The sequence below is a fragment of the Coregonus clupeaformis genome, unplaced genomic scaffold, assembly GCF_020615455.1.
Source record: "Coregonus clupeaformis isolate EN_2021a unplaced genomic scaffold, ASM2061545v1 scaf0523, whole genome shotgun sequence".
Taxonomy (NCBI): domain Eukaryota; kingdom Metazoa; phylum Chordata; class Actinopteri; order Salmoniformes; family Salmonidae; genus Coregonus; species Coregonus clupeaformis.
In genome coordinates this window covers 101,043-173,131 of record NW_025533978.1, presented here as the reverse complement: position 1 = coordinate 173,131, position 72,089 = coordinate 101,043, and the positions used below count along the sequence as shown (strand labels likewise).

Genomic DNA, 72,089 nt, shown 5'->3' with positions numbered 1-72,089 from the left:
TGACCTTTGGGTGGGGGACCATTCTTGATACACACAGGGGAAACTGTTGAGCGTGAAAAACCCAGCAGCGTTGCTGTTCTTGACACAAACCGGTGCACCTGGCACCTACTACCATACCCCTCTCTGAAGCACTTACATTCTGTGTCTTGTCCAGTCACCTCAAGAACACTAAGGTAACCTGCCTAAATGACTACAGACCCGTAGCACTCACGTCTGTAGCCATGAAGTGCTTTGAAAGGCTGGTCATGGCTCACATCAACACCATTATCCCAGAAACCCTAGACCCGCTCCAATTTGCATACCGCCCCAACAGGACCGAGCACGCCCCCATTCTCATCGACGGGGCTGTGGTGGAGCAGGTTGAGAGCTGCAAGTTCCTTGATGTCCACATCACCAACAAACTTATCCTTGTCCAAACACACCAAATACAGTCATAAAGAGGGCACGACAAAGCCTATTCCCCCTCAGGAGACTGAAAAGATTTGGCATTGGTCCTCAGATCCTCAAAAAGTTATACAGCTGCACCATCGAGAGCATCCTGACTGGTTGCATCACTGCCTGGTATGTTAACTGCTCGACCTCCGACCGCAAGGCACTACAGAGGGTAGTGCGTACGGCCCAGTACATCACTGTGGCCAAGCTTCCTGCCATCCAGGACCTCTATACCAGGCAGTGTCAGAGGAAGGCCCTAAAAATTGTCAAAGACTCCAGCCACCCTAGTCATAGACTGTTCTCTCTGCTACCGCACAGCAAGCGGTACCGGAGCGCCAAGTCTAGGTCCAAAAGGCTTCTTAACAGCTTCTACCCCCAAGCCATAAGACTCCTGAACAGCTAATCAAATGGCTACACAGACTATTTGCATTGTCCCTCCCCCCCACCCACCCCCTCTTTTACGATTATCTATGCATAGTCACTTTAACTCTACTTACATGTACATATTACCTCAATTACCTAGACTAACCTGTGCCCCTGCACATTGACTCTGTACCGGTACCCCCTGTATATAGCCTCGCTACTGTTATTTTACTGCTGCTCTTCATTTTTTATTTTTTGTTATCTATTTTTTACTTAACACTTATTTTTCTTAAAACTGCATTGTTGGTTAAGGGTTTGTAAGTAAGCATTTCACTGTAAGGTCTAAACCTGTTGTATTCGGCGCATGTGACAAATACATTTTGATTTGATTTGATTTGAAATGGCACACATGCACAATCCATGTCTCAATTGTTTGAAGGATTAAACATCCTTCTTTAACCTGTCTCCTCCCCTTCATCTACACTGATTGAAGTGGATTTACCAAGTGACATTAATAAGGGATCATAGCTTTCACCTGGATTCACCTGTTCATTCTATGTCATGGAAAGAGTGTTTTGTGTACTCAGTGTATATTACCATTAGTATATTACCATAAGTATTTATATATGTTGAAATTCAACAGAATAGTAAGGTGGCCAATGGCTGGGGGCCGTATGCCGATAATACCGCTTATCAAAAAGCAGATAATAGTAGTATTTCCGCTGAAATGTCAAACTTGCTAATTGCTACCCCGTTAGCTAACATTTTGACACCACCTAACATTGATGGCTTGATCACAAGATAACACTGTTGAAGGTAATGAATTTTTTTTACGCTGTTGAATATGCCGAGAATATGGGGTTCCGCGCTACGTTTCCTCAACCTCTTTTTTTGGGTCATACTACCTTTAGCTAGTAAGTAGCTAGCTAACATAAGAGCGCTTGTGCTAGCTAGGTTACTTTCTAAGCTAAGCTAACGTTAGCTAATTTAGGTTTTGTCTGCCCATGTGTATTATCGCGAGCTAGCTAGTAGCGTATCAATCGTGTGTCAGCCCTTGATTGCTAACATACGTTAGCTAAAAGCTAGCTGCTGTAATGGCTATGGAAATAATCCATTTTGTCACACTTCGTAGCTACTTGTGGTAGTTGCAGGGTCTTGATAAAATGGGTTAATGGTTCTGGTTAGTCGTCTAGATTCTTCTTTTAACAGATGTGGCCGCTCAGAGAATAGAATTAGTAACATGCAAAGATTCCAGGAAATATGACCAAGACATTTGCACGCCAAAAGACAGGAAGTCATCAACCAGTGTCCCAGTGTTGAAGACATGAAAGACGGATAGGCTGCTCTGTTTGGAAGCCTCTCAGGTGAGTCAGCAGGCCAAAAAAGAAAATGCCAAATGATATGTCTTTACTATGACAAACCTCTTTGTTATGAGCCTTGCTTGATGATATTTCAGTATTTGTCTTTCAGATCAATGAACAATTCCACAGGCTCACCGCAAAGCATCTTGAGGCAAGGTTTATGCAGGACACCCCTAAGCTGCTGTCCTTATTCCATTCCAAGGGAGGAGTACTTTCAGACCGATTGCAGGTCATGCTGGATGGTAAAGTATCCTCAGGAAAAATGCACTGTTTTGTATTTAGCTGCCTGATGTTCGGTGCTGCAATTTAAGCCACAGGCCCCGCTGTGCTACCCAAGCATTGTACACCTTTTGCTAATATAGGATACTTGGATCGGTGATTTCATAGATTTCACATGCACAGATTGAATCCTATGAGATCGGTGATTTTATTCTATATCAGGGTCATGATGTGAGTTCAGTGAGGAATTATTGTTCAGCTTTACTGGAGGTGGCCTCATTAAAGACTACCATGTGGGGCCAATAAAGCATTTTCAGCCATGAATATTCCATCACGTGTGTGTGTGTGTGTGAGAGGGAGAGAATGTTCACTGCAATCTGATAACGAATAAGGGCATGTCGTAATCCAGGTGGAATAAAATGTGTCCCCCACATTGACAGAATGTCTGTATTTGTGTGTTATTTATTTTACAGGAAGCTGAGGGGGGTCATTTCCTGCGAGACCTTGCGCAACATGTAAAGGAAATCTATGCGATCAACGAGGAGGGTGCCGTGGCGAGTGATGGTCCAGAGGAGGTAGGCGTCATCCGTAAGTGATCACCGGTCTGAGTTTTGCAAAGGCTTCTGCAATTCTTCTTGGCGTGACATATGCTCTGAATCTCAGCCACCCCTAAAAGCCGGAGTACACGTTCAAGACATTCCAGAAAGTGTTTGTGGAGCTGGACTGCTCAAAGCTCACAGTCAAGATGACAGGCCTCAAGAACAAATGACTGTCTTAAGCAAAATGCCAGGCCAGAGGACAATTGTCATAGACTGAATGTCAGGGTTAGTTTGTAACACCTTCGTAGTTAAACGCTGAGGTGCCTTTTGGAACTCTTCTCTCCCTTCATTTTTTCTGGTAGCAGGTCAGGAACGGTGTCCTCTACCACAGGCCCGCTTGTTGTTGGTGAAGCCGCCTGGGGCACAGAATCTGTGCTGGGACCAACCTCTGCCTACCGGGGGATGGTCACCGAGAGGCGGGACTCGAGCACATTGCGGTCTGGGACCCAGTCCCCGATGGGCCTGTGGCGGTCATCTACGCGAAAGAAGTTAGAGGGTAAGGAAGACACGTTTATTCTGCAAGGTGTGTTTTAAAGGGTCACTGCCACTCTATTTGCCATTGTGTTTTTGTATACGAAAGATACAAAAGAGGTGTTTTTAATGAAGGATGTCATTGTGAAATGTAATGTCCATTTTGTTCCCGTACAGTTGTGGTTTGAAATTTCCTTTTTGGAATCCGTTGTACCATTTTGAGGTTTCATCAAGGTCACACACCTTTTACCACTGGTATTTTGACAATTCTACCATCAATCAATTAAGTGGATCTATAAAGCCCTTTTTACATCAACAGATGTCACAAAGTGCTATACAGAAACCCGGCCTAAAACCCCAAACGGCAAGCGATGCAGATGTAGAAACGCGGTGGCTAGGAAAAACTCCTTAGAAAGGCACAAACCTAGAGAACAACCAGGCTCTGAGGGGTGGCCGGTGCCCTTCTGCCTGTGCCGGGTGGAGATTATAACAGTATACGTGGCCATTAAGGGCACATTTTTCTCCAAGATGTTCAAACGTTCATAGATGACCAGCAGGGTCAAATAATAAGCACAGTGGTTGTAGAGGTTGCAACAGGTCAGTCAGTACATCAGGAGTAAATGTCACTTGGCTTTCCATTTAGAGGTTGAAATACCAGGGTCTGTCTGCACAGTATGGTTGTTATGACATCACAATACTACCTGCGTCACTGATGGTATTCTTGGGAACTGTTGAAAAAAGGCGCAGCTACAACATTAATGGGGTGAAGGGGAAATGACCAAAGTAATATAGGTGGCATCCATCAGCAGTGCTCGTGAACAGAGAAATGTTATAGGGACAAACGAGTAAAAGTGTTTAGATTATTGGGGTTGGTCGCGTCTTTCGTTGGTGTGGCCTTGTAGGCAACATTGTAGTTTGGAAAATATCCCACAGTGCAAACACGAGCTATTTGAGCCTCCATTTCAGTAGTTATCCATGGTTACTATGAGAATATTTTGTTCCCCGTGACGTCTATGGGGTTGAAGCTCCATTGTATCTCTCGTAAGTGATGGTTCTGGCCACAGAGATCCTATACTAGTTAGTGTTGTAGTTCCTATTTCTACGGTTTTGCCTACCTGCAGCAATCAGGATTTACCTGCAGTGTTGATTGCAATTCCGTAATTTGTCAACTCATAATAACAGATGTTTTGCAAACCGTTGATGTTTAAATAAATGGATTCCCGGTGTCCGGATACCTTTTCTCTTAAGGGATGTGATTGAGTGAATCCAAAGTAAGTTGGTCTAAATACATAATAGGATGAATCATTCAGGTAAAATAACACAATGTCTATTTGAGTTGAATCAACGTAATATAATCCTTTTTACGTCTCTATCATCTTTACTCAATGTATTGGACCACATCAACTCTACTTACTCAAGCTTATCTACTCATAAAAACAAGCAAAAAGATCTACTCAATAATATGACGTGTGCTTTTGTTGACTGTAATAGCTTGAGTACATTCCACGAAGTCATTTTTTACAGTGTATCTAAAGACACGTTTGTTGTGGTGATGCACTTTTTCTTTGACGTTGAACTTGCATTGAACAGACAAATCCATTTCGTTACAACCCTTTTGTAGTATGACTTAGGAATATTTGTTGATGATCCTAATGTCTATGCTTGAATAGTGATTGGTTGTTGGTGAAATATTGCTGACAACCCATCGTTTCCTGGCCTTTTTTCACTATTGAGCAATTTTGAAACATTTGTTTTGCTATTGGATTCATAATGGTGACCTGGGACAAGTAATTAGTGAAAACCAGAGTTCAGCAGTTGCCATTAAAGCGATCGAACCAAGTCATCCTAATAGGCTAGTATAAGCCTAAAGCAGGGTTTCCCAAACTCGGGGCACGTTTTGGGAGTTTTTGCCCTAGCACTACACAGCTGATTCAAATAATAAACTCATCATCATCAAGCTGGAGTATTAGAATCAGCTGTGGAGTGCTAGGGCAAAACGCAAAACGCGCACCCCTTGGGGACCCCAGGACCGCGTTTGGGAAACGCTGGCCTAAAGAGCAAATACTGAAAGGGAATCACCATGATGTGCAGTACCCAAATTTAACCACAAGATGGCCTCCGTGCTCCACTGTAAAGTTTTGGCCTCTGCATGAGTCTCTCAACAGCACTGCAACATGGGACTTTCAAAGTAAGTTGGCATGCAATGTTTCTTCTGGACTGCATTCAAGACAACTAATGAAACACAACTAATAGTGTCAATTATTCATCTGAACACAATTCGGCCTATATTATCACTCGTTTCTTTTCCCCCTCCTTTGTAAAGCATTTTACTGTGCTACTATAGTCCAAAGGATGTGGATGATGCCAGATGGTTGTATATATACACACAAACATTGAAGCTAGACTTCAGGCAACTAAAAGGTGCAATACGTAGCTTTTAGACGTGTCAGTGAACAACATACATGGTGGGTAATGTAGAGGTGCGTGTATACATGGAACAATTGTGCCTTTTTGATGGAAATATGGAGGTGGCTCTTAAAAGAGCCTTTGGGGGATTTTGGAGTTCAGGTCATCCTCATTTATGCGCGCTCTCCGCGAATACGGCGGGCCAGCTGGATGTCCTTGGGCATGATGGTCACCCGCTTGGCGTGGATGGCGCACAGGTTGGTGTCCTCGAACAGGCCGACCAGGTAAGCCTCGCTAGCCTCCAGCAGGGCCATCACGGCGGAGCTCTGGAAGCGCAGGTCGGTCTTGAAATCCTGGGCGATTTCTCGCACCAGGCGCTGGAAGGGCAGCTTGCGGATGAGCAGCTCAGTGGACTTCTGGTAACGACGGATCTCTCTCAGAGCCACGGTGCCGGGCCTGTAACGGTGAGGCTTCTTCACACCGCCGGTGGCCGGGGCACTCTTGCGAGCAGCCTTAGTGGCGAGCTGCTTCCTGGGGGCTTTGCCACCGGTGGATTTGCGAGCGGTTTGCTTGGTTCTGATTTAAGGGTTTTTATTAAAAACGTACAAAAACCATACATCATAAATCATTTCATTTCAATACAATACAATATTTGCATCACGCCACACCATACTCACACCAGTATCATCTCACCCTCCTCTTTCCACCACCCCATCACTATTAACCAACCAGCAACCCCATCCTAATAAGAAAATAAAAAAATACACTATGCCATTTAGCAGACGCTGTACTTACCGTCATGCTTGCATACATTTTACATATGGGCAGCTTCAGGTTCCGAACCCACTAGCATGGCACTACAAACGCCATGCTCTACCCCACTGAGCCACCTAGGACTACGAGAAACCAAACAAAACATCACATCATATATACCGGCTAAGCCACATAGGACTATGAGAAACCAAACAAAAATCAAACTATAACACTAGATACACTTCAGGGGAGCACCTTCCCTCCCCTTTTTACCCAGCCACAAAAACACACCCTCCTCCCTACCCCTCTACACTAATCCTAAACCCCCCTTCCACCTCTCCCGAGCAGCATGCTGCCCCCACTTCTTCTCCTCTCCCTTCATCCTCCCCCTCAAATTTCTCTCCACCCTCCTCACTATCCCCTCCACACCCCCTTCTCCCCCTGTCCTTTCCAATTTCTGCCTAGCCTCCCACAAACCCTGTTTAAAGAGGCTTATGAGAAGCCAGAGCAGAAACCTGTCCCTAACCGTCCCCCTCGCTCTCCCTACCCCTCTCTCTACCCTAGCCCATGTAACCACAAAATCCCCTCTCACCCTGCCTATCAGACCCTGTGCCCTAGCCCACACTACCCCGGCGAAAGCACAGTCCCAAAAAACATGGCGCACCGTCTCCTCCCCGCCACAAGTTGGCCTTGGGCAGGTGGGGGATCGAGTCAAGCCACGCCCGTATTATCCAGACCTCGCACCTGCACTCCTTCCCAAACCACAGCCGGGATACCCAATACCGGCCCGGGACACCCTCCCCGTCTCACCTCCTCATACAGGTGCCTGTGATCTAAACCTACTCGGGCTACTTCAACCTCGGGGTGACCACGCAGCCACTTGGCCGCATAGCCAAAGTGCCACGGCAGCTGTTCCGCCCGAGGACCCGTGTTAGTCCACACCATTACGCTTCTCGCCTGGTAAGAGAAGAACACCCGCAGGAGGTAACCAGACGGGTGTATTACCGGATGAGCCAGCTCAGTCAACAAATATGAAACAAAAATTGAATCCAGCTTGAGGGGGGAAATGTGGTACCCCCTACCTCCCTCCCCGATGGGACAGAGCATGCGTACCCTCGCGACATACTCTTGCCTGCCACCCCACATGAACTGGAACACCAGCCTCACTAGAGGCACTCTCAGACTCTCTGGCAATGGGTAGACGTATGCCATATACAATAGTGATGGCAACACATCCACCTTGAGGACCAGGACCTTGCCTATAAAAGACAATGACCTAGCTCTCCACATCCCCACCTTCCTCTGCACCACTGCGATGCATCTGTTCCAGTTCAGCGTCACTGAGCCAGAGGTCTCAAAAAGGACCCCGAGAATCTTCAGGGCCCCACTACAGAGAGATAACCCCCCAGGCACATCCGTCCTCCCACGCCATCTTCCGAAATACTTAACAGATGACTTAGCGTGATTGAGGACCGCTCCCGACGCTCGGGTGAATTCCCCTATGATGGCAAGGGACCTAGTCAGGCACGAGTCCTTGCATAGCAACAAGGAAGTGTCATCTGCGTACTGGGTCATCTTAACATGCAGCACACCGCTTCCAGGGATAAGCATGCCCTCCACCCCTGTGTCTGCCCTAATGGCAGCCCCCAGAGGCTCCATGTACAGAACGAAGAGGAGTGCTGAGAGCGGGCACCCCTGCCTGACCCCAGACTCAAGGTCAAAAACGTCACCCATGTGACCGTTTACGTTCACCCGGCACCCTGCTCCGACATATAAAGCACGGATCCACCCTATATACTTCTCCCCAAAACCTAATCTGCCTAACACCCTGAAACGAAAAGATCTATTCACTCGATCAAAGGCTTTAGCCTGGTCGAGTGCTGCTACCATTAGCGGCAGCCCTCTATCCTCTGCCCAAGCAATGGAGTCCCTGATCAAACTCAGGTTCCACCTAATAGAGCGTCCCTCTATCCCACACGTCTGATCCTCATGGACGACGTAGGGAAGGGCTGTGCGCAACCGGTCCGCTAGAACCTTCGCAAGTAGCTTGTAGTCTACGCACAGCATGGTCAACGGCCGCCAGTTGCCGAGATCTGTGGCGTCCCCCTTCTTGTACAGAAGTGACAGCACACCTACGGCCATCGATCCCCCCGGGACCCCTGTCTCGAGGATGGCCTTCAAGACATTGAGGACTACTGGCCCAAGTATACCCCAAAACTTGAGGTAAAACTCTGCCGGCAGCCCATCCATCCCGGGCACCTTCCCTTTTCCCATCCTCCTGAGGGCGCTCTCAACCTCTTCTAGGGAGATCTCAGCCTCCATTGCTTTTCTAATGTCCTCCGGCACTTGCCGGGACAGGTGTTCTAAAAACACATTGCCCTGCTCTACATCTACTGCCCTCTCTTGAAAGAAACCTCGGAAATGCTCCGTGGTCACCTTGACCATTTCCTCCGTCTCTCTCACTACTCTACCGCTTTCTTCCCTAACCCCATACATTACCTTCCTACTCTGCCTTTCCCTTACTGATTTAAAGAACACGGCCGAACATGTTTCGTCGTGTTCTATAAACCCACTACGCGCCCGCATCAAGAAAGCGCGAGCCTTCCGCTCATGCACCTCCCTTAGCTGCGCCTTTAGGGCAGCGGATCTCTCCCAGTCTGCCGACCCGCCGAGGTTGCCTGCCTCAAGCTCGAGTTCTAGCAGCCTCTGGATATGATCCACCTCCCTCCTTTCCTCCCTCTTTTCCCTCTTCCACTGTCCTATTATAAAAACCCTCATCCTCACCTTCACTATTTCCCACCACTCTAACACCCCCTCACACATGGACCGGAGGCCTTCAAGCCCCCTAAAAAAATCTACAAAAGCATTGACGAAAGCCTGCCCATCCAGCACCTCCCGTTTGGCAGACTGGTGCCCCCACCTGCAGGAGCACCCCGTCGTGGTCCGAAAAGAACACAGGCAACAAGCGCCCAGACAACTGACCCAGAGACCTAGATAGGAAAATATAGTCGAGCCTCCGCTCGACCCCCCTAGAGTTGCGCCATGTTGGCCATGCCATCGCCGGAACAGTGTGCAGGCCCCCATCCACCAGACCATGGCTTGCCATTAGTCCGGCGACGGCTCCTGCACTACTATCCCTCCCCCTCCCTATATCTACATTGAAATCCCCCCTATCACCAAGTGTCTATTTGTAGCACACAGCGGCTCCAGGCAGTCCACCATCTCCCTCCTGCCCGTTGCCAACTGTGGCCCGTACACCACAATAACCCTGTACCTACTCTCCCTTATCGTGACATCCGCTCCCAGTACCCTACCCTGCATACCCACAAAAGTGCCCTCCACCTTCACCTCCCTATTCCCACACAGAATCCCCACCCCTGATGAATGAACCCCCCCTATGCCCCACACCGACTCCCCCTTGTCCCACTCCCTCCTAAACCTTAAAACATCCCCACTATCCCTTAGGTGAACCTCCTGTATAAAACAAACATCAAAACCCACCCCCTCTAAATACCCAAAAACCGCCCTTCTCTCTTAACCCCCCTCCCTTATTCCCCTCACATTTACCGTAACAAAAATAACCCCTGCCATAATACATATTACACATCACGCAATAATATTCCCCAAAACTCAAAAACCAAAACAGGAGGCTCACCTGATGCTCCCCTGCTCCATCTCCTCCAGCGGTGCCTCCGACCCCCCTTCAGGTGTCGTCCCCCCACTCTCCTCCATCTCCCCAGCCCAGGATGCCGGAATGGTGTTCGGCTCCCGGGTTTCCTGATCCCTGGGCTCACCACCATCCTCCTCCATCCCATCAACCCCGAAAATGGTTGGAAATAGCACCGGGGATCCAGCGTCCTCTGCCCCCCCCCTGCCACCCCCCAGTGGGTGTCCCCGGCAGTTGTGCATTGGGAGGGGTCAGCGCCGTGTGAGCTTCTTCCCCCCCTCCCCCCTTCTCTCCCATTACTCGCTTCGCCTCCCCCTCTTCCCCCCCGCCCATCTCCCTCTTCCTATCCCCAGACCTCCCCCTCCTCTTCCCTCTCTTCTTCGTAAGAACCGACAGCGGGGAAACCATAACCCCCCTAACCCCCCTAACCCCCAGCTCCTCCCTCAACTCCCTCAGCTCCTCCTCCCCTTCTCTCGCTCTCTCCCTACTCCCCCCCCTCCGGCATCGCCCCTCTCCCCTTCTCCTCTCCTTCCAGGGCTGTGGCCGGCACCTCACCGACCTCCTCTCGCTGCTCCGTCTCTGGCACCTCCTCTCCCACTCTCCCCTCTGTCTCCGTCGCCGTCGCCGTTCCCGCCTCTCCTTCCTGTCCTTTTCCTGCCGTCCTCTGCCCGTCCTCCTCTCTTCCCGCTGCTTTTCCTGGCACCTCCTCTGTTGCAGCCGGACTTCCCTCTGGCCCTTGGCTCGGGTCTGGAACTCCCTCTCCACTTCCTCCCCCATCCCCCTCTCCTGCACCTGCTCCCCCCCCTGCAGCCGCTGCATACGACTTGTGGCGAGCCGTGCAGTCCCTCCACAGATGTGCTGATGATCCACACCCGTGGCATTTCTTTGGCTCACCACAGTCTTTCGCCTCGTGCGCCCCTGACCCACACACCCTGCACTTCCTCCCTCCACATGAGGCGAAATTATGTCCGTACGTCATGCAGCGTCTGCAGAACGGAGGCTGACGGGCATAAAATAATGTCCCCCTATCAGCCCCCAGGGAAAACATTGCTGGAGGATGAAGGTACCCCCCCAGGCCCCCTGGGTCTTCCTTCAATAAGGCCTGGAAACTCCTCCTCCCGTTCCAGAACCCGAGCGTGTCCTTGATGAGCCTTGTTGAGGAGACATTGTCCATGTACCTCCCCAGAAAGGCCCTCACCTCCTCCTCCTTAACATGCGGGTTGAACATGTTAACAGTCACCACTCTGAAGCCGTTTCTCGCCAGGCTCGCCACTTCATAGTGGCACATGGGTCTAGCCTTCTCCACCACCTTCACCCTTCCCATGACCTCGTCATGCTTCCCCTCCGTGTGGAGCACGACATCATATGCCCCTTCCAGGGGATTCGCCTGGAGGCACAACACGTCCTTTACCTCCAGCTTCAGGACCCCCATAAGTATGGTCCTCCCGAACGTCTCCCTTCCAAAGGGCTCCATCTCCTTTTCCCTCCATGCGAACCTTATCGCGTTGGCAATACCCATCCTGGGAATCGCCCGATAGTTTTTCGACTCCGCCATCTCCGCAAGGAGAATAGCGTTTGCACTTCTGCCCCGACTCTCTTATTTACAACTTGGCAAGTTCCAAAAAAATTTGCTTGGTTCTGGCCCTGTCGCTTCTCTGACAGTCGGGAGTATAGCCTCGAAATGCCTATGTGAAGTTTATAAAGCCGGCAGTGGCGCCTGCTGATTGGACACCATCTCCCCACCACCCCGATTGGCCCGTTGCGGAGGCCTCCTCTGTTGGCCATTGGACGGGAGCCCCAAAATTCAAAGCCCCGGTGCGCGCGCGCGCAATAGTACACTGCCGGCCCTTTACGCGCAATAATAGTCGCCAAAGTCAAGAGTGACATCTTATAGGCACGTTGTAATCTAATGCTAGCCTGCTATGGCAAACGAGGCCTAGTAGGTGTTGTTGTTCATGCAAGGCCTCATGTGGGCACAGAATGTCGAAATAGTTGTGTATACACCCACTCAATGTGTGGCGGTCATAGAAAGGTACTTTGCGCTTTTGAAGAGCTAGGTGGTTGGCTCTTAAAAGAGCCTTTGGGGATTGAGATGGATGTTGGGCAGGTCACCACCCTGAGCGATGGTCACACCGCCAAGCAGTTTGTTCAGCTCCTTGTCGTTACGGACGGCCAGCTACAGGTAACGGGGGATGATACGAGTCTTCTTGTTGTCACGGGCAGCGTTGCCGGCCAACTCCAGGATCTCAGCAGTCAGGTACTCGAAAACGGCGGCCAGGTATACTGGTGCACCAGCGCCCACACGCTCGGCGTAGTTGCCTTTGCCCAGCAGCCTGTGCACACGGCCCACGGGGAACTGGAGCCTGGCACGGGATGAACGGGTCTTTGCCTTCGCCCTGGCCTTGCCTCCGGTTTTGCCTCTTCCGCTCATATTGGTAGCTTGAGAAAGTCACAGAAAGTCTGAATGAGCCGCTCGCCACTTCGAGAGCCGTACTTATACCTCGCCACAAGAGGCAACGATTTGCCTCCGGGCCGGTGTGGCCTTATCCAATTGGAGCGAGGGACAGACAGACGGACAGACAGACAGCCCTAAGCCGGTTCCCACCCACAGGCAGTGAGTGAGAGGCTACTTTATTTCCCTCTGACTTTGTTACTTTGTGTCATTTCGCGTGAGCGCCAAAATGTCCGAAATGAAATCAATCAAATCCTCACATTATTTCTCTCCAAATGGGAAACAAACAGTTGGTGAGGGTGCACTCTTGAGTTTGAATTCGCAGCCACTATAGATAGTATTGTTATTGTTATTACATGGCACTTGTAACACATCACAGCAGCCTGCCTCTGAACGGGAATAGCCCAGTGGCTCATATATAAAAATGGCTGGTGAGGGTGCACTCGTGAGGTCGAATTTCTAAGCCATTTTGGCCCTCTATTATATGCCTCTCCCTTCGCACACACCCAGAGTGGGACAATGTTGTGTGCGTAAAAGTAGCCTAGTGTGCGTAATTTCTTTTTCACGACAGGTACATGGAAATCAATGCGCTTTCTATGGAAAGAGGTGGGTGGCTCTTAAAAGAGCCTTTTGTGGTACAACATGTGTCGAGTAGAACACTGTTTGTAATAGGTTTACTTCTTCTTGGGGGCTGCCTTCTTGGCCTTGGCTGCCTTGGGCTTGGCGGCTTTGGGCTTGGCTGCCTTTGTAGCCTTCTTGGGGCTCTTGACCGCCTTCTTGGCCGCTGCGGCAATCTTCTTCACCTTCTTGGGGCTCTTGGTGGCCTTTTTGGGTGTAGCGGGCTTCTTGGCCTTCTTGGGGGACTTCTTTGCGGCGACGGCCTTCTTGGCTGCTACCTTCTTGGGCTTCTTCGCCGCGGCGGGCTTCTTGGCGGCCACCTTCTTGACTTTGGGGACTGCAGCTTTTTTGGCGGGCTTCTTCGCCTCGACGGCTTTCTTGTTGAGCTTGAAGGAGCCGGATGCACCGGTGCCCTTGGTCTGGACCAGGGTGCCCTTGGTGACGAGGCTCTTGACTGCGATCTTGACGCGACAGCCCCAAAACATCACTGCTCTAGAGGAGATCTGCATGGAGGAATGGGCCAAAATACCAGCAACAGTGTGTGAAAACCTTGTGAAGACTTACAGAAAACGTTTGACCTGTGTCATTGCCAACAAAGGGTATATAACAAAGTATTGAGAAACTTTTGTTATTGACCAAATACTTAATTTCCACCATAATTTGCAAATAAATTCATAAAAAATCCTACAATGTGATTTTCTGGAGAAAAAAAATCTCATTTTTTTTCTCAATTTGTCTGTCATAGTTGACGTGTACTTAAGATGAAAATTACAGGCCTCTCTCATCTATTTAAGTGGGAGAACTTGCACAATTGGTGGCTGACTAAATACTTTTTTTCCCCACTGTAGGCTAGTGCTTTTGCTGTTCATTAGGCCTAGTAATCTTGTTGGCTGACCAAAAGTAAATGTGGACAGTTCTTCAAGTATCTTCAATATGCACCTTGGAATTGGATAAGGACACGCGCAGTTGCATCCTAGATGTGTCTGTCTTTCACTTGTAGCCTGTGAGAAAGACCCGATCACGTGATAGAGCGCGCAGCACTCAGGGAGAAGGGCACAACGGCATGGAATTTTTTGGGGTGCATTACGGCCACACAAAGGTGATGCCGCCGTGAAATTCTAGACATTATCAAGTGCTTGTCAAATTGTGAATGAGTGACTGACGTAGTGTGTACAGCCTGCACAAAAAACAAAGCAGAGCTCATGCCTTTCAAGCGACTTTTTCCAAATCATCATTAGAGTCGCATCATTCAGCCTTACAATGTATTAAAAATCTAAACATATAGCCCAACGTCTGTAGAACAACTAAAGTTACATTAATAACTCTTTGTTAACCGCTCAACACAGAATAGCCGCATGTGCACTCCCTCAAATCATTTGGAGAAAATATTATTTCTATTTTATTCAGCTTTGTTAAATTGTATTCTTCATACTATAAAATAATGCCACGGAATTCTAAGCAAATCTTGTCTGCTAAATGAACTGGTGTAGCCCACAGCCATTTGGCATAGCCAGATCAGGACCTAACATAAGGACAACTCAGAGTATGCTATTCTGTTCTTCTTAAATAGACTACATTTTCTTCATATCATGCTTCTTTAGACCTGTCTAAAATAAATAATGGATTTATTGTGAAGGTGTAGGCTATATTACATGGATTTATTACACTTTTTAAAACGTAGATGTTCCAAAGGTCTGCTTCAGTGGCTAAATGTGTTTATGTTAATTACCGGTCAATTACCGTGAGACTGACAGTTATTTGCTTGACAATCACCGGCTGATGAAATTTCGTGACTGCCACAGCCCTACTCTGAGACCAGGTTGCTCACATGACATTCATGGAAAGCATTCTATAAGACACTGCATCATGTTTTATCACTGCCAGAAACACTTTTTTTCTTAAGAGCCCTTTCCCTTTTAATCAATTATTCATTAATTTAATCGCTGTAATGGTGTTTATTATAAAACCTCTCATACCACCTTTCAGAATAAAAATAATAATAATGTGGCAGTCATGTTTTAACTGCTAAAACAAGGATGATAAAAATAGGCCTGGATAGTAGATAAGGAACAACAGTAAGGCCAAGTCGCACCTGCACATTTGTCCTGTATGTGTCCTATGTAATGTATGGAGGGCTTGGACACTGTTTCCAAGTTCGTTGTAAATATGTCACACTGCAATGTCATCTATACTAAACAAAAATATAAACACAACATGTAAAGTGTTTCATGAGCTGAAATATAAGATCTCAGTAAAGCTTATTTCTCAAAAATTTTGGGCACCTTGTGTTGGGGACAATAAAAGGCTACTCTAAAATGTGCAGTTTTGTCACACAACACAATCCCACAGATGTCTCAAGTTTTGATGGAGCTTGCAATTGGCATGCTGACTGCAGGACTGTCCACCAGAGCTGTTGCCAGATAATTTAATGTTAATTTCTCTACCATAAGCCGCCTCCAATGTCAATTTTATCGATGGCAATTTAAATGCACAGAGATACCGTGACAAGGTCCTGAGGCCAATTGTCATGCCATTCATCCGCCGACATCACCTTATGTTTCAGCATGATAATGCACGGCCCCATGTCGCAAAGATCTGTACACAATTCCTGGAAGCTGAAAATGTCACAGTTCTTCCATGGCCTGCATACTCACCAGACATGTCACCCATTGAGCATGTTTGGGATGACCTGGATCGACGAGTACGACAGCGTTTTCCATTTCCCGCCAATATCCAGCAACTTCGCACAGCCATTGAAGAGGAGTGGGACAATATTCCACAAGCCACAATCAACAGCCTGATCAATTATTTGCGAAGGAGATGTGTCACGCTGCATGAGGCAAATGGTGATCACACCAGATACTGACTGGTTTTCTGATCCACGCCCCTACCTCTTTTGTTAAGGTATCTGTGACCAATTTATGCATATATTTATTCCCAGTGAAATCCATAGATTAGGGCCTAATCTTTTCTTTAATGAGTCTGACGCGAAGGATATACTGTTTCTCCCGGACCAGGCCCAAATCCCCGTCATTCGCATGAAGAAAAGACTGAGATACAGGGGGCGCAGATCCGGGTTCCTTGTGATAATTTGTTGGCGAGTGGGTAACCCGCCTCTACCATCCATTCTATTGTCCAACGTGCAATCAGTGTAGAAAAAACAAGATGAGCTCCGTTCGAGACTGTCCTACCAACGGGATACTAAAAACTGTAATATCTTATGTTTCACCGAGTCGTGGCTGAATGGCGGCACGGATAATATCCAGTTGGCTGGGTTTTCTGTGCATCGGCAGGACAGAACAGCTACGTCCGGTAAGACGAGGGGTGGTGGTGTGTGTCTATTTGTCAATTACAGCTGGTGCGCAATGTCTAATATTAAGGAAGTCTTGAGGTATTGCTCGCCTGAGGTAGAGTACCTCATGATAAGCTGTAGACCACACTATCTACCAAGAGAGTTTTCATCTATATTTTTCTATTTACCACCACAAATCGATGCTGGCACTAAGACCGCACTCTAGAGCCTAGAGCTGGCTCTTTCAAGGAGCAGGACAATACTCTGGACACTCATAAGAATCCTGCTATGCGCTTAGACGAACCATCAAACAGGCAACGTGTCAATACAGGACTAAGATTGAATCCTACTACACCGGCTCTGACGCTCGTTGGATGTGACAGGGCTTGCAAACTATTATAGACTACAAAGGGACACCCAGCCGCGAACTGCCCAGTGACGCAAGCCTACTAGACAGGCTAAATGCCTTTTATGCTCGCTTCGAGGCAAGCAACACTGAAGCATGCATGAGAGCACCAGCTGTTCCGGACGACTGTGTGATCACGCTCTCCTTAGCCGATGTGAGCAAGACCTTTAAAACAGGTCAACATTCACAAGGCCGCGGGGCCAGACGGATTACCAGGACGTGTACTCAGAGCATGCATGGACCAACTGGCAAGTGTCTTCACTGCCATTTTCAAGCTCTCCCTGACCGAGTCTGTAATACCTAAATGTTTCAAGCAGACCACCACAGACCCTGTGCCCAAGAAAGAGAAGGTAACCTGCCTAAATGACTACCGCCCTGTATCACTCACGTCGGTAGTCATGAAGTGCTTTGAAAGGCTGGTCATGGCTGACATCAACACCATCATCCCGGAAACCCTAGACCCACTCCAATTCGCATACTGCCCCAAAAGATCCACAGATGACGCAATCTCAATCGCACTCCACACTGCTCTTTCCCACCTGGACAAAAGGAACACCTACAGCACCAGTCAAAAGTTTGGACACACCTACACATTCCAGGGTTTTTCTTAATTTTTTACTATTTTCTACATTGTAGAATAACAGTGAAGACATCAAACTATGAAATAACACATACGGAATCATGTAGTAACCAAAAAAGTGTTAAACTAATCAACAAATATTTTATATTTGAGATTCTTCAAAGTAGCCACCCTTGGCATTCTCTCAACCAGCTTCATGAGGTTGTCACCTGGAATGCATTTCAATTAACAGGTGTGCCTTGTTAAAAGTTAATTTGTGGGATTTCTTTCCTTCTTAATGCATTTGAGCCAATCAGTTGTGTTGTGACAATTATGGCAAGAACAGCTCAAATAAGCAAAGATAAACGACAGTCCATCATTACTTTAAGACATGAAGGTCAGTCAATCCGGAAAATTTCAAGGACTTTGAAAGTTTTTTCAAGTGCAGTCGCAAAAACCATCAAGCGCTATGATGAAACTGGCTCTCATGAGGACCGCCACAGGAAAGGAAAACCCAGAGTTACCTCTGCTACAGAGGAGAAGTTCATTAGAGTTACCAGCCTCAGAAATTGAAGCCCAAATAAATGCTTCACAGAGTTCAAGTAACAGACACATCTCAACATCAACTGTTCAGAGAAGACTGCGTGAATCAGGCCTTCATGGTCTAATTGCTGCAAAGAAACCACTACTAAAGGACACCAATAAGAAGAAGAGACTTGTTTGGGCCAAGAAACACAAGCAATGGACATTAGACGGGTGGAAATCTGTCCTTTGGTCTGATGAGTCGAAATGTGAGATTTTTGTTTCCAACTGATGTGTCTTTGTGAGACGCAGAGTAGGTGAACAGATTATCTCTGCATGTGTGGTTCCCACCGTGAAGCATGGAGGAGGAGGTGTGATGGTGTGAGGGGGCTTTCCTGGTGACACTGTCAATGATTCTTTAGAATTCAAGCCACACTTAACCGGCATGGCTACCACAGCATTCTGCAGCAATACGCCATCCCATCTGGTTTGGGCTTAGTGGGACTATCATTTGTTTTTCAACAGGACAATGACCCAACACACCTCCAGGCTGTGTAAGGCCTATTTGACCAAGAAGGAGAGTGATGGACTTCTGCATCAGATGACCTGGCCTCCACAATCACCCGACCTCAACACAGTTGAGATGGTTTGGGATGAGTTGGACCGCAGAGTGAAGGAAAAGCAGCCAACAAGTGCTCATCATATGTGGGAACTCCTTCAAGACTGTTGGAAAAGCATTCCAGGTGAAGCTGGTTGAGAGAATGCCAAGAGTGTGCAAAGCTGTCATTAAGGCAAAGGGTGGCTACTTTGAAGAATCTAAAATCTCTAATTTATTTTGATTTGTTTAACACTTTTTTGGTTACTACATGATTCCATATGTCTTCCTGATGGGCCGCTCCCAGGTGGTAAGGGTAGGCAACAGGTAGGCAACAACACATCTGCGACGCTGATCCTCAACACGGGGGCTCCTCAGGGGTGCGTACTTAGTGCCATCCTGTACTCCCTGTTCACCCATGACTGCGTGGCCAAGCACGACTCCAACACCATCATTAAGTTTGCTGATGATACAACAGTGGTAGGCTTGATCACCAACAATGATGAGACAGTCTATAGGGAGGAGGTCAGAGACATGCCAGTGTGGTGCCAGGACAACAACCTCTCCCTCAACGTGAGCAAGACAAAGGAGCTGATCGTGGACTACAGGAAAAGGAGGGCCATTCACATCGACGGGGCTGTAGTGGAGCGGGTCGAGAGTTTTAAGTTCCTTGATGTCCACATCAACAACCAAATATCATGATCCAAACACAGCTAGACAGTCGTGAAGAGGGCACGACAATGTATTATCCCCCTCAGGAGATAATATTTGGCATGGGTCCCCAGATCATCAAAAAGTTCTACAGCTGCACTATTGAGAGCATCCTGACCGGTTGCATCACCGCCTGGTATGGCAACTGCTCGGCATCCGACCGTAAGGCGCTACAGAGGGTAGCGCGTAGGACCCCGTACATCACTGGGGCCAAGCTTCCTGCCATCCAGGACATATATACTAGGCAGTGTCAGAGGAAGACCCAAAAATGTGTCAAAGACTCCAGTCACCCAAGTCATAGACTGTTCTCTCTGCTACCGCATGGCAAGCAGTACCGGAGCGCCAAGTCTAGTTCCAATAGGCTCAGTAACAGCAAATACCCCCAGCGGTCTAAGGCACTGCATCGCAGTGCTTGAGGTGTCACTACAGACCCGGGTTCGATCCCAGGCTGTGTCGCAGCCGGCCACGACCGGGAGACCCATGATGCGGTGCACAATTGTCCCAGCGTCGTCCGGGATGTCCTTGTCCCATCGCGCTCTAGCGACTCCTTGTGGTGGGCCAGCTGCATGCACGCTGACTTAGGTCGGCAGTTGTACGGTGTTTCCTCCGACACATTGGTGTGGCTGGCTTCCGGATTAAGCGAGCAGTGTGTCAAGAAGCAGTGCGGCTTGGCAGGGTCGTGTTTTGGAGGACGCATGGCTTTGGACCTTCGCCTCTCCCGAGCCCATACGGGAGTTGCAGCAATGGGACAAGACTGTAGGTGGATATCACGAAATTGGGGAGAAAAAGGGGTAAATAAAATTTTAAAATAAACAAAGAAACAGTTTCATCTAGATGTGTGAAAGCTAGTATATAAGCTAATGATCCATCATGTATGACATTCCTAGGAGTGTGTAAACTTACATTTTGTATTACCATATCATATTTGTATGTTCTCTATAGTTATGTACTTGAACATGTATCAATTGACCAATTCGGCACATTTGGGCAGACTTGATACAAAATAGTCCAGTATTGCAATGCTTCACTGGATCAATCTGAAACTTTGCACACACACTGCTGCCATCTAGTGGCCAACATCTAAACTGCGCCTAAACTGCAATATTATATTGTGGCCTTTCTCTTGCATTCCAAAGATGATGGAACTAAAAAAATTATAGAAAATTCATAATTTTTTGTTTGTATTATCTTTTACCAGATCTAATGTATTATATTTTCCTACATTCATTTCACATTTCCACAAACTTCAAAGTGTTTCCTTTCAAATGGGTGCATATCCTTGCTTCAGGTCCTGAGCTACAGGCAGTTAGATTTGTCATTTTAGGCGAAAATTGAATAAAAGGGTCCGATCCTTAAGAGGTTAAGGGCTTTTAAGTAAGCATTTCACGGTAATGTCTACACCTGTTGTATTTGGCGCATGTGACAAATACAATTTGATTTGATTTTGAATTGAATTGATTTATTTTAATGAATTTATTTCAATTGACTGATTTCCTTATATGAATTGTAACTCAGTAAAATCGTTGAAGTTGTTGCATGTTGCGTTTATATTTTTGTTCAGTATAGATTGGCATCCAGAAAACCAATATTGCGTATGGGAATATATACAAGGCAAACAAACTGTTCTTAAAAACACCACAACAGACCTGGTCTAGTTTATGACAGGGCAGTGGTGTCCAAACCTAATCCTGAAGGGCTGCAGTGATACAGCAGCCCGCAGGCTTTTGTTCGATTACTGCACTGATCACTGATTCAAATTATCCAATAATCATGGCTGTCACTGAAAAACTATTTGTGTAGTTAATCAGACATGTTAAAGTTGCCCACCAAAATGGAAGAACACCCCTGGTTTAGGATAATATTCCAATACTGTGGTAAATACAGTACATAGCCATCTTCAGATGCAGAATCAATATGACTTACTGTATGTGACGTGAACTGACGTGACATTATATTTTATTAAGACAGATTTTATTTTAGCATCCAGGAGCAGGGTTGTTAAACATAGATTTTATCTACTTACAAGGCTTAGCTACTCTGTAGTTGTGCTGTCCTCTTCTCACCTGTTGTTGGTCATACACTGAAGTCATGGAGTTATTGTATTCTTTCTCTCTTTCAATTCAACCACTACACATGTAGTCTTATCCCTTTCTCTGAAATACCTTATTGAACAACCTTAGTCGAACCAATAATACCCTGACTTCAGCTCTTGGAGAAGTCCTTGTCGCTTGCGCTGCAGTTTCTCTATTACGCAATTTATTAGTCCTGTGCTAGTTGGTTTTTTCATGCTCATGTCACATTTCTTCCTTCCCCTTAAAGAGACAAGTGTATTTTTCAATGACTACTTATACGAGAGAATATAATTGCTGCATACTCCAGAAACTTTTCTTTAGCATGCCTAGTTTATGACTACTATGTTTTTTTTTTACATAATCAGGGTGTCAAATATTTTCTGATACTCTTGCTGTTGAAGTGCACAACAAGCGAGAGTCTGATCTTTTTATCACTGTTAAAATGAAATGTGTGAATTGATTTTAAGGAATATTTAATGATATTTCAACATGTAACAGAATGTTATGTAAGGCTCTATCCATGCTAGTCCCCATTAACATTCCGAGTGGAAATCATTAACAGGATTGATAAAGATATTGACCATGAGTACATTTTTATCCTGGATGAAATAGCTGATTGACTTCAATGTGCATACAGGAAAACCTTTATCGTACTTTCCTTGATTAAAATAAAAAAGAAGGTAATTAAAAGCTCTTACTTCCCAAAGAAAACAATATGTTGTTGTAAAAAATGTAATTCATGGCAGAAGGATAAAGCTTTATCTTGCTGTATACAACATATTGCCATATTTGGATACTTGCTTTAGCTCTCTGTCAAAGTCAACTAACATGTTTTAAAAAATCCATGTAGATCTCAGCTGCAGTTAAACGATATTCAACAATGTACAGTGAGGAAAAGTATTTAGTCAGCCACCAATTGTGCAAGTTCTCCCACTTAAAAAGATGAGAGAGGCCTGTACTTTTCATCATAGGTACAGTCCTATTTCACAACTCATGACCATCCATAGTACCAATATTGTCTATGCCATAACATGCACACTATGCCACAACATTTATATAGGAGAAACCGGTCACACAGTCCTGACACGCCTCAAACAGCACCTCTACACAATTAGAAAAAACATATTACAAACACACCTGGTCCAACATTTTCAGATTCACCCAACAACTTCCCTCCATATTACCGGTCTGGAGATGAAATCCACCTGGACCAGAGGCCAGAGAAAAGCGGCCGAATCCAGGTGGATTTCAAAACTTAATACTTTGGCTCCACTGGGGATGAATATCAAGGAATAAATAAAAAACATTAACACTTTTGAGTTCTCGAGACCGGGCAAAGGTGCAATAGGCCCGTGCAACCTAAAGGTTTGAAACCAGTACAAACATAAACCCTCTTAAACCTAACCCTAACCCCTAACCCCAACCCAATTGAGTTTTTATCCCTGTACCTAACCAAATTTTGAAATCCACCTAGCCCCCTCCAAAGCACATCGATTGACATCTACGGCCTCCCAGGAGTACAGCAAAACAAACCCCAGCTCCCCACGACATTACCTTCTCCACATACAGAATTGGACAGGGGTGTCCAATTGAGTTTTTATCCCTGTACCTAACCCTAACCCCTAACCCTAACCCCCAACCCCAACCCTAACCCTAACCACATACAGAATTGGACAGGGGTGTCCAATTGAGTTTTTATCCCTGTACCTAACCCTAACCCTAAACCCTAAACCCTAACCTAAACCCTAACCCTAACCAGTACAAACATAAACCCTCTTAAACCTAACCCTAAACCCTAACCCTAACCCATCTACAGCCTCCCAGGAGTACAGCAAAACAAAACCCCAGCTCCCCACGACATTACCTTCTCCACATACAGAATTGGACAGGGGTGTCCAAATGAGTTTTTATCCCTGTGTGTGTGTCCCTAAACCCAACCCTAACCCTAACCCAGAGACACCGGTGCCTGAACCTAACCTCAGTGACACCGGTGCCTAAAACTTAATTCCTTCCCGTTTTTGGGATTCTATTGTAATGTCTTCTCTTGTCCTTGTCTTTCCTGTATTTTTTATTTTTTTAATGTTTTTTGGGGGGGATTTCATTAAAACATAAAGGATAAGATATATTTATAGCCCCTGTGCCCGTGCACACTTAACACCCACTTGGTGTTAAGAATTTGTCCCCTACCTAACCCTAACCCTAAACCCTAACCCCTAACCCTAACTCTAACCCCAGAGACACCGGTGCCTAAACCTAACCTCAGTGACAGCGATGCCTAAAACTTAAGACATTACAATAGAATCCCAAAAACGGGAAGGAATTGTCTTGTCTCTCCTGTATTTTTTATTTTTGTATATGTTTTTGGGGGGATTTCATTGAAACATAAAGCATGATATATATAGCCCCTGTGCCCGTGCACACTTAACACCCACTTGGTGTGAAGAATTTGTCCCCTACCTAACATAGCCTGTGCCTGGTTGGCTATTATCACAATTTGGTATTCTGATTTAAAAATGAGATCTAATTATGGGCAATAGGAATTTATAGTACATTAAAATGTGTAGTCTTCTTATAAGTCTTCCCTACTATATAGAGGGAACTTGTATCTATTTGGGGACCTTTAAGAAGCAGAAAGTTTTGGAGGGAAAAATGCCAAGGACCAATTAACAGTGATTACCACTGGAGGTCAGCCCCTCTGAAACCCTTTTTAAAGTTCCTGTTTTGCCCATTGTCTTGTTACCTCTGATGAAGCCTAGTAAGGCGAAACATCAGGCAGTGCTTTTTATATGTATATCTGGAAACAATTTTTGATGACTTTTTGGACACCCTTTTTTTAAAACAGGGGATTCAGATACTTTTAAAACCAAAAGGACTAAAAAAATCAACAAACAATTCAAGTGCAGGAGCACACCGATAACATCCACTATTGGATTCTTCCATTCTTCCTCCATCACTAAGGGTAGGCCACCCAAACATTTCAAATGTGAGTATGGAATAAAGGACCTGGGTAAGAATTTGTTTTGGACTAGGTGTGCACACTGAAAACAACAACGTGTATATATATATATATATATATATATATTTGTCCACTTGTTTTTCACTAAGGAAAATACAAAATTGTTTTTGTTCCGATGGTAGTATAAAGTGGAAACTACAAAGGGAGAATTACCAAACACTTCCAGTTCCATATCTTTAATGGTGGATGTTTTTGGTTTTGTGTGGTCATTAAATGAAAATGATTACATTCTACACCCACCAGATGGCAGTGAGAGTTCACTCCTTGAGAGTTCACCTATAAAAGTGAGTGTTTGTTAGATTGAGTGTGGTATCTAGTTCTCTTTCCAGTCCGGTCATTAATCATTGTGTGTTTTATGTAAACCCCCTTTTTTTTTAAACCCTACCCTATCCCACCTTTTTTTCCATGCTTGTTTTAGATAGGGATCTTTATATGTGGTCCTCTGTAGCTCAGCTGGTAGAGCACGGCGCTTGTAACGCCAAGGTAGTGGGTTCGATCCCCGGGACCACCCATACACAAATGCATGACTGTAAGTGGCTTTGGATAAAAGCGTCTGCTAAATGGCATATTATTATTATATTATTATTATATGCTTACCTTACCTGTTTACATTGTTGTCTCTAAGGCTGATGGCTAAAAACAGATGCCAATATGTCTGTCCCTCTCCACAATCGCTATGGGAGTTTGGCTCGGAATATTGACTTGGGTGAGTGCACCCCAGCCCCTACAATGAACACAAGTGAGAGACAGATTATTAATAGACCTATTAATAGAGATGTACAATTGTCAGCAAGCCGAAGACCAGATGACATATATTCACTTGTTGAGGAAATGGACATCTTGGGTTTCGAGCAGTGTCGAGTAGTGACACCTACAATATTACAAGGAAATCACCAGATTCTTTAGAAAGTAAACATTTCACTGTAATGTCTGTACCTACAATGTGACCAATAAAAGTTGATTTGATTTGCAAGGGTCCCGTTCACAGCACACACTCGCTCTAACACTCTAACACGTAGCCTGGGTCGTTTTGACCCCAGCCAGGACAGGAGAGGACAACGCTAGGGGTCATACAGCCACTCGCTCTAACACATAGGCACTGACACGTAGCCTGGGTCTTTTTGACCCGGACAGGACAACGGGAGGAGATATACAGCCACTCACTCTAACACGTAGCCTGGGTATTTTGACCCGGACAGGACAACGGGAGGGTTAATGGACTGTTATTTTAAGCTTGGGGTTGTGATTAGCGGATCAAAGTATGTAACATTTTGTCTCTGCTCTTCTAGCTTGATGTTTGTCAACATTTCCCCAGAGGCAGACCGCTTCCCGGAGACCCTGAACTCTCTGCGGTTTTCCAGCATGGCCTCACACTATTTAATTTTTTTAACACCACATACAATTCACTCAAGAACATGTTCATATGCTGTGCATATTTTGTTTAAATATCTGAATAACAATGGCATATTTGTAACTGTTTATTTATTCTGTTGCAGGTGAAGGATTGTGTTATTGGCACAGCATCAGCTAACGAAGTAAAAGCCCACAATAAGTAAACCGGAAGTAAAAAGGGGGAAATGTAAATGGACTATTTTTTAAATATAATTTGCATCAATAAAGTTGTACAAACATGGTCTCTTTTTTGTTTTCTTGAGTAAGGCAGCTTCAAAATGCAGGTGTTTCAGCCTAGCTGAGTGCTTTGTGTGGTGGTGGGGCAGCCAACAGAAAATACAGAGCGTAGGGGTCACTACGTTGCTGCCAATCCAGCATGACTTCTGCCGCGTTCAAAACAACTGGAAACTCAGATAAAACTCGACTGGGAAAATACGGAAAATAATTGAGCGGTCATCCAACTCTGAATTCTAAGTCGGGATTTCGGGCCTCTTTCTAGAGCCCACAAGAAGGATCGCCGTGCCTACAATAAACCTACTCCTAAACTACCCGTTGAACAACAGTATCATAGACAACTTTCACACATTCAAAATCCACATGCACAAACCTCCAGTCCTATTTCACAACTCATGACCATCCATAGTACCAATATTGTCTATGCCATAACATGCACACTATGCCACAACATTTATATAGGAGAAACCGGTCACACAGTCCTGACACGCCTCAAACAGCACCTCTACACAATTAGAAAAAACATATTACAAACACACCTGGTCCAACATTTTCAGATCCACCCAACAACTTCCCTCCATATTACCGGTCTGGAGATGAAATCCACCTGGACCAGAGGCCAGAGAAAAGCGGCCGAATCCAGGTGGATTTCAAAACTTAATACTTTGGCTCCACTGGGGATGAATATCAAGGAATAAATAAAAAACATTAACACTTTTGAGTTCTCAAGACCGGGCAAAGGTGCAATAGGCCCGTGCAACCTAAAGGTTTGAAACCAGTACAAACATAAACCCTCTTAACCCCTAACCCTAACCCTAAACCCTAAACCCTAACCCTAATATTCCCTTGCCCCTCACCTTAACCCTAACCCCAACCTCAGTGACACCAGTGCCTAAAACCTAACCCTAAAGTCCTCTACCTAACCCTTAACCCTAACCCTGACCCTAACCCTAACCTCAGAGACACCGGTGCCTAAACCTAACCCTAAAGTCCTCTACCTAACCCTTAACCCTAACCCTGACCCTAACCCTAACCTCAGAGACACCGGTGCCTAAACCTAACCTCAGTGACACCGATGCCTAAAACTTAATTCCTTCCCTTCCCGTTTTTGGGATTTTTTTGTAATGTCTTGTCCTGTCCTTGTCTCTCCTGTATTTTTTATTTTTTGTATATGTTTTTTTTAGATTTCATTGAAACATAAAGCATGATATATATATAGCTCCTGTGCTCGTGCACACTTAACACCCACTTGGTGTGAAGAATTTGTCCCCTACCTAACCCTAACCCAGCAAACGCATACCTATTCACTATAGATGTGGGGAGGTGGCACTGACTGTATCAAATAACCTCTTACCTAATTTGAATAAATCCTCAATAAAAAAAGTTGTTTTAATAACTTCTGTTTTGTTTAATTGATTATGTATTTATTAATTATTAATTTCTAATTTCTGATTGGATTGCTGTGTTTTATTTTTAATTGCATGATAATTATTTTTATTTATATTTGCCAACATCAGCACTTAGAACCTTTTTGAGGTAAAAAATTGATATTTATTAATTAATTTATTCATTTATTTTGTTATGATTTTGAGGATCTAAATGTTTTGAGGATTGGTGTTGTTGGTGTCATCTCCTCCCAACTAAAAGGAAATTGTATCTAGTTTACAAACATTTCAGACATGTTAAATACCATGCACCTGGCCATGGTGGTCCAGTGGTTAGGGTATGGGGAAAGTTAGCAGTCATTTGCTGGTTCGAATCCCCCAAGGGGGGAAAAAAGGAAAAAACCTATGTTTTGTGTGTTCCATTGAGAAAGGCACTTGGTGCCAACTGTTTTATGGTACGTTGTTGATGGGAATTCAGGCCATCTAGTGACCATCAACAAACATTTCGGGGAACTACCCTTTATTCTGGTTGGATGTTTTCGAGCTTGCAGCCAGCCAGGAACCCTTGGTGTCACAGCAATACTCCCCAATCCCTTGGCTAGCACTCCTACTACCAAGTTATATAAATATAGCAATGTTTCAGTTAAAATCTTGGAAAGGATTTCACCTCTATCTTTCTCACCAACAGGAGGCGCCAGATCAGGGGGTAAGACTAGGACAGGGCAGCTCCAGGGTCAAATGACGATTGATGGGCCAAACAATGGGCAACACCCTAAAAACATCCAATCTGAGCCCTCCCAAAAAGACAGCATGCCACTGCCAGTCCAAGACCCTTGTACAACTGGTGCCTCAATACACCCACCCCAGCACCAACCCCCATCCCCAGCAACCCTACAGAAACTGTCGTATCACAAAGCCAGACCAAAATACAAGGTGGTGGATTGGAATTTTGAGGGAAACAAACCAATACTGGTGTTGGGAGACTCCAATGTGAACAGAATCCCTCCATTCCACAACCCAGACATACAAGTCGACAGCTACCCCGGGGCAACTTTTTATCATTTCACAAAGGTCCTGGAGAAAACAGCGGTTCATGTAGACACCAGTATGGTGGTTCACTCGGTGGGCATAAACACATATGGATAATGACCCATACAAAACCTCAATCAAGCAGATTGCATCAATGCACAAGGAAGCCAGAGTCACTTTCCCTAACGCAATTATCTACATCCCCATCATTAAACACTCACACCTTTCACCAGACCAGAAACCTTAAAGTTATTAATGGTTACATCACTACACATTGCCCATTTCTCTTGGAGATACCCCATGACACATTTCACACAACAGCAGACCTGATACACTGGACAACAACCACAGCAGACCTGATACACTGGACAACAACCACAACAGACCTGATACACTGGACAACAACCACAGCAGACCCGATACACTGGACAACAACCACAGCAGACCTGATCTACTGGACAACAACCACAGCAGACCCGATACACTGGACAACAACCACAGCAGACCCGATACACTGGACAACAACCACAGCAGACCTGATCCACTGGACAACAACCACAGCAGACCTGATACACTGGACAACAACCACAGCAGACCCGATACACTGGACAACAACCACAGCAGACCTGATCCACTGGACAACAACCACAGCAGACCTGATACACTGGACAACAACCACAGCAGACCCGATACACTGGACAACAACCACAGCAGACCTGATCCACTGGACAACAACCACAGCAGACCTGATACACTGGACAACAACCACAGCAGACCTGATACACTGGACAACAACCACAGCAGACCTGATACACTGGACAACAACCACAGCAGACCTGATCCACTGGACAACAACCACAGCAGACCTGATCCACTGGACAACAACCACAGCAGACCTGATACACTGGACAACAACCACAGCAGACCTGATCCACTGGACAACAACCACAGCAGACCTGATCCACTGGACAACAACCACAGCAGACCTGATCCACTGGACAACAACCACAGCAGACCTGATCCACTGGACAACAACCACAGCAGACCTGATACACTGGACAACCACAGCAGACCTGATACACTGGACAACAACCACAGCAGACCTGATACACTGGACAACAACCACAGCAGACCCGATACACTGGACAACAACCACAGCAGACCTGATCCACTGGACAACAACCACAGCAGACCCGATACACTGGACAACAACCACAGCAGACCTGATCCACTGGACAACAACCACAGCAGACCTGATCCACTGGACAACAACCACAGCAGACCTGATACACTGGACAACAACCACAGCAGACCTGATCCACTGGACAACAACCACAGCAGACCTGATCCACTGGACAACAACCACAGCAGACCTGATCCACTGGACAACAACCACAGCAGACCTGATCCACTGGACAACAACCACAGCAGACCTGATACACTGGACAACCACAGCAGACCCGATACACTGGACAACAACCACAGCAGACCTGATCCACTGGACAACAACCACAGCAGACCTGATCCACTGGACAACAACCACAGCAGACCTGATCCACTGGACAACAACCACAGCAGACCTGATACACTGGACAACAACCACAGCAGACCCGATACACTGGACAACAACCACAGCAGACCTGATCCACTGGACAACCACAGCAGACCCGATACACTGGACAACAACCACAGCAGACCCGATACACTGGACAACAACCACAGCAGATCTCTTTTTTAAGAATTGGTGTTATCAGCTAAATTTATAATAGGTTCTAACCACAACTTGGAACAACCAAGCTGCACCATTTTGACTTATCCCCAACCCCCTTCCCTCTCCCCCAACCCCCTTCCCTCTCCCCCAACCCCGTTCCCTCTCCCCCAACCCCCTTCCCTCTCCCCCAACCCCCTTCCCTCTCCCCCTCCCTTCCTCCTCCAGTTCCTTCCTTAGATCCTCCAGCAGAGGGGGCAGTTCCCCCCCTCCTTATCAAACATCATCTCCTGGAGACAGGGTTGTCATTCATTCCACGTCCAATCAAGTTCGACTGGGAGGAACTTCATAGGGACACCCACAAATACCATAGACGACTTAAACTTCTCTACTATTTTGACTATCGGACAAATGATAACTACTTACCATTCACCCTTCCTTCGACCTGGGAACCTAAACTGTCCCAGGTAGACAGGAGGGTCCAGAATCTTATCAGAACGGACAAATACACCCTTCACAACTACCACACCCAGGCAGATAGACAGGACAACCTCACTAGTATAGAACGACAAGCCATAAAAGAACTTATAAACAACCCTCACATAATATTGAAACCAGCAGATAAGGGATCAAAAACAGTGATCCTAGACAAACATCAATACACATATGAGGCAAACAGACAGTTATCCAACACCAAGTACTATGTACCAATAGAAGACAGCCTACAACCACAGACTCAGACTAAGCTACGCCGAATCATACAAACACTTTATGATAAACGGTACATCAATAAGAAACAACGAGACTTTCTATTTGGACCAGACACCCCACGACCCAGACTGTTTTACCTACTTTGTAAAATCCACAAAGAACCAGACTCCTGGACAATTCCCCATGAAGTTCCTCCTGGCAGGCCCTTGTATCAGACTGCAATAGTGAATCGTACAACATAGCTCAATATATTGACCATCATATCAACCCTCTCTCCACTAGACACCCCAGCTACCTCAGAGACACTTACCACTTCCTTGAGAAGATTAAACCCATAGTTGTTCCCTCCCAAACATACATATTCACTATAGACATTGATAGCTTATATACCAACATAAATACAGCAACAGGAATACAGACGGTCAGAAATCTACTCCATGCACACCCAGATAGGAATAGACCAGACAATGAATTACTACAATTATTAGAAATTAGTCTCACACACAACGATTTTATTCAATGATAGGCACTACTTGCAGGTGGAGGGAACGGCTATGGGGAAGAAATTTGCCCCTGCATATGCAAACATCTACATGGCTGAATGGGAGAGAGAGGCATTGGCCAAGTGCCCACATCAAGCCACATTTTATTACAGATTTCTAGATGACATCATAGGAGCCTGGCCTCATGACATCCAACTATTCACTGAATTCATCAGCATTCTCAACAGTCATCACCCGTCCATTAAGGTTAAATACACAATAGATCCATGTGAAGTACATTTCTTGGATACTACATTCTTCTTTAATCAGATAAACCAATCCCAAAAAACATTACTCACTAAAGTCTATTTCAAACCAACAGATACACATGCTCTACTCCATAAACACAGTTATCATCCCAAACATACATTTAAAGGCATCGTCAAATCACAAATTATACGGTTCCATAGGATATCCCCCTGTAAACAGGATCTGGAAAAAGCAATTCAAACTCTATTTCATACACTTAGACAAAGAGGCTACTCCAAATGATATCTCAGAACCATAAAAACCAGCACCTTGGCGGTTAGGTATAGGTTGAGGAATCCACAGGGTCAATCTGGAGCCTATCGGATGCTGTACAGAGACCGGGGGGTAGGGCACTCCGGGGGGTAGGGCACTCCGGGGGGTAGGGCACTCCGGGGGGTAGGGCACTCCGGGGGGTAGGGCAGTCCGGGGGGTAGGGCACTCCGCTTGCCGAGCAGGAGCATCGAGGGGTCTGGGCACAACCAGCCCAGGAAGATGTAGTGAGAATTTGTTGTAGTGGTGGCTAGTGATATAGTCAGGGCCATGTTGTAGTGTTGATATAGTCAGGGCCATGTTGTAATGGTGACTAGTGATATAGTCAGGGCCATGTTGTAGTGGTGGCTAGTGATATAGTCAGGGCCATGTTGTAGTGGTGACTAGTGATATAGTCAGGGCCATGTTGTAGTGTTGATATAGTCAGGGCCATGTTGTTGTGGTGGCTAGTGATATAGTCAGGGCCATGTTGTTGTGGTGGCTAGTGATATAGTCAGGGCCATGTTGTAGTGTTGATATAGTCAGGACCATGTTGTTGTGGTGGCTAGTGATATAGTCAGGGCCATGTTGTTGTGGTGGCTAGTGATATAGTCAGGGCCATGTTGTAGTGTTGATATAGTCAGGGCCATGTTGTTGTGGTGGCTAGTGATATAGTCAGGGCCATGTTGTAGTGGTGGCTAGTGATATAGTCAGGGCCATGTTGTAGTGGTGACTAGTGATATAGTCAGGGCCATGTTGTTGTGGTGACTAGTGATATAGTCAGGGCCATGTTGTAGTGGTGACTAGTGATATAGTCAGGGCCATGTTGTAGTGGTGGCTAGTGATATAGTCAGGGCCATGTTGTAGTGGTGACTAGTGATATAGTCAGGGCCATGTTGTAGTGGTGACTAGTGATATAGTCAGGGCCATGTTGTAGTGGTGATATAGTCAGGGCCATGTTGTAGTGGTGACTAGTGATATAGTCAGGGCCATGTTGTAGTGGTGACTAGTGATATAGTCAGGGCCATGTTGTAATGGTGGCTAGTGATATAGTCAGGGCCATGTTGTAGTGGTGACTAGTGATATAGTCAGGGCCATGTTGTAGTGGTGACTAGTGATATAGTCAGGGCCATGTTGTAGTGGTGGCTAGTGATATAGTCAGGGCCATGTTGTAATGGTGGCTAGTGATATAGTCAGGGCCATGTTGTAGTGGTGGCTAGTGATATAGTCAGGGCCATGTTGTAGTGGTGGCTAGTGATATAGTCAGGGCCATGTTGTAGTGGTGACTAGTGATATAGTCAGGGCCATGTTGTAGTGGTGACTAGTGATATAGTCAGGGCCATGTTGTAGTGGTGGCTAGTGATATAGTCAGGGCCATGTTGTAGTGGTGACTAGTGATATAGTCAGGGTCATGTTGTAGTGGTGATATAGTCAGGGCCATGTTGTAGTGGTGGCTAGTGATATAGTCAGGGCCATGTTTTAGTGGTGGCTAGTGATATAGTCAGGGCCATGTTGTAGTGGTGGCTAGTGATATAGTCAGGGCCATGTTGTAGTGGTGACTAGTGATATAGTCAGGGCCATGTTGTAGTGGTGATATAGTCAGGGCCATGTTGTAGTGGTGACTAGTGATATAGTCAGGGCCATGTTGTAGTGGTGATATAGTCAGGGCCATGTTGTAGTGGTGACTAGTGATATAGTCAGGGCCATGTTGTAGTGGTGATATAGTCAGGGCCATGTTTTAGTGGTGGCTAGTGATATAGTCAGGGCCATGTTGTAGTGGTGATATAGTCAGGGCCATGTTTTAGTGGTGGCTAGTGATATAGTCAGGGCCATGTTTTAGTGGTGGCTAGTGATATAGTCAGGGCCATGTTGTAGTGGTGGCTAGTGATATAGTCAGGGCCATTGTTGACCCTTCGTTGCCCACTTTGATCACACCCACAAAACATAAGTCTGTCAATCACTCTTTCTGACCACAACTTTCATTAGAGGTTCTGGAGGCACTGCCAAATATCCCCCTTCCCCTGACCTTAACCCTGACCCTAACCTTAACCCTTACCCTAACCCGGGTTCGTATCCTGTTCCCACCCCTAACCCTACTCCTAACCCTAACCCTAACCTTAACCCTTACCCTAACCCGGGTTCGTATCCTGTTCCCACCCCTAACCCTACTCCTAACCCTAACCCTAACCCTAACCTTAACCCTTACCCTAACCCGGGTTCGTATCCTGTTCCCACCCCTAACCCTACTCCTAACCCTAACCCTGACTCTCTGCCTCTGACCCTATTACGGGGGCTGAGTCACTGGCTTACTAGTGCTCTTCCATGCCGTCCCTAGGAAGGGTGCGTCACTTGAGTGTGTTGAGTCACAGACGTGATCTTCCTGTCCGGTTTTGCGTCCCCTCGGGCTCGTGCGGTGGAGGAGATCTTGGTGGGCTATACTCAGCCTTGTCTCAGGGTAGTAGGTTGGTGGTCTGTTGATATCCCTCTGGTGGTGTGGGGGCTGTGCTTTGGCAAAGTGGGTGGGGTTATATCCTGCCTGGTTGGCCCTGTCCGGGGGTATCGTCGGACAGGGCCACAGTGTCCCCCGATTTCCCCCCTGCAGATGGAAACAGCCTGATAAGCGTTGCATGGATTGCCAGATAGCCTCGCTGTTAATCTCAATCTTTTCAAGTGAAGGGGGAAATGCAGTTTAAATCTTTTGTTTAATCTAATTCATCTAGTTAAGACTGTCACTTCTATTTAAGGCTGAGGTTAATAAGAGTGGTGTTGTCAAGGCCACCCAGATGAGCAGCACTGGACACAGCTTTTTGTCACAACTAATTAATCTGGTTCAGTCTGGTCCAGTCTCTCTCAGGCATCACCTAATTCTGAACAGCTAGGAGGTTTAGACTTCAGTTTAATCATGATTTATCTGTTACACCGGACAAATCACTTTATAAATGTTAATGTGGTTTGACTGTTTTGAGTGCAAAGCAAGAAGATAATGAATATTTAGGAGATGTTCAGAGAATGAACAATGATGCAGATCGCCTGGGTCCCCTGTAGCTCAGTTGGTAGAGCATGGCGCTTGCAACGCCAGGGTTGTGGGTTCGTTTCCCACGGGGGGGTCAGTATGAAGAATGTATGCACTCACTAACTGTAATTCGCTCTGGATAAGAGCGTCTGCTAAATGACTAAAATGTATCCACAGGGTGTGTAGGCTTCTGTTCCAGCGCTAACACATTACCTCCTCTAATCATCAAGCACTTGATTAGCTAGTGGAATTACTAAGGTGTTAGAAACAAAGTGCATTCTCACATGTTTTGTCCAATGTTTTGTGCTCTCTGATTAAAATGTGTGTTAAGGCAGATGCATGTATCATCATAGGAATTAAAATACGCTATAGCTTTAAAGGATTAGTCTTCTCCCGCTTGCACAAAGGACAAAGTACAGTGGGAGGAGTTTCTTCTGTGCCACTGGTGTGCTGCATTGCCTTAGTCACATCACATGATTTGCACGTGATTCTGTTGTCGTCTTGAAAGGAAAGTGAGTATTTACTGTACCATTTGATTTCAATGTAGCTACAATATTGTAAAAACACATGCTTCAAACTGTATTTGTACAATTCATGACAATCAGGAGTAACTTGTGAACTTTGACCCACTCTATAATCATACAGCACTGTCTGTTGAGAAATGCAGAATGAGAACTGTGACAAGGCAGGCCGTATGCCAATCAGACAGTAGCTACAGCTGAATAAACTCATAAGCTCACTATGTTCCTGAACTAGTACTGCTTATATTGACATGAACTGACTTTATATAAATACATATAATGTGTCATTCTCATCTGTGAAAGGAGAGTAAGTTGTGATTGTTTTGACAGACCTTTTAGCCATGTCCTGTTCTATGAGAAGTCTGGTGGAGGATGATGACAGATACCTGAAGTCCTTCCAGCTGTTCCTGGAGCGCTCCTCTGAACACCAGTGCATGCAGGACTTTATCCATGGCATCCTGCCTGACATACTAGCCAGGTAACAGTTCTGACATACTAGCCAGGTAACAGTTCTGACATACTAGCCAGGTAACAGTTCTGACATACTAGCCAGGTAATATTTCTGACATACTAGCCAGGTAACAGTTCTGACATACTAGCCAGGTAACAGTTCTGACATACTAATCAGGTAACAGTTGTGACATATAAGCCAGGTAACAGTTCTGACATACTAATCAAGTAACAGTTCTGACATACTAGCCAGGTAACAGTTCTGACATACTAGCCAGGTAACAGTTCTGACATACTAGCCAGGTAACAGTTCTGACATACTAGCCAGGTAACAGTTCTGACATACTAGCCAGGTAACAGTTCTGACATACTAGCCAGTTAACAGTTCTGACATACTAGCCAGTTAACAGTTCTGACATACTAGCCAGGTAACAGTTCTGACATACTAGCCAGGTAACAGTTCTGACATACTAGCCAGTTAACAGTTCTGACATACTAATCAGGTAACAGTTCTGACATACTAGCCAATTAACATTTCTGACATACTAATCAGGTAACAGTTCTGACATACTAGCCAGGTAATATTTCTGACATACTAGCCAGGTAATATTTCTGACATACTAGCCAGGTAACAGTTCTGACATACTAGCCAGGTAACAGTTCTGACATACTAATCAGGTAACAGTTGTGACATATAAGCCAGGTAACAGTTCTGACATACTAATCAAGTAACAGTTCTGACATACTAGCCAGGTAACAGTTCTGACATACTAGCCAGGTAACAGTTCTGACAAACTAGCCAGGTAACAGTTCTGACAAACTAGCCAGGTAACAGTTCTGACATACTAGCCAGTTAACAGTTCTGACATACTAGCCAGGTAACAGTTCTGACAAACTAGCCAGGTAACAGTTCTGACATACTAGCCAGGTAACAGTTCTGACATACTAGCCAGGTAACAGTTCTGACATACTAGCCAGTTAACAGTTCTGACATACTAGCCAGGTAACAGTTCTGACATACTAGCCAGTTAACAGTTCTGACATACTAGCCAGGTAAACAATACTAGCTAGATAACAGTTCTGACATACTAATCAGGTAACAGTTCTGATTTACTAATCAGGTAACAGTTCTGACATTCTAGCCAGGTAACAGTTCTGACATACTAGCCAGACAACAGTTCTGAAATACTAGCCAGGTAAACAATACTAGCCAGACAACAGTTCTGAAAAACTAGCCAGGTAAACAATACTAGCTAGATAACAGTTCTGACATACAAGCCAGGTAACAGTTCTGACATACTAATCAGGTAACAGTTCTGACATACTAGCCAATTAACAGTTCTGACATACTAGCCAGGTAATATTTCTGACATACTAGCCAGGTAATATTTCTGACATACTAGCCAGGTAACAGTTCTGACATACTAGCCAGGTAACAGTTCTGACAAACTAGCCAAGTAACAGTTCTGACAAACTAGCCAGGTAACAGTTCTGACAAACTAGCCAGGTAACAGTTCTAACAAACTAGCCAGGTAACAGTTCTGACATACTAGCCAGGTAACAGTTCTGACATACTAGCCAGGTAACAGTTCTGACATACTAGCCAGGTAACAGTTCTGACATACTAGCCAGGTAACAGTTCTGACATACTAGCCAGGTAACAGTTCTGACATACTAGCCAGGTAACAGTTCTGACATACTAGCCAGGTAACAGTTCTGACATACTAGCCAGGTAACAGTTCTGACATACTAGCCAGGTAACAGTTCTGACATACTAGCCAGGTAACAGTTCTGACATACTAGCCAGGTAAACAATACTAGCTAGATAACAGTTCTGACATACTAATCAGGTAACAGTTCTGACATATAAGCCAGGTAACAGTTCTGACATACTAATCAAGTAACAGTTCTGACATACTAGCCAGGTAACAGTTCTGACATACTAGCCAGGTAACAGTTCTGACAAACTAGCCAGGTAACAGTTCTGACAAACTAGCCAGATAACAGTTCTGACAAACTAGCCAGATAACAGTTCTGACATACTAGCCAGGTAACAGTTCTGACATACTATCCAGGTAACAGTTCTGATATACTAGCCAGGTAACAGTTCTGACATACTAGCCAGGTAAACAATACTAGCTAGATAACAGTTCTGACATACTAATCAGGTAACAGTTCTGATTTACTAATCAGGTAACAGTTCTGACATTCTAGCCAGGTAACAGTTCTGACATACTAAGTAACAGTTCTGACATACTAGCCAGACAACAGTTCTGAAATACTAGCCAGGTAAACAATACTAGCCAGACAACAGTTCTGAAATACTAGCCAGGTAAACAATACTAGCTAGATAACAGTTCTGACATACAAGCCAGGTAACAGTTCTGACATACTAGCCAGTTAACAGTTCTGACATACTAGCCAGTTAACAGTTCTGACATACTAATCAGGTAACAGTTCTGACATACTAGCCAATTAACAGTTCTGACATACTAGCCAGGTAATATTTCTGACATACTAGCCAGGTAATATTTCTGACATACTAGCCAGGTAACAGTTCTGACATACTAGCCAGGTAACAGTTCTGACATACTAATCAGGTAACAGTTCTGACATATAAGCCAGGTAACAGTTCTGACATACTAATCAAGTAACAGTTCTGACATACTAGCCAGGTAACAGTTCTGACATACTAGCCAGGTAACAGTTCTGACAAACTAGCCAGGTAACAGTTCTGACAAACTAGCCAGGTAACAGTTCTGACAACCTAGCCAGGTAACAGTTCTGACAAACTAGCCAGGTAACAGTTCTGACATACTAGCCAGGTAACAGTTCTGACATACTAGCCAGGTAACAGTTCTGACATACTAGCCAGGTAACAGTTCTGACATACTAGCCAGGTAACAGTTCTGACATACTAGCCAGGTAAACAATACTAGCTAGATAACAGTTCTGACATACTAATCAGGTAACAGTTCTGACATACTAATCAAGTAACAGTTCTGACATACTAGCCAGGTAACAGTTCTGACATACTAGCCAGGTAACAGTTCTGACAAACTAGCCAGGTAACAGTTCTGACAAACTAGCCAGGTAACAGTTCTGACATACTAGCCAGGTAACAGTTCTGACATACTAGCCAGGTAACAGTTCTGACATACTAGCCAGGTAACAGTTCTGACATACTAGCCAGGTAACAGTTCTGACATACTAGCCAGGTAACAGTTCTGACATACTAGCCAGGTAAACAATACCAGCTAGATAACAGTTCTGACATACTAATCAGGTAACAGTTCTGACATATAAGCCAAGTAACAGTTCTGACATACTAATCAAGTAACAGTTCTGACATACTAGCCAGGTAACAGTTCTGACATACTAGCCAGGTAACAGTTCTGACAAACTAGCCAGGTAACAGTTCTGACAAACTAGCGAGGTAACAGTTCTGACATACTAGCCAGGTAACAGTTCTGACATACTAGCCAGGTAACAGTTCTGACATACTAGCCAGGTAACAGTTCTGACATACTAGCCAGGTAAACAATACCAGCTAGATAACAGTTCTGACATACTAATCAGGTAACAGTTCTGACATATAAGCCAAGTAACAGTTCTGACATACTAATCAAGTAACAGTTCTGACATACTAGCCAGGTAACAGTTCTGACATACTAGCCAGGTAACAGTTCTGACAAACTAGCCAGGTAACAGTTCTGACAAACTAGCCAGGTAACAGTTCTGACAAACTAGCCAGGTAACAGTTCTGACATACTAGCCAGGTAACAGTTCTGACATACTAGCCAGGTAACAGTTCTGACATACTAGCCAGGTAACAGTTCTGACATACTAGCCAGGTAAACAATACTAGCTAGATAACAGTTCTGACATACTAATCAGGTAACAGTTCTGACATACTAATCAAGTAACAGTTCTGACATACTAGCCAGGTTACAGTTCTGACATACTAGCCAGGTAACAGTTCTGACAAACTAGCCAGGTAACAGTTCTGACAAACTAGCCAGGTAACAGTTCTGACATACTAGCCAGGTAACAGTTCTGACATACTAGCCAGGTAACAGTTCTGACATACTAGCCAGGTAACAGTTCTGACATACTAGCCAGGTAACAGTTCTGACATACTAGCCAGGTAACAGTTCTGACATACTAGCCAGGTAACAGTTCTGACATACTAGCCAGGTAAACAATACCAGCTAGATAACAGTTCTGACATACTAATCAGGTAACAGTTCTGACATATAAGCCAAGTAACAGTTCTGACATACTAATCAAGTAACAGTTCTGACATACTAGCCAGGTAACAGTTCTGACATACTAGCCAGGTAACAGTTCTGACAAACTAGCCATGTAACAGTTCTGACAAACTAGCCAGGTAACAGTTCTGACAAACTAGCCAGGTAACAGTTCTGACATACTAGCCAGGTAACAGTTCTGACATACTAGCCAGGTAACAGTTCTGACATACTAGCCAGGTAACAGTTCTGACATACTAGCCAGGTAACAGTTCTGACATACTAGCCAGGTAAACAATACTAGCTAGATAACAGTTCTGACATACTAATCAGGTAACAGTTCTGATTTACTAATCAGGTAACAGTTCTGACATACTAAGTAACAGTTCTGACATACTAGCCAGACAACAGTTCTGAAATACTAGCCAGGTAAACAATACTAGCCAGACAACAGTTCTGAAATACTAGCCAGGTAAACAATACTAGCTAGATAACAGTTCTGAAATACTAGCGAGGTAACAGTTCGGACATACAACTCAGGTAACAGTTCTGACATACTAGCCAGGTAACAGTTCTGACATACTAACCAGGTAACAGTTCTGACATACTAGCCAGGTAACAGTTCTGACATACTAACCAGGTAACAGTTCTGACATACTAGCCCAAGTATGGCTACAATTCCCAGGATACTTAACCCCATGTTAGACAGAACATCTCAAGGGCATTTCTTAGGATGTAATTAAGTCTGTTTCTTCCCCAGCATTGGAGAGGGAAAAGCCAATCTTAATATGATGGGAGTTGGAAGTGGAGCAGGTGAGAAAGAACCATGGTGTCACAAAGGATTAAACTATCATAGATAAACATTTGTTGAGCAAATTCAAATATTTACTCTTTGTTTAACCCTTTACACTGGTACGGGTTGAAAATGGCTGATTTGTGCACTGATAAAAGCCTAAATTGGAACGCAGTGGCTTTACAGTAACATGCTATACATTTTACATTTTAGTTATTTAGCAGACACTCTTATGCAGAACGACTTCGAGTAGCAATCACAATTAAGTGCCTTGCTCAAGGGCACATCGACAGATGTTTCACCTAGTCGGCTCAGGGATTCAAACCAGTGACCTTTCGGTTACTGGCCCAATGCTCTTAACCGCTAGGCTACCTAAATGACATCAGAGCTCTGTCTCTGCGTTTCACACCGCTGTATGGGTTTTGACTGACAGTCGTTCTGATCTTGAGTCTGAGTGAGGGAAATGCTGTAAATTAAAAGGACTCTATGTATTTTCAAAGATGAGACATTGATCCAATTTGTAAGTCGCTCTGGATAAGAGCGTCTGCTAAATGACGTAAATGTAAATGTAATTGAGGATTATAATAAATACCGCTTTGATGTCATACAAGCAAGCCAAACACCCGTAAGTCCAAATGTGAACTTCACATTTGCATATCATAAACCTCAAGTGGTATACAGTGTCAATGTTTATGATCACTATCTTGATGTACAGTTCCAAGATGACGTCATACCATGGGTTGTTCTGAACAGAATGAGCCCATGTTTGTTTATTGTGAACAAAATTTGCCGCTGAAAACGAACCTGAATGCACTCAATTCCTTTCTATACGCATCAAAATTATGATCTGTTTCCCTGAATTGCATTGTGAAAGCCTAACACTGTAATATTGTATTTTAGAACTTAGCTTGTCATGCTGGCAATAGAACTGTTTTTGGATTGCGTAAACAACAACAATAATTGTGTGATGGTGGAGATGCAGAGTTGTGTTCCAAACATAACAATTACAAGTGTGCTTGCTTTAGTTCCTCAATGGCACAGCTAGGAGAGCTCAAAAAAACACCTTTTAGTTGAATCCTCTTCTTTGAGTTATAAAGGTACATTGAAATTACTTAGGAACTGTGCACACTTTGGAGAGGTGTGGCCACCTGGAGACACCAGTTAGTCCTCTCACTCAAACCCACAGTCTGGAGAGGTGTGGTCACCTGGAGACACCAGTTAGTCCTCTCACTCAAACCCAGAGTCTGGAGAGGTGTGGTCACCTGGAGACACCAGTTAGTCCTCTCACTCAAACCCAGAGTCTGGAGAGGTGTGGTCACCTGGAGACACCAGTTAGTCCTCTCACTCAAACCCACAGTCTGGAGAGGTGTGGTCACCTGGAGACACCAGTTAGTCCTCTCACTCAAACCCACAGTCTGGAGAGGTGTGGTCACCTGGAGACACCAGTTAGTCCTCTCACTCAAACCCAGAGTCTGGAGAGGTGTGGTCACCTGGAGACACCAGTTAGTCCTCTCACTCAAACCCACAGTCTGGAGAGGTGTGGCCACCTGGAGACACCAGTTAGTCCTCTCACTCAAACCCAGAGTCTGGAGAGGTGTGGTCACCTGGAGACACCAGTTAGTCCTCTCACTCAAACCCACAGTCTGGAGAGGTGTGGTCACCTGGAGACACCAGTTAGTCCTCTCACTCAAACCCACAGTCTGGAGAGGTGTGGTCACCTGGAGACACCAGTTAGTCCTCTCACTCAAACCCATGTCATTGTTTTGTCATATGTTGCACCTACCCCACATTTTCCAGCAGTATCCTTATCATGTTCCTGAATGTATCAACAAATGCGGAAAAAAGGACAGTAAATGTAAAATGCACATAAAATCAACAGCGTAATGTTTGGATTCAGTTTTGTGTCAGGTGAATTGTTGTGTCCTCACCTTTGGTCTAATAATTTCCCCATAATCTCCAAACTGTTTCCTTTCAATTGCTACCATGGTTATGCTTTTCAGATTTCTTCTGTAAGAAACATTTAAATGTAGCCCTATCCATATAGGCCAATTCCCACAAGTGTAAAGGGTTAACAATGTTGATAACAAGAGGAGTAATTAGCCTGTGATATTATTGGTATTACATCCACTGTTCGGCTAATCATAACTGATGACAAATGATCATTGATATCCATGATTTACACAATGAACCTGACTTATTGGGTAGCTGTCCTGTGGATCTTACGCTTTCTGTTTGAAAGACATACACCTTTTGATTTTTACTTCATACCTGATTATGATCACATACATTTTTTGATTGTTGCACTGTTGAACACTTGTAATCATTCTCCATCTTGTAGACCGCTATCCAGCTGTCAGATACTCATTCACCTTTCCATTACTCTTCTATCATTTTTCAATCCAATCAATGAAACTATCAGAGGACTTTGATTACTCTGAATCTGTATCTAGTAGAAAATCCCCTCTTCCAGCTCTCGTTCCAGCTCTTCACAGGGTTTCTCTTCCTATATTAGGATAGAATAGGATTCACTTTAATATCCCCAAACACACAGTACTCCTGTATACAAAAATAGACACTGGTCATTACCAGTGGCGGTTCCTGAAAGAATTCTCAGGGGGGGGCAATTTTTCTGATGATTTAGGTGACCTACACACATTTAAAAAAAGATATGTCCAGCAACAACATGAAGACAGGGGCAGCATATATGTCAATACCAGAAGCATTTATTGACTGATCTCAAAAGTGTTGGCTTACCAGGGTTGGTGGAGCCCTCAGTTTCATCTTTGCCTCGCAAAGCTAACTCAAACACTCCGCAAAACTTCACACACTGGATTAGCCGGCTGAGGATGTGGCGGTTCTTGCTAACCTCATCGTTGTGGCGGCGGACAGCTAGCCTGTATCCCTCATCCAGTTGAGTGGCAATGTTCACTCTCCCCAAAGCAGACAATCTCAAACAGCTATCCATGTGGGTCTTTGACAGCTCATGTGTCACGATCGCCTATGAAATACGACCAAAGCGCAGCGTTGGGAGTGAACATGACTTTAATGTTGAAATAACGACAAAACAAAACACGATCCGCAACGTCCTCAGTACATCGACTGAACATAGAACAAAAACCCACAACCCCCAACGGAAAACAAACAGATAAATATGGCTCCCAATCAGAGATAACGAGCCGACAGCTGACACTCGTTACCTCGATTGGGAGTCACTTGACCAAACACATAGAAATACACCCAAAAGAATGAACAACCCTGGCTCAATATTCCAGAGTCCCGGAGCCAGGGCGTTACAGTACTCCCCTAAAGGCGCGGACACGCAACCGCGCCTCAACAAGGGCTACACAAGGGGAGGGCTGGGTGGGCACACCTCCTCGGCGGCGGCTCCGGCTCCGGCCCTGATCCCCACTCCCTCTCCAACCCCCAAAGTACCCCGGTCCTGTCTAGCCCCGCTGGCCGGAGCCGACTGACGACACGCGCCCCTGGCTTGGTGCGTGGAACAGAATGGGCCTTACCAGGCTGACGACTCGCCCCCTGGCTTGGTGCGAGTGGCAGAACAGGCCAGGCCGGGCCTGGCGACGCGCACCGTATCCCTGGTGCGAGTGGCATGAACAGGCCGGGTCGGGCTGGCGACGCGCACCGTATCCCTGGTGCAGTGGCCGGAACAGGCCGGGCCGGGCTGGCGACGTGCACCGTATCCCTGGTGCGAGTGGCCGGAACAGGCCGGGTCGGGCTGGCGGCACGCACCGTATCCCTGGTGCGAGTGGCCGGAACAGGCCGGCAGGGGCTGTCGACGCACACCGTATCCTTGGTGCGTGGAGCAGGAACAGGCCGGGCAGGGCTGTCGGCGCACACCGTATCCTTGGTGCGTGGAGCAGGAACAGGCCGGGCAGGGCTGTCGACGCACACCGTATCCTCGGTGCGTGGAGCAGGGACAGGCCGGGCTGGGCTGTCGCGCACACCGTATCCTTGGTGCGTGGAGCAGGGACAGGCCGGGCTGGGCTGGCGCGCACCCCGTAGGCTTGGTGCGTTGAGCAGGGACAGACAGAACCGCACTGGGGACACACACCCCTGGCCCTACACGGGGATCAGGAACGGGCCGGACCGGACTGGAAACACCCCCAGTACCTCTCGCCGTGCCTCCACACTTTCCATCCCCTTCGTAACCAGTGGCCCCCCTTAAACTGGCGGCCATATCTGCCAACCTCTTGCACTCCTCCGGGCCGTACACCTTCTGCCCCGACGTCGTGAGCCCCCCTAAAAAAATTTCTGGGGTCTCTCCTCTCGGTGGACCAGGCCTCCATAGTCCTCTCCCAACCTTCGCTCTTCTGGCTCCACCACTCGTTATCCAACTGCTGCTTGGTCTCGTTGCAGGTGGGTTTTTCTGTCACGATCGCCTATGAAATACGACCAAAGCGCAGCGTTGGGAGTGAACATGACTTTAATGTTGAAATAACGACAAAACAAAACACGATCCGTAACGTCCTCAGTACATCGACTGAACATAGAACAAAAACCCACAACCCCCAACGGAAAACAAACAGATAAATATGGCTCCCAATCAGAGATAACGAGCCGACAGCTGACACTCGTTACCTCCGATTGGGAGTCACTTGACCAAACACATAGAAATACACCCAAAAGAATGAACAACCCTGGCTCAATATTCAGAGTCCCGGAGCCAGGGCGTTACATCATGTTTCTTAATCTTTTCTGAAAGATGGTGCATCGCTGTCCAAGCGGTGCTGTCTGCCGTGCCGCCTTCAGGGTGAAAGAGTAAGCAAGGGTAGCAGAAGACTGCATTAGCTACATCGCAGCCTGCTAGCCAGGTTTTTCGTTCGTACCAATTTTTGGAAAATCCTCGGGTGTAGGACTTTCCCCCTTTAGTAGAAACCTGTTGAATTATTAAATTTGGTCTGGGAGGTCCTAATTGTTTCGTTGCCAATTTATCTTGATTTGTTCGCCGACAAAAAGGAACTTCTTTCAAAGAGACAATCGAGTTGCACTGAACGCTAGCCATCTTGACAGTAGTACGTGAATTGATTGACGCTGCTACCCGCTCTTTTCTTAGTTACGTTCATGGTTATGTTACGTATGACAAAAGCGCGTAAGTGCAAGCCCTCAGAAACCCATAGAGATTGTATTGAAAGCTCTAATATTTGAAAAAAAAAGATTTTACATGAGAGTCTATGAGAGACTTCTGGGGCGATTTTCAACCTGACTGAAATCGCCCCAAAAGGGGCGGGGCCATTTGAAGCACGACTTTAGCCTGATTGGACATTTAGTGGCAGATCAGACGTCTAGATTAGAACACTGATAACTACTGTTGCCGTGATATAATTGATTAGAAAAAAAATCCCTTCCTTTTCCCGTTTGGCAGTGCGTCGCCCATATCGCCCTAATGAACACACCGCCCCTGGTCATTACACACAACATAATACATACAGTACATTCCACATTACCTGTCCTCTCCTCAGGTGAGATAGACGTACCTGTAGGATTGTCTCAGCTGTTCTCTCCTGTTCTCAGGTGAGACCTACAGTATGTGTTTCCCGTTTTACCTACATCACCTGTCCTCTCCTCAGGTGAGATTGACCTTGAGATGTTCTCTCAGCTGCATCTGAAGCATCCTGCAGTAACCGTGGACAACCAGGTGGTGGAACCCAGCGCCCAGCAGCTCCACCTCTATAAGGGTATATAGTTCAGTATGATTACACCTCTATAAGGGTATATAGTTCAGTATGATTACACCTCTATAAGGGTATATAGTTCAGTATGATTACACCTCTATAAGGGTATATAGTTCAGTATGATTACACCTCTATAAGGGTATATAGTTCAGTATGATTACACCTCTATGAGGGTATATAGTTCAGTATGATTCCATCTCTATAAGGGTATATAGTTCAGTATGATTCCATCTCTATAAGGGTATATAGTTCAGTATGATTACACCTCTATAAGGGTATATAGTTCAGTATGATTACACCTCTATAAGGGTATATAGTTCAGTATGATTACACCTCTATGAGGGTATATAGTTCAGTATGATTCCATCTCTATAAGGGTATATAGTTCAGTATGATTCCATCTCTATAAGGGTATATAGTTCAGTATGATTACACCTCTATAAGGGTATATAGTTCAGTATGATTACATCTCTATAAGGGTATATAGTTCAGTATGATTACACCTCTATAAGGGTATATAGTTCAGTATGATTACGCCTCTATAAGGGTATATAGTTCAGTATGATTCCATCTCTATAAGGGTAAATAGTTCAGTATGATTACACCTCTATAAGGGTATATAGTTCAGTATGATTCCATCTCTATGAGGGTAAATAGTTCAGTATGATTACACCTCTATAAGGGTATATAGTTCAGTATGATTCCATCTCTATGAGGGTAAATAGTTCAGTATGATTACACCTCTATAAGGGTATATAGTTCAGTATGATTCCATCTCTATGAGGGTAAATAGTTCAGTATGATTACACCTCTATAAGGGTAAATAGTTCAGTATGATTACACCTCTATAAGGGTATATAGTTCAGTATGATTCCATCTCTATGAGGGTAAATAGTTCAGTATGATTACACCTCTATAAGGGTAAATAGTTCAGTATGATTACACCTCTATAAGGGTATATAGTTCAGTATGATTACACCTCTATAAGGGTATATCGTTCAGTATGATTACACCTCTATAAGGGTATATAGTTCAGTATGATTACACCTCTATAAGGGTATATAGTTCAGTATGATTACACCTCTATAAGGGTATATAGTTCAGTATGATTCCATCTCTATAAGGGTAAATAGTTCAGTATATAGTTCAGTGTAATTATATGAATGTACTGTATATATTCTATACATATAGTTTGTATCTTAGGATAACTTATTTTGTTGAATTACTTCATATATCTTTATCTTGTGTAGTGTTGGTGTCCCAGAAACCAAACCTAGACTATATTAAATTCACTTGGAACAAGATGACGGCCGCTGAGTTTGAGAAGCACTGGAGAGAGAACCATTTGTCCAAGAAGATGGACTTCATTCACATGATACAGGTAGAACTACCCACATTTTCCTATTTTGTTGCATTACAACCTCTAATTTAAATGGATTTTTATTTGGATTTCGTGTAATGGACATACACAAAATAGTCCAAATTGGTGAAGTAAAATGAAAAAAATAACTTGTTTCAAAAAATTCGTAAAAATAGATAATGGAAAAGTGGTGCGTGCATATGTATTCACCCCCTTTGCTATGAAGCCCCTAAATAAGATCTGGTGCAACCAATTACCTTCAGAAGTCACATAATTAGTTAGATTGCACACAGGTGGACTTTATTTAAGTGTCACATGATCTCAGTGTATATATACACCTGTTCTGAAAGGCTCCAGAGTCTGCAACACCACTAAGCAAGGGGCACCACCAAGCAAGCGGCACCATGAAGACCAAGGAGCTCTCCAAACAGGTCAGGGACAAAGTTGTGGAAAAGTAGAGATCAGGGTTGGGTTATAAAATAATATCCGAAACTTTGAACATCCCACGGAGCACCATTAAATCCATTATTAAAAAATGGAAACAATATGGCACCACAACAAACATGCCAAGAGAGGGCCGCCCACCAAAACTCAAGGACCAGGCAAGGAGGGCATTAATCAGAGAGGCAACAAAGAGACCAAAGATAACCCTGAAGGAGCTGCAAAGCTCCACAGCGGAGATTGGAGTATCTGTCCATAGGACCACTTTAAGCCGTACACTCCACAGAGCTGGGCTTTACGGAAGAGTGGCCAGAAAAAAGCCATTGCTTAAAGAAAAAAATAAGCAAACACGTTTGGTGTTCGCCAAAAGGCATGTGGGAGACTCTCCAAACATATGGAAGAAGGTACTCTTGTCAGATGAGACTAAAATTGAGCTTTTTGGCCATCAAGGAAAACGCTATGTCTGGCGCAAACCCAACATCTCTCATCACCCCGAGAACACCATCCCCACAGTGAAGCATGGTGGTGGCAGCATCATGCTGTGGGGATGTTTTGCATCGGCAGGGACTGGGAAACTGGTCAGAATTGAAGGAATGATGGATGGCGCTAAATACAGGGAAATTCTTGAGGGAAACCTGTTTTAGTCTTCCGAGGACGGAGGTTCACCTTCCAGCAGGACAATGACCCTAAGCATTCTGCTAAAGCAACACTCGAGTGGTTTAAGGGGAAACATTGAAATGCCTTGGAATGGCCTAGTCAAAGCACAGACCTCAATCCAATTGAGAATCTGTGGTATGGCTTAAAGATTGCTGTACACCAGCGGAACCCATCCAACTTGAAGGAGCTGGAGCAGTTTTGCCTTGAAGAATGGGCAAAAATCCCAGTGGCTAGATGTGCCAAGCTTATAGAGACACCCCAAAAGACTTGCAGCTGTAATTGCTGAAAAAGGTGGTTTGTTTCACAATTAATATTTTGCATCTTCAAAGTGGTAGGCATGTTGTGTAAATCAAATGACACAAACCCACAAAAAAATCAATTTTAAATCCAGGTTGTAAGGCAACAAAATAGGAAAAATGCCAAGGGGGGTGAATACTTTCGCAAGCCACTGTATGTTTTACATTTTACATTTTAGTCATTTAGCAGACGCTCTTATCCAGAGCGACTTACAGGAGCAATTAGGGTTAAGTGCCTTGCTCAAGGGCACATCGACAGATTTTTCACCTAGTCGGCTCGGGGATTAGAACCAGCGACCTTTCGGTTACTGGCACAACGCTCTTAACCACTAAGCTACCTGCGTATGTGTCATACATAGCTACACTGAACAAAAATATAAATGCAACATGTAAAATCTCCCATATGCACAAAAAGCTTATTGCTCTCAAATTTTGTGAACACATTTTTTTTACCTACCTGTTAGTGAGCATTTCTCCTTTGCAAAGATAATCCATCCACCTGACAGGTGTGGCATATCAAGAAGCTGATTAAACAGCATGATCATTATCAGTGGCGATTTTAGCATGTAAATCTTGGTGGGGCAAACTCCCACCAAAATCTTTGATGCATGCCAGCAAAGCAAAGCCACTACACAACACAACACAACATTAAACAATACATTAATTGCACTATAACGGTGACAAATGGTGCCCACAAACTGTTAGGGCCTGTCTCAACAGCAGAGCTTTCTTTTCAGCACCATGGAGTGAATCCTTACCACTGCTACACCTGGCTATCAGTGGAGCCTTGTCTGGCAGCTAAACAGTTAATTCAGCCTCATTTACTGCCTTTAAAAAACCCCATAGCTGATATGGCTGACTTGCTTAAACAAATGTGGTTTCTACTGACAATTGAGATGTACAAACTATGGCATAAGGGGACGACAAGCGGATAAGAGGCAATCCGTAATTTCAATTAAGACATTCATGAGATGAATGTACATCGACAGAATTCAGAACATGGGCCGTTCTTACAGTGTTCTCCCTGTACACCAAGTCAGAACCGTAGGATAAATAAAGGGGGCATATAAGCAGACAATGAAAGCTCTTACAATATTCGATGATTACATTTCTCTAAAACAGGTTATAGGCTACATGTGCACCACCAAGTCAGAACAGTAGGCTAAGTTATGAGGGGGAAAGGGACCAAAATATTAGGGTGAGGCACATGGGCTACTAACAGCTTACTACACAACATACACTTAGTATTACTTTCTTAGCTACAGTATACATATCTCCCTGGCATATTACATCATTTATGCAGCAGCATTCAATACATTTTTGGACTCACCTTGTTGTGCTGTGCTCACTTGAACAGGAAGGTGGCTCGGCGGTCCGTCTTGTGGGCAAATTTAGTCATCAAACTTTGTCATGAAAGTCTGGCATTCTCTGGATTTATGGGGCTTTCAAGACAACTGGGAACGCGAAAAAAAACTAGGTCAAATCATGACGTCAGTGATCTTCAGGTCGGAGCTCTAGAAAGAGGCCGACTTGGAATTCCGAGTTGGATGACCGTTCAAAACGTATTTTCCCAGTCGGAGTTCCCAGTTTGTGTTGAACTCACTGAAGTCTGAGATTTCCCAGTCAGAGTTCCCAGTTTGTGTTGAACTCACTGAAGTCTGAGATTTCCCAGTCAGAGTTCCCAGTTTGTGTTGAACTCACTGAAGTCTGAGATTTCCCAGTCAGAGTTCCCAGTTTGTGTTGAACTCACTGAAGTCTGAGATTTCCCAGTCAGAGTTCCCAGTTTGTGTTGAACTCACTGAAGTCTGAGATTTCCCAGTCAGAGTTCCCAGTTTGTGTTGAACTCACTGAAGTCTGAGATTTCCCAGTTCCGAGTTTCCAGTTGTTTTGAAGTCATGCTGGATTGACAGCATGGCCAATGTATTCAACATTTTCTGGCCCATGGTGTTGAATGTTTATCCTTTTAAGCTTGGAAAAGAAACCCTTAAACCCAGACTTGGACCACACACCCACTCCACTGAATAGCAGGCTAGTGATTGTTTTGCAATGCTTGCAGTTAGCCACTGATTCCTTCCAAACCACTCACTGTTGAATTTGCGATATCTAACTTGTGTTATGTTTATGTCCAATGGCCGATGAGCACCGATATGTTTTATCTATAATTTCTCTCAATATGACATGAATTGAAAAGGATTTTCCAGTAGATTGTTGACTTGATTCATGATGATGACTGCTTGTCTAGCTTGCTAGCTAATATTTTGAAAGTATGATGTTTACATGATCAGTCCAATCAAAGTTACAGTGTATATATAATGTGATTTGACATCATTTTATCTGTGGCCAATGACCTTGAGCCTTCTTGGATGGGCACTTCTAATGTAACTCTATGGCAGCACCCAAGGGGCTTGAATTTTCGAGCTCTCCCCGTAGATTTTGCGGTGGCATAGTGTCCCCATGAGTGACAGAACACTGAGCCAATCACGCCGCCACTAGAGAACATTACCAACCCCTACGCTCCGTATTTTCCGCTGGCTGCCCCACCACCACAGAAAGCAGTTTTGTCACACAACACAATGCCGAAGATGTCTCAAGTTTTGAGGGAGCGTGCAATTGGCATGCTGACTGCAGGAATATCTACCAGAGCTGTTGCCAGATAATTGAATAGAATTTGGCAGTATGTCCAACTGGCCTCACTGACCGCAGACCACGTGTAACCACGCCAGCCCAGGACCTCCACATCCGGCTTCTTCGCCTGCGGGATCGTCTGAGACCAGCCACCCGGACAGCTGATGAAACTGTTGATTTGCACAACCGAAGACTTTCTGCACAAACTGTCAGAAACTGTCTCAGGGAAGCTTATCTGCGTGCTCATCGTCCTCACCAGGGTCTTGACCTGACTACAGTTTGGCGTCGTAACCAACTTCAATGGGCAAATGCTCACCTTCGATGTCCACTGGCACGCTGGAGTGTGCTCTTCACAGATTTATCCTGGTTTCAACTGAACTGGGCAGATGGCAGACAGCGTGTATGGCATTGTGTGGGTGAGCGGTTTGCTGATGTCAACGTTTTGAACAGAGTGCCCGTTGCTCGGCGGTGGGGTTATGGTATGGGCAGGCATAAGCTACGGACAACGAACACAATTGCATTTTATCAATGGCAATTTGAATGCACAGATACTGTATACCGTGATGAAATCCTGAGGCCCATTGTCGTGCCATTCATCCGCCGCCTTCACCTCATGTTTCAGCAAGATAATGCACGGCCCCATGTCACAAGGATCTGTATACAATTTCTAGAAACTGAAAATGTCCAAGTTCTCCCATGACCTGCATACTCACCAGACATCGACGTGTACGACAGCATGTTCCAGTTCCCGCCAATATCCAGCAACTTTGCACAGCCATTGAAGAGGAGTGGGACAACATTCCACAGGCCACAATCAACAGCCTGATAAACTCTATGCGAAGATGTGTCACGCTGCATGAGGCAAATGGTGGTCACACCAGATATTGACTCGTTTTCTGATCGCCCCTACCTTTTTTTTTAGGGTTACCAACAGATGCATACAGTGGGGGAAAAAAAGTATTTAGTCAGCCACCAATTGTGCAAGTTCTCCCACTTAAAAAGATGAGAGAGGCCTGTAATTTTCATCATAGGTTCACGTCAACTATGACAGACAAATTGAGAAAAAAAATCCAGAAAATCACATTGTAGGATTTTTAATGAATTTATTTGCAAACTATGGTGGAAAATAAGTATTTGGTCACCTACAAACAAGCAAGATTTCTGGCTCTCACAGACCTGTAACTTCTTCTTTAAGAGGCTCCTCTGTCCTCCACTCGTTACCTGTATTAATGGCACCTGTTTGAACTTGTTATCAGTATAAAAGACACCTGTCCACAACCTCAAACAGTCACACTCCAAACTCCACTATGGCCAAGACCAAAGAGCTGTCAAAGGACACCAGAAACAAAATTGTAGACCTGCACCAGGCTGGGAAGACTGAATCTGCAATAGGTAAGCAGCTTGGTTTGAAGAAATCAACTGTGGGGAGCAATTATTAGCAAATGGAAGACATACAAGACCACTGATAATCTCCCTCGATCTGGGGCTCCACGCAAGATCTCACCCCGTGGGGTCAAAATGATCACAAGAACGGTGAGCAAAAATCCCAGAACCACACGGGGGGACCTAGTGAATGACCTGCAGAGAGCTGGGACCAAAGTAACAAAGCCTACCATCAGTAACACACTACGCCGCCAGGGACTCAAATCCTGCAGTGCCAGACGTGTCCCCCTGCTTAAGCCAGTACATGTCCAGGACCGTCTGAAGTTTGCTAGAGTGCATTTGGATGATCCAGAAGAGGATTGGGAGAATGGCATATGGTCAGATGAAACCAAAATATAACGTTTTGGTAAAAACTCAACTCGTCGTGTTTGGACGACAAAGAATGCTGAGTTGCATCCAAAGAACACCATACCTACTGTGAAGCATGGGGGTGGAAACATCATGCTTTGGGGCTGTTTTTCTGCAAAGGGACCAGGACAACTGATCCGTGTAAAGGAAAGAATGAATGGGGCCATGTATCGTGAGATTTTGAGTGAAAACCTCCTTCCATCAGCAAGGGCATTGAAGATGAAACGTGGCTGGGTCTTTCAGCATGACAATGATCCCAAACACACCGTCCGGGCAACGAAGGAGTGGCTTCGTAAGAAGCATTTCAAGGTCCTGGAGTGGCCTAGCCAGTCTCCAGATCTCAACCCCATAGAAAATCTTTGGAGGGAGTTGAAAGTCCGTGTTGCCCAGCGACAGCCCCAAAACATCACTGCTCTAGAGGAGATCTGCATGGAGGAATGGGCCAAAATACCAGCAACAGTGTGTGAAAACCTTGTGAAGACTTACAGAAAACGTTTGACCTGTGTCATTGCCAACAAAGGGTATATAACAAAGTATTGAGAAACTTTTGTTATTGACCAAATACTTATTTTCCACCATAATTTGCAAATAAATTCATTAAAAATCCTACAATGTGATTTTCTGGATTTTTTTTCTCATTTTGTCTGTCATAGTTGACGTGTACCTATGATGAAAATTACAGGCCTCTCTCATCTTTTTAAGTGGGAGAACTTGCACAATTGGTGGCTGACTAAATACTTTTTTCCCCACTGTATCTGTATTCCCAGTCATGTGAAATACATAGATTAGAGTAGGGCCTAATTTATTTATTTCAATTGACTAATTTCCTTATATGAACTGTAACTCAGTAAAATCTTTGAAATTGTTGCGTTTTATATTTTTGTTCAGTGTATTTATTTGATTATATTAACCTGATAGTTCCCCTGTATTCCATCCAGATGTTGTACTACGTGAAGGACCCAGGTGCTACAGTCACATTCTACCAGAGCCTCCTGGACAGGAATGGAAAACTACTCATCATTCTGGTGTCTGGTGAGTCAGTTGAGTTGATGTATATCTACAAGCATTGGTTATGTTATCAGACTCCATGCCAGACCTCTGTTATACTGTTATACTTTACCATATAATTACATATTACAACTAATTAATCATGAGTTACTATTAGAACTAAGTAATTTAATAGCATATCTGTGGTGGTTACACTGTGTGTTCTGTTACTATGGGTGGTTACACTGTGTGTTCTGTTACTATGGGTGGTTACACTGTGTGTTCTGTTTCTATGGGTGGTTACACTGTGTGTAATGTCTGTAGGTGAGAGTGGCTGGGGGAAGCTGTGGAGAACCTTCAGGACTCAGCTGTGCAACACAGAGATCAGTCAGTGTGTGACTACAGGTGATATTAAAGCCTACCTGGAGTCTAAGACAGTGAGTTACCAGAGCTACAAGCTGCCATCTCAAATGGACATCACAGAGTGTTTCACTGAGGGGGACCAGAGAGGAGAACTGCTCCTGGACTTCCTGACTGAGGTGTTAAACTTCAGCTCCACAGCTCCTCCTGAGCTGAAGAGAGGAGTTCTAGACCTGCTGAAGACCCCAGACTGCAGCAAGGAGGTGGATGGGAGGGTCATCTTTAATAACACCCTGGAGGTGCTGGTGGTCGACCCTCTACAGTAACATAGGAATAGATCTCAAAATGCTGTAGCAACAATGTGTATCACTGATAAACACTGAGTATACAAAATATTAGGAACACTTTCTCTTTCCATGACATAGACTGACCAGGTGAATCCAGGTGAAAGCTATGATCCCTCATTGATGTTACTTGTTAAATCCATTTCAATCAGTGTAGATGAAGGGGGGAGACAGGTTAAAGAAGGATGTTTAAGCCTTGAGACAATTGAGACAATTGAGACATGGATTTTATACACTGCTCAAAAATATAAAGGGAACACTTAAACAACACAATGTAACTCCAAGTCAATCACACTTCTGTGAAATCAAACTGTCCACTTAGGAAGCAACACTGATTGACAATAAATTTCACATGCTGTTGTGCAAATGGAATAGACAACAGGTGGAAATTATAGGCAAGACACCCCCAATAAAGGACTGGTTTTGCAGGTGGTGACCACAGACCACTTCTCAGTTCCTATGCTTCCTGGCTGATGTTTTGGTCACTTTTGAATGCTGGCGGTGCTTTCACTCTAGTGGTAGCATGAGACGGAGTCTACAACCCACACAAGTGGCTCAGGTAGTGCAGCTCATCCAGGATGGCACATCAATGCGAGCTGTGGCAAGAAGGTTTGCTGTGTCTGTCAGCGTAGTGTCCAGAGCATGGCGCTACCAGGAGACAGGCCAGTACATCAGGAGACGTGGAGGAGGCCGTAGGAGGGCGACAACCCAGCAGCAGGACTACTACCTCCGCCTTTGTGCAAAGAGGAGCAGGAGGAGCACTGCCAGAGCCCTGCAAAATGACCTCCAGCAGGCCACAAATGTGCATGTGTCTGCTCAAACGGTCAGAAACAGACTCCATGAGGGTGGTATGAGGGCCCGACGTCCACAGGTGGGGGTTGTGCTTACAGCCCAACACCGTGCAGGACGTTTGGCATTTGCCAGAGAACACCAAGATTGGCAAATTCGCCACTGGTGCCCTGTGCTCTTCACAGATGAAAGCAGGTTCACACTGAGCACGTGACAGACGTGACAGAGTCTAGAGACGCTGTGGAGAACGTTCTGCTGCCTACAACATCCTCCAGCATGACCGGTTTGGCGGTGGGTCAGTCATGGTGTGGGGTGGCATTTCTTTGGGGGGGCCGCACAGCCCTCCATGTGCTCGCCAGAGGTAGCCTGACTGCCATTAGGTACCGAGATGAGATCCTCAGACCCCTTGTGAGACCATATGCTGGTGCGGTTGGCCCTGGGTTCCTCCTAATGCAAGACAATGCTAGACCTCATGTGGCTGGAGTTTGTCAGCAGTTCCTGCAAGAGGAAGGCATTGATGCTATGGACTGGCCCGCCCGTTCCACAGACCTGAATCCAATTGAGCACATCTGGGACATCATGTCTCGCTCCATCCACCAACGCCACGTTGCACCACAGACTGTCCAGGAGTTGGCGGATGCTTTAGTCCAGGTCTGGGAGGAGATCCCTCAGGAGACCATCCGCCACCTCATCAGGAGCATGCCCAGGCATTGTAGGGAGGTCATACAGGCACGTGGAGGCCACACACACTACTGAGCCTCATTTTGACTTGTTTTAAGGACATTACATCAAAGTTGGATCAGCCTGTAGTGTGGTTTTCCACTTAAATTTTGAGGGTGACTCCAAATCCAGACCTCCATGGGCTGATAAATTTGATTTCCATTGATAATTTTTGTGTGATTTTGTTGTCAGCACATTCAACTATGTAAAGAAAAAAGTATTTAATAAGATTATATCATTCATTCAGATCTAGGATATGTTATTTTAGTGTTCCCTTTTATTTTTTTGAGCAGTGTATGTGTGCCATTCAGAGGGTGAATGGGCAAGATGAAAGATGTAAGTGCTTTTGAACGGGGTATGGTTGTAGGTACCGGTTTGTGTAAAGAACTGCAATGCTGCTGGGTTTTTCACGCTCAACAGTTTCCTGTTTGTATCAAGAATGGTCCACCACCAAAAGGACATCCAGCCAACTGTGGGAAGCATTGGAGTCAACATGGGCCAGCATCCCTGTGGAACTCTTTCGACACCTTGTAGAGTCCATGCCCCGATGAATTGAGGCTCTTCTGTGGGGGTGCAACTAAATATTAGGAAGGTGTTCCTAATGTTTGGTATACTCAGTGTATACATGAAAGGCTTGTTGTGGTATTCATAGAATTACCTGATACTCGTCTGTCCATCAAGATCCCACACCTGGAACTTCAGGTTCTTGTAAGTCACTGTCTCAATGTTGAAGCCGATCGCTGTACAACACAATGACAGAGATGAAACACCTTAAACACACGTTAAAGAAAGGAATGCAGCTGGACCATCCCATTCATGACATTGTCTACAAACATGTGGAAAGACCATTTATTATTGGGAGGGGGGGGTGCAGCTTAATAGTAGGAACATTTTCCTAATGTTTGGTATACTCAGTGTATAAAGTCAGTATTTCATCAATCACAAATAATGTTTGTCATGAGAAAACAACTTGTTTTACCTCACTTACTTTAACAACACATCAGAACCTAAGACATGATACACAGTTGCATTCAAGGGCGCTGCTTTGGTTTTAGAAGTGGGAGTGTCTTTTCATGGCGTGGGGGTCCTCCCCCAGAGTTTTTTTTGGGCATCTAAAGCTAATTTCCTGCATTTCTGCACAATCCGATATGACCCAAGGCCCTTCTAGCCATCTCTATTTAGAACAACAGTCATCAAGCTAGATAAGAGAGCATTATTAAATATGTTTAAGTGATTGATAAGACTGAACTAGATCAAAGGTAATTTAATAATCAATATTGTGTTTAACCAATAGCCTAACAAATGAACAAACACTTTTGATTATCTTTATTAAGACATCCTCTATATCAAATTTCAGGCAGACCGACCAGCCGCATGCACGCCCGACCCCTACCAGTCTAATCAAAAACTCAACTCTCTCCCTGACCCCCACCAGTCTAGTCAATAATTCAACTCTCTCCCAACACAATGCCAAGAGTGTGCAAAGCTGTCATCAAGGCAAAGGGTGGCTACTTTGAAGAATCTCAAATATAAAATATGTTTTGATTTGTTTAACACTTTTTTGGTTACTACATGATTCCATATGTGTTATTTAATAGTTTTGTTGTCTTCACTATTATTCTGCAATGTAGAAAATAGTAAAAAATAAAGAAAAACCCTGGAACGAGTAGTTGTGTCCAAACTTTGGACTGGTACTGTACTTCTCCCCATCTTAGCTACTGTTGTATCAATATGTTTTCACCATGACAGTTTACAATCCAGGGTTACTCCAAGCAGTTTAGTCACCTCAACTTGCTCAATTTCCACATTATTTATTACAAGATTTAGTTGAGGTTTAGGGTTTGGTGAATGATTTTGTTCCAAATACAATGCTTTTAGTTTTAGAAATATTTAGGACTAACTTATTCCTTGCCACCCACTCTGAAACTAACTGCAGCTCTTTGTTAAGTGTTGCAGTCATCTCAGTCGCTGTAGTAGGGACATGTATAGAGTTGAGTCATCCGCATACATAGACACACTGGCTTTACTCAAAGCCAGTGGCATGTCATTAGCAAAGATTGAAAAAAGTAATGGGCATTGACAGCTGCCCTGGGGAATTCCTGATTCCACCTGGATTTTGTTGGAGAGGCTTCCATTAAAGAACAGCCCCCACAATCTTTTTATCATCAATTCTCTAAGCCAATCATCAGTCATTTGTGTAAGTGCTGTGCTTGTTGACTATCCTTTCCTATAAGCATGCTGAAAGTTTGTTGTCAATTTGGTTACTGTAAAATAGCATTGTATCTGGTCAAACACAAAAGGGTTGGTAACAGGCTGATTGGTCGGCTATTTGAGCCAGTAAAGGGGGGCTTTACTATTCTTAGGTAGCGGAATGACTTTTGCTTCCCTCCAGGCCTGAGGGGACACACACATTCTAGAAGGCTTAAATTGAAAATATGGCAAATAGGAGTGGCAATATCGTCCGCTATTATCCTCAGTAATTTTCCATCCAAGTTGTCAGACCCCGGTGGCTTGTCATTGTTGATAGACAACAATAATTTGTTCACCTCTTCCACACTCACTTTACGGAATTCAAAATGACAATGCTTGTCTTTCATAATTTGGTAGTTATTATTAATTAAAGTAGTTAGCAATATCAGTTGGTTTTGTGATGAATGAGTCTTCTGATTCAATGAATGATGGAGCTGAGTTTGTCTTTTTTCCCAAAATTTCCTTTAAGGTGCTCCAAAGCTTTTTACTATCATTCTTTATGTCATTTATCTTTGTTTCATAGTATAGTTTCTTCTTCTTTTTATTCAATTTAGTCACATGATTTCTCAATTTGCAATATGTTTGCCAATCGGTTGTGCAGTCAGACCTATTTGCCATTCCTTTTGCCTCATCCCTCTCAACCATACAACTTTTCAATTCCTCATCAATCCACGGGATTCTAAAAGTTTTTTAGTCATTTTCTTAATGGGTGCATGCTTATTAGTAACTGGAATAAACAATTTCATAAATGTGTCAAGTGCAGTGTCTGTTTGCTCCTCATTACACACCACAGACCAACAAATATTATTTACATCAACAACATAGGAATCACTACAAAACTTATTGTATGACCTCTTATACACAATATTAGGCCCAGACTTTGGAACTTTGGTTTTCCTAGATATGGCTACTATATTGTGATCACTACATCCGATGGATTTGGATACTGCCTTCAAACAAATCTCTGCAGCAGTAGTAAAGATATGATCAATACATGTTGATGATTTCATTGCTGTACTGTTTGTAACTACCTTGGTAGGTTGACTGATAACCTGAACCAGGTTGCAGGCACTGGTTACAGTTTGAAGCTTTCTCTTGAGTGGGCAGCCTGATTTATATAATAAAATATAACAATATTTAAATCACCCAGAAAGTATACCTGTCTATTGACATCACATATACTACCGTTCAAAAGTTTGGGGTCACTTAGACATTTCCTGGTTTTTGAAAGAAATGCATTTTTTTTGTCCATTAAAATAACATCAAATTGATCAGAAATACAGTGTAGACATTGTTAATGTTGTAAATGGCTATTGTAGCTGGAAACGGCAGATTTTTAATGGAATATCTACATAGGCGTACAGAGGCCCATTATCAGCAACCATCAGTTCTGTGTTCCAATGGGACGTTGTGTTTGCTAATCCAAGTTTATCATTTTAAAAGGCTAATTGATCATTAGAAAACCCTTTTGCAATTATGTTAGCACAGCTGAAAACTGTTGTGCTGATTAAAGAAGCAATAAAACTGTCCTTCTTGAGACTAGTTGAGTATCTGGAGCATCAGCAATTGTGGTTTCGATTACAGAATCAAAATGGCCAGAAACAAATAACTTTCTTCTGAAACTCGTCAGTCTATTCTTGTTCTGAGAAATGAAGGCTATTCCATGCGAGAAATTGCCAAGAAACTGAAGATCTCGTACAACGCTGTGTACTACTCCCTTCACAGAACAGGCTATCACTCCATTTTGCAACGCCATGCCATACCCTGTGGATGGCGCTTGATTGGAGCCAATTTCCTCCTACAACAAGACAATGACCCAAAGCACAGCTCCAAACGATGCAAGAACTATTTAGGGAAGAAGCAGTCAGCTGGTATTCTGTCTATAATGGAGTGGCCAGCACAGTCACCGGATCTCAAACCAATTGAGCTGTTGTGGGAGCAGCTTGACCGTATGGTACGTAAGAAGTGCCCATCAAGCCAATCCAACTTGTGGGAGGTGCTTCAGGAAGCATGGGGTGAAATCTCTTCAGATTACCTCAACAAATTGACAACTAGAATGCCAAAGGTCTGCAAGGCTGTAATTGCTGCAAATGGAGGATTCATTACTTCAAATAAAATCAAATAAAATTGTATTTGTCACTTACATGTGTTTAGTAGATTATAATAATATAATATGCCATTTAGCAGACACTTTTATCCAAAGCGACTTACAGTCATGTGTGCATAAATTTTTACATGTGGGTGGTCCCGGGGATCGAATCCACTACCCTGGCGTTACAAGCGCCATGCTCTACCAATTGAGCTACAGAGGACCACAGATGTTATTGCGGGTGTAGCGAAATGCTTGTGCTTCTAGCTCTGACAGTGCAGTAATATCTAACAAGTAATATCTAACAATTTCACTACATATACTCAATACACAATTTATACTCAATGGAATTTAAGAATATATACATATATTTCTAACCATGTCAATGACTACATTTCCTATTCATCTTGCTATATTTCCTATTCAAACTCATTTCATGTATGTTTTCATGGAAAACAAGGACTGTTTAGCACTTGGTGGTCTATAGCAGCTTCCCACCAGAATGGGCTTGTCACGTTCGTTTAAGGACGGGTCAGACCAAGGCGCAGCGTGATATGCATACATGTTTATTTACAACGAATAAACACACAACAAAACAATAAACAAACGAAACGTGAAGTCCAAAGGCTGAACACAAAACTAGCCTAAACACGGAACAAGATCCCACAACTAACGAGTGCCAACAGGCTGCCTAAGTATGATCCCCAATCAGAGACAACAAGCGACAGCTGCCTCTGATTGGGAACCACACCGGCCAACATAGATCTACACATAATAGAATGACAACATAGAAAACACAACATAGAACACCACACCCTGACTCAACATATAAGAGTCCCCTGAGTCAGGGCGTGACAGTACCCCCCAAAGGTGCGGACTCTGACCGCACAACCTTTACATAACAGGGTAGGGACCGGGTGGGTATTCCGCCTCGGAGGCAGATCCGGCTCCGGGCGTGACGACCACATACTCTCCACCTCTCTGTTGCACCCCTGGTCTGGTCTGGACCTCGGCGCGCTGCTTCCCCTCTCCTTCCTCCCACGAAGTACCAAGCCCTGTCTGGACCCTGGTGTGGGAGACCCCGAACCTGGAGAGGGGCTGACGTCTGGGTCTGGACTGGAGCCGCTGACCGGAGCTGGACTTGGCACCGGTGGAGCGGACTGCTCTGGCTCCGGACTGGAGCCGCTGACTGGAGCTGGACTGGACCCACGCACCACAGGCTTGGTGCGAGGAGCAGGAACAGGCCGGGCCGGACTGGCGACACACACCACAGGCTTGGTGCGAGGAGCAGGAACGAGCCGGGCCGGACTGGCGACACGCACCACTGGCTTGGTGCGAGGAGCAGGAACAGGCCGGGCCGGACTGGGAACACGCACCACTGGCTTGGTGCGAGGAGCAGGAACGGGCCGGGCCGGACTGGGAACACGCACCACTGGCTTGGTGCAAGGAGCAGGAACGGCCGTACCGGACTGGGAACACGCACCACTGGCTTGGTGCGGGGAGCAGGCACGGGCCGGGCCGGACTGGGAACACGCATCACTGGCCTAGTGCGAGGAGCAGGAACGGGCCGGACCGGACTGGCGAAACGCACCACTGGCTTGGTGCGAGGAGCAGGAATGTGTTCCTTTATTAACCCCCGCTCCTTCTGCTGCCTCACCAGCTCCTCTCTCCGTGCCTCCACTATTTCCTTCTCCCTTTGAGTCTCCTGTAGCGCCTCCCTCTTACCGGATAACTCCTGCTCCCTCTGAGCTAACAGCCCCCGTAACATGGTGGCCTCCTCTCTTAACCTGCAGATCCGCCCTTTCACGGCCTCCTGCTGCCTCGTCGTCCACCCCGTGTGCCCCCCCCCCCAACATTTTCTTGGGGTTACCTTTCGGGTCTCCGTTGTCGGCACTGTTGGCGCCGTTTCTCCTCTCCTACCCGGGCTTCCTCCTTCACCCAGTTGTGAAGAGCAAGAATCCTGTTAAAGCTAAATCCTGACCTCCCGAGTGGCGCAGTGGTCTAAGGCACTGCATCGCAGTGCTAGCTGTGCCACTAGAGATCCTGGTTCGAATCCAGGCTCTGTCGTAGCTGGCCGCGACCGGGAGACCCATGGTAAGAGCGTCTGCTAAAATGTAAAAATGTATAGTGTTCAATGCCGTGATTCAGAGAGGGGCCAGATATGATGGGTCTTTTGTTAGTGTCTAGCAGAGAGTCAATCAGCTCTTTAAATTCCAGTTTCAACTGTTCAGAGCTGCCCTTCATAATGTCATTAAAACCCACATGGACTACGATAGAATGCATTTCCAAGTCCTGACGTAGTGCATTCGGGAGCAGCTTAGTAATGTAATTTACTCGAGCACCTGGATAGGACATTGTTTTTGCACCAGGAACGGTCACATTTCTTACTATGGAGCTGAACAAAATCACGGCTGGCGAGAAGGACGACGAAATCCGCCCACTCCCACGCTTCACAGGATTCGGAGAACCCTTTATGGACGGGCGAGAGGCAGGATAACTTGAGCCCGTTGCTCCCGGCGCCTGGTGCAGGCCTCCGACAGATGGAGAAGCCCCGCTCGATCCAGAGCAGGGATGCAAGGTTGCCGACGTCGACTTCAAAATCGTAGTATCGTAGACACAGGCACCCCCAGCGACGAAGGTGCAGGAAGATCAGGCTCCAGGACGGCGAAACTATTTGTTGTTTGTTTCCGCTCCGGGCCTCTCATTGGGAGTGTAGACTGCTTTACGGGAGGTCTTCGGCTTCCACGGCTCGTGAGATGCGACCATCGTTGATTGCCTTTCTCCTCATGCTGAGCTCCTTCAACTCCACTATCAGATGAGGGAGATTCGGGCAACACCGGCCAGTCGGATTATGACATACTACAAGGCGGAGATGCATCCAACAAGCGCGAACGCCGTCCAGCCACCGGCGTAGAAAATGTCAACATTCCACTCTGCGTTCTCCCCAGTTTCTTACGTAGGCTGGCGACCTGCGTGATCAAGGAAGCTACCTGGCGACCTGCGTGATCATGGAAGCCACCTCAAGACTATAATCCTCGGCAAGTAAACAATTGCCGCATTGGAACTCCGAGTGATCCGGTTTGTCCCGAAACAAAGCGTAATAGATACAGCTCCTACAGCGCTGGAACTATTCATTTATTTCTCCAGACAAAGAGGGCTCCATTGCAAAACTCATCTGGTACCAACTTCGTTAGCTTGATGGCTAGCAGCTTAGCTATGTTGTTACAGCTAACATGTTGGACCAGTTTGACCAGTATTTATCTCTTATATAGCTAACATGTTGGACCAGTTTGACCAGTATTTATCTCTTATAGAGCTAACATGTTGGACTAGTTTGACCAGTATTTATCTCTTATATAGCTAACATGTTGGACCAGTTTGACCAGTATTTATCTCTTATATAGCTAACATGTTGGACTAGTTTGACCAGTATTTATCTCTTATATAGCTAACATGTTGGACTAGTTTGACCAGTATTTATCTCTTATATAGCTAACATGTTGGACTAGTTTGACCAGAATTTATCTCTTATATAGCTAACATGTTGGACTAGTTTGACCAGTATTTATCTCTTATATAGCTAACATGTTGGACTAGTTTGACCAGTATTTATCTCTTATATAGCTAACATGTTGGACTAGTTTGACCAGTATTTATCTCTTATATAGCTAACATGTTGGACTAGTTTGACCAGTAGTTATCTCTTATATAGCTAACATGTTGGACTAGTTTGACCAGTATTTATCTCTTATATAGCTAACATGTTGGACTAGTTTGACCAGTAGTTATCTCTTATATAGCTAACATGTTGGACTAGTTTGACCAGTAGTTATCTCTTATATAGCTAACATGTTGGACCAGTAGTTATCTCTTATATAGCTAACATGTTGGACCAGTAGTTATCTGTTATATATCTAATTTACTGTAATTATATATTATAGAGTTTATGTGTTAGAGCAGAAGTTATCTGTTATTATAGCTAACATGTTGGTCCAGTAGTTATCTCCTAGATCGCTAACATGTTGGTCCAGTAGTTTATCTTCTAGATCGCTAACATGTTGGTCCAGTAGTTGGACCAGTAGAGATATGTTATATAGCTAACATTTTGGACAAGTAGTTATTTGTTATATAGCTAAAATGTTGGACCAGTATTTATCTGCTGTATAGCTAACTTGTTTGACAACTATTTATCTGTTATATCACTAACATGTTGGACCAGTAGTAACATGTTATTATAGCTAACATGTTGGACCAGTAGTAACATGTTATGATAGCTAACATGTTGGACCAGTAGTTAGCTGTTATAAAGCAAACATGTTGCGACTAGTAGTTATCTGTTAGCTAAAATGTTGGACCACTCGTTATCAGATATATAGCTAACACGTTGTACCAGTAGTGACATGTTATTATAGCTAACTAGTTGGACCAGTAGTTATATGTCATATAGCTAACATAATGGAAATATATAATTATAGCTAATGTGTTGGACCAGAAGTAATCTGTTTTTATTGCTAACATGTTGGACCAGCAGTTCTGTTATAACATGTTGGACCAGTAGTTCTGTTATAACATGTTGGACCAGCAGTTATATGTTATATAGCTTTGATGAAGTCAATCTCTCCTCCACTTTGAGCCAGGAGAGACTGACATGCATATTATTAATATTAGCTCTCTGTGTACATCCAAGGGCCAGCCGTGCTGCCCTGTTCTGAGCCAATTGCAATTTTCCTAAGTCAGTCTTTGTGGCACCTGACCACACGACTGAACAGTAGTCCAGGTGAGACAAAACTAGGGTCTGTAGGACCTGCCTTGTTGATAGTGCTGTTAAGAAGGCAGAGCAGCGCTTTATTATGGACAGACTTTTACATTTTAGTCATTTAGCAGACGCTCTTATCCAGAGCGACTTACAGTTAGTGAATACATATATATATATATATTTTATTTTATACTGGCCCCCCGTGGGAAACGAACCCACAACCCTGGCGTTGCAAACACCATGCTCTACCAACTGAGCTACATCCCTGCCGGCCATTCCCTCCCCTACCCTGGGCCAATTGTGCGCCACCCATGAGTCTCCCGGTCACGGCCGGCTGCGACAGAGCCTGGATTCGAACCAGGATCTCTAGTGGCACAGTTAGTACTGCGATGCAGTGCCTTAGACCACTGCGCCACTCAGGACTTTTCCCCATCTTAGCTACTGTTGTATCAATATGTTTTGACCATGACATTTTCCACATTATTTATTACAATATTTAGTTGAGGTTTAGGGTTTAGTGATTGATTTGTCCCAAATACAATGCTTTTAGTTTTAGAAATATTTAGGACTAACTTATTCCTTGCCACCCATTCTGAAACTAACTGCAGCTCTTTGTTAAGTGTTGCAGTCATTTCAGTCGCTGAGTGTATTGTGTTGAGTCATCCGCATACATAGACACACTGGCTTTACTCAAAGCCAGTGGCATGTCGTTATTAAAGATTGAAAGAAGTAAGGGCCCTAACTTTAGTTGTGATACAAATGTTGGGCCATATGTTTTGATTTTTAATACATTCTAAGGCTGCATGATGTGACTCTAATGATGATTTGAAAAAAGTCGCATGACAGGCATGAGCTCTGCTTTATTTTTTGCGCAGGCTGTACACACTTCATCAGTCTCTCATTCACAATTTGACAAGCATTTTATAATGCCTCGAATTTCCCGGCTGCACCCCCTTAGTGTGGCCATAACCCCTATAAAAAAAGACATGCCTTTTGCGGCCAGTGGCCGTTGTGCCCTTGGGCTGAAAATAATAATAATAATTTCCTTTTCCCGGCTGCGTGCCAAAGTACCTCTCACTCACATGGCTCTCAGTCACGTGATCGGGTCTTTCTCACAGGCTACAAGTGAAGACAGACACATTGGGGACACATAATATACCTGCACTGTAATTAATAAAGATTATTAGCAGTCTTTAATTAATGATATACTCAGACAAACCTCTGCATTAGTCTAATACTGTTGTAGAAATGTGTCTTTGTCCTCAGTCAAACGCAAAGTATTTCAGAGTTTTTGTAGAATTAAGATAGACTTTATTACACACGCAAAAGAGCCGAGGTGGTTTGCAGAGCATCTAACTTTCCACCTCTCAGCTCTCAGTTTATATAGTCATTTTACATACATTTTAGCTTAATCCCTCCCTTTTTGGTTCCTCCACCACTGTCTCTAGTTTCCACCTCTTGACCGCTCCACCCACTTCCTTAATGGCGGTATCTGACTTCCCTCCCTTCTAGTTCCGTGTAGTGATGGGACCAAGCCCTAGTGATGGGACCAAGCCCTAGTGATGGGACCAAGCCCTAGTGATGGGACCAAGCCCTAGTGATGGGACCAAGCCCTAGTGATGGGACCAAGCCCTAGTGATGGGACCAAGCCCTGTCATGCAGAAATACCAGAGCCATTCCCTGATTCTGTTCTGACCCCTTAATTGATTCCCAAACCTATCAATCGGTACTTAAACATGGCTTAAAACATGGCAGGTCCATAATCAATCTCTCAAACATATACAAGCCTCCTCCCTCTGTACCACTCAGTCCAAACGCCCCTCATGCTGTGATTAACCATGTTTAGTTTGAACTCTGTTCAACCCTGGCTCCATTCCAGGACTATGCCTGAGGAGAGAGGCAAAGGGCAACAGTCTGGTTTCAGTCACTGATAAGGCAGGACAGCCGTGGATAAGGGAGGAGCGAGGAATTTGACCCGAAGACAGGTCAGATGAAAAAGAATAAACAGCCATAACAGCCCTATAGTTCACTGAGTCTGAAAAGATCACACTATAGTCCACTGAATAATTCCCATCAATACCAGTTCTATCTGGGCCATAGGTCACAGGTCACAGGTCAATGCTTATATAACACTGTACAGGCAGCTCTCAGATCCTTCCATGTTTACATTTTAGATATCTATTGTCTTGATTTAATTTTTAGATGTCTCCTATTTGAAGAGCAACATGTAAATCCTAAGAGATCTGGATGTGTTCATAGTCTGTAAGCACAATGCACTGTTCACATTAATATACAGCTATTCCTTAGTTATCTGTTAGCAGTGCTGGATTCACTCTATAAGGGAAAGAGGTTCACAGAGCCCTGTGAATAGAAAGTGAATTGATAATGGGAACAAAGGTTGCCCTTTGTGGGGGGGTTCCTTGAAACAGTCTGGGTCCATCCAATAGGAAACAGGCTATGTTTGGATGCCAGCCGAAAGCAGAGGAGTACAGTAGGGTGGTAAGGACTCTATTCAATGTGTATTGCAGAAGTTCAGGGTTGCAGTAAGGGCTCTATTCAATGTGTATTGCAGAAGTTCAGGGTTGCAGTAAGGGCTCTATTCAATGTGTATTGCAGAAGTTCAGGGTTGCAGCGTGATTGAAATTTAAAGGCAATGTTCCCACGTTAGCGGAGACTGCAGCAATACAGATTGAATTGAGCCGTAAGTCTGAGAGACTTGCCACTGTATAGTATAGTTTATGTATAATATAACAGGTCAGCTAAAATAAGGCAATGCATTTGTTCTCAATACATTCCTAGTGTCCTTCAAGATGCTTAACATAGCCTTTCAGTGTGTGAAATGATTGTTTGTTCGATAAGAATACCTCTGTAAGAATGCTGTTCATTGACTATAGCTCAGCATTCAACACCATAGTACCCTCCAAGCTCATCATTAAGCTCGAGGCCCTGGGTCTGAACCCCGCCCTGTGCAACAGGGTCCTGGACTTCCTGATGGGCCGCCCCCAGGTGGTGAAGGTAGGAAACAACACCTCCATTTCGCTGATCCTCAACACTGGGGCCCCACAAGGGTGCGTGCTCAGCCCGCTTCTGTACTCCCTGTTCACCCATGACTGCGTGGCCAAGCACGCCTCCAACTCAATCATAAAATTTGCAGACGACACAACAGTAGTAGGCTTGATTACCAACAATGACGAGACAGCCTACAGGGAGGAGGTGAGGGCTCTGGGAGTGTGGTGCCAGAAAAATAACCTCTCACTCAACGTCAACTAAACAAAGGAGATTATCGTGGACTTCAGGAAACAGCTGAGGGTCCACCACCCTATCTACATCGACGGGACCACAGTGGAGAAGGTGGAAAGCTTCAAGTTCCTTGGCGTACACATCACTGACAAACTGAAATGGTCCACCCACGCAGACAGTGTGGTGAAGAAGGCACAACAGAGCCTCTTCATCCTCAGGAGGCTGAAGACATTTGGCTTGGCACCTAAAACCCTCACAAACTTTTACAGATGCACAGTTGAGAGCATCCTGTCGGGCTGTATCACCGCCTGGTACGGCAACTGCACCGCCCGCAACCGCAGGGCTCTCCAGAGGGTGGTGTGGTCTGCCCAACGCATCACTGGGGGCACACTGCCTGCCCTCCAAGACACATACAGCACCCGATGTCACAGGAAGGCCAAAAAGATCATCAAGGACATCAACCACCCGAGCCACTGCCTTTTCACCCCGCTATCATCCAGAAGGTGAGGTCAGTACAGGTGCAAGCTGGGACCGAGAGACTGAAAAACAGCTTCTATCTCAAGGCCATCAGACTGTTAAATAGCCATCACTAGCACATTAGAGGCTGCTGCTGCCTATTGGAATCACTGGCCACTTTAAGAAATGGAACACTAGTCACTTTAATAATGTTTCTTGCATTACTCATCTCATATGTATATACTGTATTCTATAATATTCGACTGTATCTTAGTCCATGCCGCTCTGTCATTGCTCGTCCATATATGTATATATTCTTAATTCCATTCCTTACTTAGAGTTGTGTGTATTGGGTATGTGTTGTGAAATTGTTAGATATTACTTGTTAGATATTACTGCACTGTCGGAGCTAGAAGCACAAGCATTTCGCTACACCCGCAATAACATCTGCTAAACACGTGTATGTGACAAATACAATTTGATTTGATTTGAAATGAAATAATTCATGTAGAAGTGGTTGAGAGATGGATTAACCCTAGCCTCGAGAGAGGTTCTGGAAATGGATCCATGGATATTTGACTCATAGACTGCATGGGAATGGAATTTCACAGCTCAGCTGCATGGACTCTATGAACAGACCAATACTGTGCAGACAGACAATCTGTCTTATTACATAATCAGGGAGGGAGTCCACCCTGCCAGAGGGAGCGAGGGAGCGATCTCAGAAGGTCTACTCAGAAGAGGCTTCTCATTTCTCTGTACACTACAGCAAGGTGATCAATGCTTCTCACTGTACTTTCTCAATTGATTGATCTTGATGATTTATATGAAATATGTTATGGTGAATTGTGACATGTAGATGTGGTCTTAAAATAATAGTATTCTATGATCATACTAAGGTTAATGCCAGTTGGTCTTTACATCAACAGGCTGCAGCCATGAACACTGTGAAGCCAGCGGGGTACGAGGGACGTTATGTTCAGGGGTTCCAGTTCTACTTGAAACACTCGGAGGAACACAAGGCCATCCTTGGGTTTGTTGACAAGGTTCTCCCTGGAGAGTTCACCAGGTAACGATTTATAACTCATCTAGTCTGGTTAGTACGTTACTAATAATCATCTGGGATACATTTACAGTCAAATGTTCTCTTTGATTTCTGTAGAATTGGAGAGGGGAAATCCAAAATGGATGTTCTAGGTGTTGGAAGTGGTGGAGGTATGTGATTTAATCTGAGTGGCACTATTAATACTCAACTGTTTCTCCAGATTTATACCACTACAGTGACACTCTATATAGAGTCCTAGTACTACTATTATACAGAACCCTAACCCTAACCCACTCTATATAGAGTCCTAGTACTACTATTATACAGAACCCTAACCCTAACCCTAACCCACTCTATATAGAGTCCTAGTACTACTATTATACAGAACCCTAACCCTAACCCTAACCCACTCTATATAGAGTCCTAGTACTACTATTATACAGAACCCTAACCCTAACCCACTCTATATAGAGTCCTAGTACTACTATTATACAGAACCCTAACCCTAACCCTAACCCACTCTATATAGAGTCCTAGTACTACTATTATACAGAACCCTAACCCTAACCCTAACCCACTCTATATAGAGTCCTAGTACTACTATTATACAGAACCCTAACCCTAACCCACTCTATATAGAGTCCTAGTACTACTATTATACAGAACCCTAACCCTAACCCTAACCCTAACCCTAACCCTAACCCACTCTATATAGAGTCCTAGTACTACTATTATACAGAACCCTAACCCTAACCCTAACCCTAACCCTAACCCACTCTATATAGAGTCCTAGTACTACTATTATACAGAACCCTAACCCTAACCCACTCTATATAGAGTCCTAGTACTACTATTATACAGAACCCTAACCCTAACCCACTCTATATAGAGTCCTAGTACTACTATTATACAGAACCCTAACCCTAACCCACTCTATATAGAGTCCTAGTACTACTATTATACAGAACCCTAACCCTAACCCACTCTATATAGAGTCCTAGTACTACTATTATACAGAACCCTAACCCTAACCCACTCTATATAGAGTCCTAGTACTACTATTATACAGAACCCTAACCCTAACCCACTCTATATAGAGTCCTAGTACTACTATTATACAGAACCCTAACCCTAACCCACTCTATATAGAGTC

The 72,089-nt window shown here is 44.8% G+C and overlaps 3 protein-coding genes and 1 long non-coding RNA gene across 4 annotated transcripts in view; 3 read left to right on the top strand and 1 right to left on the bottom strand.

Moving 5' to 3' along the window:
* Positions 1-13,397: 13,397 nt before the first annotated feature.
* LOC121560617 (histone H1-like) lies at positions 13,398-13,826 on the bottom strand. Its single transcript, XM_041873561.1, has one exon. The coding sequence runs from the start codon at positions 13,824-13,826 to the stop codon at positions 13,398-13,400; it is 429 nt and encodes a 142-aa protein (XP_041729495.1).
* A 10,433-nt stretch (positions 13,827-24,259) lies between these two features.
* LOC121560623 lies at positions 24,260-26,150 on the top strand. The gene is made up of 2 exons (XR_005999036.2): positions 24,260-24,481; positions 25,804-26,150. It is a non-coding gene; the product is annotated as an uncharacterized LOC121560623 (long non-coding RNA).
* Positions 26,151-35,130: 8,980 nt separating this feature from the next.
* On the top strand, positions 35,131-55,696 carry LOC121560621 (histamine N-methyltransferase). Its single transcript, XM_041873566.1, has 7 exons — positions 35,131-35,538; positions 35,878-36,025; positions 41,008-41,060; positions 46,626-46,733; positions 47,981-48,111; positions 54,839-54,932; positions 55,212-55,696. Exons 2-7 carry the CDS (start codon positions 35,889-35,891, stop codon positions 55,571-55,573), a joined length of 885 nt encoding a protein of 294 aa, XP_041729500.1. The 5' UTR covers positions 35,131-35,538; positions 35,878-35,888; the 3' UTR covers positions 55,574-55,696.
* A 14,876-nt stretch (positions 55,697-70,572) lies between these two features.
* The window catches only part of LOC121560619 (histamine N-methyltransferase), an 18,129-nt gene continuing 16,612 nt past the window's right edge, over positions 70,573-72,089 (top strand). The window contains exons 1-3 of the mRNA XM_041873562.1: positions 70,573-70,664; positions 70,821-70,960; positions 71,054-71,106. Coding sequence (XP_041729496.1) covers positions 70,830-70,960; positions 71,054-71,106 — 184 coding nt within the window. The 5' untranslated portion in view covers positions 70,573-70,664; positions 70,821-70,829. The remainder of the gene's footprint in view (positions 70,665-70,820; positions 70,961-71,053; positions 71,107-72,089) is intronic.

Bases quoted from the DNA above. Each gene is read 5' to 3' on its own strand.
- LOC121560617 (XM_041873561.1), bottom strand. From the start codon at position 13,826: ATGTTTTGGGGCTGTCGCGTCAAGATCGCAGTCAAGAGCCTCGTCACC.
- LOC121560621 (XM_041873566.1), top strand. From the start codon at position 35,889: ATGTCCTGTTCTATGAGAAGTCTGGTGGAGGATGATGACAGATACCTG. The intron at 41,061-46,625 runs GTGAGAAAGAAC...TCCTCTCCTCAG, and splicing joins GGGAGTTGGAAGTGGAGCAG to GTGAGATTGACCTTGAGATG. The intron at 48,112-54,838 runs GTAGAACTACCC...TATTCCATCCAG, and splicing joins ACTTCATTCACATGATACAG to ATGTTGTACTACGTGAAGGA.